This window comes from Stegodyphus dumicola, chromosome 3 (assembly GCF_044657685.1).
Source record: "Stegodyphus dumicola isolate Sdum_Otavi_A_Nest chromosome 3, ASM4465768v1".
Lineage (NCBI taxonomy): Eukaryota > Metazoa > Arthropoda > Arachnida > Araneae > Eresidae > Stegodyphus > Stegodyphus dumicola.
The window spans coordinates 104157004-104229092 of NC_140770.1; the positions used below are offsets into that span (position 1 = coordinate 104157004).

The window sequence follows — 72089 nt, forward strand, 5'->3', positions numbered from 1 at the left end:
TAATTAAAATACATAATTTAAAACCGCCGATTAAAATTACAGTTTGAACATTGGCAGACATCTCCCCATATAGTTCAAAAATGCCCTGAAAAAGTGCAGAAACGTCGCAAAATTTCAGCTTACTCTCTTAGTGCTTTTAAAACGTTTCTTTGTACTTCCCCTGTTCTTCATCTAAACACAGAAGCGTTGTCACCCAGTAAAAATTTATTAGAATATTTCTCGCTGAAACCAGAAGTTTGAAGGTAATGAATACGTTAGGTATGCACTCCAGTCATAAATTCACAGTTCTATTGTTTTGAAATATGATAAAAAGTTATATGTTTTGGCTATAACTGTAGGTATGCCGCATTTCTACTTGAAGTTTATACCTGTACAAAATTTCGTTGAGCCTTTAGTTTGTGTATCAGTCTTGTAACTTCATATATATGGCGAAATATATTGGAGAAAATTCAGAAAAGTTAAGTGACCGATGTTATTCTCACCTATTTTGAGATATACGAACAAGAAGACATTTACTTACGCATTATTGTTGAACACTGGAAGCGACTTGGCAAAGAATGAATAGTACGGGTCACGATGATTTACAGGTGACGATGATGGACACCATTTCATTAAAATCACAGCAAATTGAAAGCTTACACTTCCTACAGTTATGTCGCTGCCCTAATGCTTATCATAGCCAAACATTTTATCTGCTGTTAGTCATATTACTACTGCTCCGCGTGTTTAGTTCCAGCTGACTTTTGTTTGGTTGATAAATTTTAAAGAGTCTTTGTTTGTTATTCGTGGAAAATAAGCTCTTGTGACATCGATCTGAGTCCTAAAATGAAGGAATTTATTGAAAGTATTCGTTTCAGAATTTAGGTCTTTTGTGTCAAATCCTTTCTCTATTTTAAATAAGAATTGAAAGGGCGCTGTCAATCTCAATGAAAGATTTTCACTTTACTGGGAAGAATATATCCAGCTAAGGATATGATAACGATAATGAACGACGCCAGCTTTGCTTTAGTGTAACTGCTGTGTTGTGACTTATCTTACTTGCCTGCATCAGAACAAGCCCACGAAATTCAAGGAGAGCAAGATTGCGCCTGCTGGCAAGAGCCTTGAGCACCATACAAATGATAGTACGTCTTCACTCAGTTCCACTCCCGATTTTGATGGGGAGAGCACTCCGGGGATCTCCCTCACGTTTTGCTTGAAATTTGAGAAAACTTTTATTTAATTTTCATATTTAAATTAATTTATTTCTAAATTACTTTAATTTAGCGAACATGACTAACTATTAATTTAATGCCGTGGGTTCGATTCTGCTTCATTTAATAATGACTGATGGGAGTTTTGTTTCTTCTTCGTGAGTAACCCAAAAGTGAGATAGATCTTTTCGTAAAGAAAATCTACACGGAAGAACCTTCTACAAATGCCTATCCTAGTTGGCTCTATTGGAAGTAAATATTCGAATTCACTTATTTCGTTTTACATATCCATGTAAATATCTTAGTTAGATGGAAAATCTTTGTATAAAATATCGCACAGGTAATTTAATATGTTTATAATATCATCAGAGTATTAAATTTTGGTTCCCTGTTAGACGCTAACGAAAGCTATTTGAAACCCTCTTAGAAACAAAAATAAAATAACACGCTGCAGAGACCTTTTTTAATAAGCCATACAGTTTTACCTCAAACAGCAGTTATGATTGGTGGTTGGATTGGCTGTTATGAACATATTTCCATGCCTAATTTAAAAAAAATTTTAGAAATTTAACGCTTCTCACATACATAGTCCTAAAACATTTCCCATAATCAAATACCGATTCTAACCCAGTGCAAATTCACGGCTAACCACATTCAATACCGCAGTATTTTATATAGCAGTATAAAAATATTTTTTACTAGAGATTAATAGACAGAAAACGTATGAATATAGGTACTGCTGCGTGCGGACGGGTTGGTAATGGATTGACGGCAAACAGAACATATAATAACATGATAAAATTTAATTTATCAAAAGAAGCACTTTACAGTTCTGGAACATTCCACAAAAATATTTGTACACTTTGTTCTCAATATCACCCAAGAAACTCTCAAGGAAATCTCTCAATACTCCGAACTTAACGATGGTTTGAAGAACTGAGAGCTGATGCTCTCTCCGGGATTACATAGATTTCCCACGGCCACTGAAAAATCTCTAGTACCTTCCATTTCTCGAAATTTCTGGAAGGCATATACGATTAAAGTTACATATAATAGTCCGATACAGTTACAGTAACATACAGCCAACAATTCAATCACAGTTATACAGGGAGCGGACTCAAATGGTAGCTAAATTTGTCGGCAATAATTAGTCACCAAAATTATTCCCAACTTGGCGATATCTCGCCAATTTAGAGAGATAGCCATTTACTTCAATGTTATTGGACTTCCTCTGTAATCGTAGTTTTCCGGCAAAGCTACATCTCTTCAGACTTTTCATGATATAAACAAAAGGTACTACAATTTCACCAAAATTATTTACATACATGCAAAATTCGTAACAGTATTATGTACCGGCTTCGAAACGTTAAGTGGTGATTAAGAGCTTACCTCCATGTCGCAACAAATTGAATTTTCATTTAAAAGGCTTGGTGAGAGCCAAAAGGTAGGGGAAGAACTGCCCTTCCTTAAAAATATGCATACATCACAGGAAAGCAAATTAACAGCTGTAGATATCCTTCAGCATTTTATTGAATTATTTATTACTGAATGGCTGTCAGAACAATCACAAGGCCTCATACAAACAAACAGTGGGAAGAACCCTTATTACGAATAGTTTGTGATACTTATCCTTTCCCTACATTTTATAGATACGAGTGTGTGCATTTGAACCGTTATAAAATTAAAGAGGAATGGCTTTGCCATCCATGACGATACACCTTCATTCATCAGTGACAGTGAAATTCAACAGCACCGTTAGCCTCTCTTCAATCATCCTGTTCATCTTGACTTGCGGGGATCAATGACCCAGTGTTAGTTTTCAATGTCTATGATCTTAGCACATGTATATGAATATAGGAAAGCCAATGAATGAAATACAGGGTTTGTCCGGAAAGTAACGATTGTAACGGTTTTTCCGGAAAGTAACGATTGTAACGGTTTGTCACAAAGCATCCGATGGTTCAGTTTTTCTAATGCTATTTATTATTCGTTATATTTACATATTTACAAATGTCCTATTGTTAGGCGGACAACCTTCACAGAAATCATGTTGCCTAATCAAACGATATTTCGTTTGTACTTACATGCATTGCACTACTGCCAAGCAGCGCCCTCTACTTCTTTCTTTACAACACTCCTCACCCGTGAACTCAAACCTCAAGGTTCCTGTCACCTCAATTTCACACAAACCGAATACAAAATAAACCAGTATTTCTAAATCAAACACAACATTTGAATACTCTATAAACTACATCAAATTACAAATAACAATTAAGTAATGTTTAAACACGTTAAATCAACTTATAAAGTAATTACTAAATAAGAAACATTATGCTAAATCAAAATTCGCAAGAATTATATAAACTAAACTACATTTAGCAACAATCAATAAAGATATTCAGAAGATGACATATGTGCAAACAACAAATTAGATTATTACACTAAGTCTTTACTACTAATTATACACTTCAAGGTTGTACAGCAGTTGCACTGGTCTCTTTAGATTACCTGTTTGAGTTTTAATGAGACAAGAACGAACCTGACCATCTCTGCCAGGATAAGTTTCTATTATCTTACCTAGTGTCCACAAATTCCTAGGTAAACGGTCGTCATGTACAAGAACTACGTCATTAACATTAAACTTACCAGACACTTTAGTAGGTGGACATAAATTCACAGATCTTAAAGAAAGCAAGTAATCCTTCCTCCACCTATTCCAAAAGTGGTTTAACAAGGTTTGTTGATGTTTATACATTTTGATCAAGGAATGTCTAGACCCAATGAAGTCTTCTCTGCACACTCTTGTAACTGGATGAGAAAGTAAACGTTTACCAATTAAAAAATGAGCAGGAGTTAGCGGTGAGGGTTCTGAAGGGTCATTGTAGACATACGTTATGGGACTTGAATTAATTATGGCTTCGATTTCTACGAAGGCTGTTTCTAGCTCATTCAAAGAGAGACTAGAACGTCCAACTATTTTCCTTAAACAAGTTTTGATGGTTCTAAAATGCCTTTCCCAGAACCCTCCCCACCATGCTCCCTTTTCCACAATAAACTTCCATGTTATATCGTGGGAAGAAAACAAATTTTGTACAGATGGATGTTGAATACACTTCCAAATTTTTCGCAACTCGAGATCAGCACATTTGAATGTCTTGGCATTGTCTGAATATAACGTTGAGCATAATCCACGACGAGAAATAAACCTGCGAAACGCAAGCATGAAATTCTCCACGCTCATAGAAGGGACAAGTTCTAGATGTAAAGCTCGAGTTGTAGCACATGTAAACAGAAGCAGATAATGTTTATTCTTGCTGTCCTTTGTAAAGAAGGGACCAGCATAATCCAGCCCTGTTACAGAAAATGGAGATGATTGAAGAACACGATCAGGTGGTAAAGGAGCGGTTTTCTGTGTACCGGCACGCACCTTGTATCGTTTACACAAAAAGCACTTACTTAACGTGGACTTGACGAATTGGCGTCCTTTTATGATCCAAAACTTTTCTCTAATATCGGCTAAGGTAGCTTCGACTCCAGCTTGAAACAATTTGTTATGAGACTCAAAAATTACTAGTTCACTGTATCTATCTTTATAAGGTAACAGCCATGGGTGTTTTTCTTCGAAAGCAAAGTCTGAGAATTGAAGTCTGCCCTTTAAACGTAAAAGACCATGGGTATCCAATTCTGGGTTAAGTGAATAAATCGACGATGTCTTTTCTAAGCATTTTCCACTTGATAGATCTAGAATCTCTTTCGCAAAGTATTTTCGCTGTGTAACGTTTACCCAATAGAATTCAGCTCTCGAAATCTCAACAGAGCTTAATGGACCTTTGACTTTCACTGAATTTCGTTTTATATTGTTCGTAAACCGCATAACATAAGCCGCAATTCGATACACCTTCAGCAGCCTGCTGCATCGCGTTAACTCTAGTAATGCCGAAAATTCTACGTCTTGAACAGAAACATGAAGAGATGTTTGCATCCTTGCTTCATCCTTGCTTCGTCCTCGTCGATGTCGGTCTGTTGATTTACTGGCCAAACACTTTCAGGTTGAGAAAGCCAGCTAGGTCCCTGTAACCAAAGGGAACTTCTCACAAGATTACAGGCATTTTCTCCTCGAGATAAAAGGTCAGCAGGGTTTTCACTCCCACTGCAGTGAAACCAGCATTCAGGATCCGTGAGTGACTGAATATCAGAAACTCTGTTTGATACAAAGGGTTTCCAGTTTCATGCACATCCCTTTATCCAGTAGATAGTTATTTGGCTATCACTCCAAAGAAACATTTGATGACACAGTTCAGGAAACAGCTTTGTCAAATGCATAGACAATTTGGCGGCTACTAAAGCAGCCATCAACTCCAAACGAGGTAGAGTCATAGTCTTATGTGGAGCTACGCGACTCTTCGCGGTAATGAAACTGATGCAAATAATATTTTTTGAATCAAGGTATCTAAAGTATGCTACTGCGCCGTACGCTTTGGGGCTAGCGTCAGCAAAAACATGAAGGCTAACATGAGATTTTTCACTACTACCAAAATATTTTCTGGGAAGAGAAAAATCCTCCAACATCTTTAATTCAGCTTGCCAGCGACTTCAGTCCTTAATTATTTCTAATGGAAGGGTATCATACCAGTCCACACCTAATGTCCAAATTTTTTGTAACAGAATTTTCATTTTCATCACAAAGGGTTGAAACACATCAATTGGATCGTAAACTTTGGCCACCCTTTGGAGAATAGTCCTTTTTGTGGCCTCAGCACTGTCATGGGATAAATTTCCTAAAAATTCGCAATTCAACTTGATCTTATCTGCTTCAGAGTTCCAGATCGTGCCCAAAAATTTTGACTCTTTAGCTAGTTCTATGTTATAACTTTTTCCAATCCACCAGGAATTAAGTTCCTCGGAATTTGACCTTAATATTCTGAAATTCATCTCGGCGTCTTTAAAAATCTTAACCGCGTCTGAGGATAATCGACATGCATCTTCAACAGTGTCTACACCGTAGTATAAATCATCTACATATAACGAGGAATCTAACATTTCATAACTTTCTGGATTTGTGCTTTTATATTTTTTAATGTGGAATTTTATTGTCATCGCTAAAATTGCTGGACTACAGCAAAGTCCGAATCGAAGACGTTTAAACCTTAAAACTTTATATTTTTCTCACTACTCTCGAACCAAAGAAATTTTAAATATTCCCTATCCTTTTCTAAGATTCCTATCATTAAATAGGCCTTAGCTAAATCTCCTCTGAAAGCAATTTCATATTTCCGAAATTTTAAAATTATGTCCAAAACCACGGGGATCAAACTAGGTCCAATGTCTAAAAAATCATTTAAAGACTTTACACCTTTAGCTCTAGAAGAGCTCGCGACGTAAACAATCCTACAACTTGTGGTTTCCTTAGGTTTTATTATTTCCCTGTGCGGCATGAAATACGATGCCTCCGTTATTTCCTGTGAACACTTCTCAACTATACCCTCCTTCATTTGCTCTTCAATTACGGATTTATACTGCTGATAAATCTCAGGATTTCTAATAAGTCTATTTTTAAGACTTTCAAATCGTCTTAATGCTACTCCGAAATTATTTTATAATTGCCCTGCTTCCGATTTCCATAATAAACTGACATAGTATCTATTACCTTCTACCCGTATTTCCTTTTCAAAGCTCCGAATCATTTCTCTCGCCTCGTTAGAAATCGCTGAGTCATCGGTAAGGCCCATCAAATCTAAAGTCCATAACGATCGTAATGAATCAGTTACGCAAGAAGAAATGTTTACTATTGCCGTGTTTTGAGATACTATTTCGCTCTCTTTATCTTGAAGGCCAACTGGGACCCATCCAAACATAGTAGAAATCGCATAAATTTCCTTCCTAATTTAATCTTTTCCTCCCTTACCATCTTCCAGTAATAATCCACACCTATTCCAACGCTTCTTTTACATAAACAAGCGATTCGCAATCCGCACTCATTCTTCATTTTTAGTGTTTGTTTTGACGGCGTGGTCATATGCGCAGCCGTTATGGCGTCAGTGACGAGACAGCTGATTTTTATTTTGTTCTTTTGCTTCGCATCCGAAACACAGAATTCGACAACCTTATATATTTTAGGTACTGCGTATTTCATTCCACAATCGAAAATTAAATTAGTTAACTCTGACTTTCCGTCACAATGAACTAACACTGAACAGGTTTGCAATAAAGCATTTTTATTCAATGATTTATCACAAGGAACAACAGAAAGCGTGTGTTCTTTTGGGGATTTTTGTGTTTCATCTACTGAATTGTCTCGCGAGCTTTCGCACAATTCTTTTATGCCATTCGCGCTTTGTTACGATTTGAACTACTCGTACAAAGTGACTCATGATGCGACTTAAACCCGCATTTTAAGCAATTAGTTTTATTTCTGCACGATTTCCAAATGTGATATTTTCGAAAACAAATAAAGCATCTATTTTCAGTACGTAACTTACACAATTTTTCTTTAATGCTTTTATCACAAGAAAATGAATTATGGGACTTTTCGCAGAAGATGCATGCACGATTATCAACAGCATTGAAACTGGCAGCCGTAGGTACATTTCTGTGTATTTTTTTATAATCAGACTTAGCATATTCGAAACGTGGAGGCAAGGTATTTCTTTTATCTCGCGTCAATAAACTCGACGTTTCACGACATTCAGTTTCCCGCTTTATGAAGTCCAACAAGCCAGATACATTAATTTCTTCATTTGGGTTTGTTTTTCCGTCGATTAAATTCCAGAACGAATTCTTCTGGAATAGCTTTTAACAACACAGGTATTAATAACTGACCAAATGAACCTTTCGTAACTCCTTGCGCTTCTAAATTCCGAACTGCAATTTCGATTTCATCATATAACCTACGTAAAGCTTTAATATTATTTGAATTCCTTACTGGTTCTAAATTTAGCAGTTTGTTCATGAATTGACTAATTATTTCTTTTTTCCCGAATCTATCCTTCAAAGTTTTTATACTCGCATCGTAATTTTTTGCATTTAATTCTAATGAAGATACTACATTACTCGCGGCACCTGTAAGTAATGTTTTCAAGTATGCGAATTTTTCTATCTTACTAAGACTTTCGTTTTTGTCTATAGTGCTTTCGTAACTGTTCCAAAACTCCGTAAATTTTTCAGGATCACCTGAATATGTTTCTAAAACTAGTTTTGGAAGTTTTACCGTACTTTGTACATTTTGCAGTCTAACCAAGTTTTGTTCAGGATCTTTAATACTTATTTTATCCTCTTCCAACATTCGATTAATTCGTTTAATAGCTCGAGAATATTTTTCCTGATATTCCTCAGAACTAACTACATCCGCTTCTAGAGAATCTATCTCAATTACGGAATGAATTGCCTCGTCTAATTCTTTCAAATTACGTTTCTTTTCTATTAATAATTCATGCACTTCGCATAATTCATCTGTATCTTTCTTTGCTATGCTATCCTAGACTTTCTTTAGTAGTTTAGATACTACCGTTCTCAATGCGGTTCTCCTTCGTTTTAATCTATCTAGTTCTGCCATTATTTCGCGTTAATACACAAATGCACTTAAGACTGCAAATTATCAAAATTCAAATCAAACACGTTCAAAGTTTAATAATAATCATGCTCTTACTTAAAGCATGGTCTGGACACATACTTCCTCGTGAAGTTCACTTTAACAAATCCAAACATTTCCGTAAGATGCACCATTGTGACGAACGTACATTTATCCATGGCGGCCCGAAGAACCTTCGCAAAGCATCCGATGGTTCAGTTTTTCTAATGCTATTTATTATTAGTTATATTTACAACTGTCCTATTGTTAGGCGGACAACCTTCACAGAAATCATGTTGCCTAATCAAACGATATTTCGTTTGTACTTACATGCATTGCGCTACTGCCAAGCAGCGCCCTCTACTTCTTTCTTTACAATAAATGAGCCAACGAATATGGTTAATGGTAGAAAACACGAAAATAACTCATTGGAGTTCAAAAAAATCTATGAGTTCAGGAAAAAACATGAAAAAGGTTAAAATTATAGCTTCCGGCAAATGAGCTTTCACAGTTCTTTTCGTCATTAATAACTTTGTGTCTGCGTTAACTTGGTGACAAATAGTTTTAAAATGGCTTAGGAAAAAAGATCAAATCCAATTTTTTTTAAATCTTCAAGTATTTTGTTTTCCTTTTCACACTTCGTTTGTGTCTAGTATTTTCCATGTAGATCTTCAGCGAGCGTTTCTCAGCCTGCTGTAATGATACTAACTAGAGATGAAAGATAAAAATGTTAAGTCTTTATAAAGAAATATTTGTTGGGCTTTGTGAATTATAGATAAATTAAATAATTTTATTTTCATTAATTATATCACTGAAGTTATACAAATATTACTATAAACTGTTATTGATATTCAAACAATATATGAGACAGCATATACTGCTTTTATGACGTGAGGGGTAGCTTCATGGAACCAACTATTCAAATGTATCATATTCGACTTGGCTGAAGTCCATACTTAGTTTCGAGGATTCATCATTTCCGGGATTTCCTCGTCTGCATAGAACATACAGTAAGGAAAATAATTCTTTCTTTTCAACTGGTAGAGACGTTAGGTTTTTTTCGAGCAGCAATCATGAAAAAAAAAAACCTGTTGACCGGTTTGTCTCGCATGCTCTGTGAGTTTATCAAGTGCCATCAAGAAACCATCGAAACTTGCCAGACATTTGCTATTTAAATATTAGCTTTAACTAATAAGCCAGTCAAGTATCTTCAAAGATTGCGTGATAATTTACAAAACGAAATAAATTCGTCAATAAAACTGACATTTCTGATAAAATTCTGACAACTCTGCTAAAGTGGTAAGTCAGCAAAGCCTCTTTTGAATGGCATTTCTAAAAGCGAACCAAAAAAAGCCTTATAAAGTTAAAGAGAAACTAATTTCTTACTTATTAGAAGTTTAAGAGCAGGTTATAGGAAATCAAGCCGCCCAAAACATGAGAGTAGAACTAAGTAATTGGCTAAAGATGTTGAAGTGATTGTGATGGTCAAAAGTGCAATGCTCTTATACAATTCAGCTGCTGTTGTTGCTTATGCTCACTTGTCTGACGTAGTCAGACCAAGCCCACGAAAGTGGCAAGAAGCGCTAGAATACGCCTGCCGTTGGCAACAGCCTTAATCACGATTTAGATCAGTTCCGCCCTCCCCAATTTTGATGGAGAGCATCCCGTGGGGACAGGTCCGAGGGTCTCCCATCGCTCTTCCCCTACTCCCAACATCTCGAGAGTACTTTCGGCTCGTCACATATTTAGAGTGCCGCCATGCTGCATCGTCGCTGTACATTTACAAACATCCATGCAATCTCCGCGATTCGAAGCCGCGTCCTTCGGCACGGCAATCAGCGATGCTAACCACTATAGCGGTTGTGCGCACAATTTAGTTTGATGAATCAGCCGAAATATCAAATCGAAATATCAAACATTGATTTGTAAGATTTAATTTCTAAATATGTCTAAGAAAAGAATATGGTAGTTCCTTTCAGTAGGTAGAATGCCTAAATCTAAAAGTTCCAATTTATTGCATGATTATTTTCTGAAATATGGAATTGAATGATAGGTGTGTAGAAATATATACAGACGATTCTCGAACTATGATTGAGCATCGACTGTAGTTGGTGATAAAATAAAAGATTTTGAACTAGATATAATTTTAACTCATGGTATCTTACACCATGAACAACTTGCCGAGAGAAGATTATCTCCAACGTTACATAAATTGCTGTCTGATATAATTAAAATTATAAATGAAAGTTTTTCACAGAACTCTCAACTCTCGATTATTTCAATCACTGTGATTCATTGGACTCACAAAAAAAACTTCTTTGTGATGATGGGCGTTGAGTTGCCTGTCCAGTGTTAAAGTTTTAACATAATTTTTTAACATGAGACAAGAAGTAAAATTATTCTTTCAACAGATCTACAAGACCAAAATGTCTTCTCTGATCATGACTGGGTATCAAAGCTTGCTTTTTGCAGACATTTCTTCTTTGTGAAATAAACTGAACCCATCTATTCAAGGACAACTTTCAGATGTTTTTATTTTGTGAAGTAAAATGGGTGTGTTTCAGAAGGAAATATTACCTAGAAAACGCTACTAATCTACGAAGATATGCAAGTATTCCGAAAGCTGTAAGAATACCTGAAAGAAAAGGTGTTAACCAAACAGATAACAGATCTTCTTCAAGAGCACCTGCAATCACGTAAAGAACCATTTGAATATTATTATGCAAAAACGGGGTTCCCAGAAATGAATTATGTGCATAGTAAATCCATGTTTTTTAAATATTGAGGAAAGCAATTTAAATGGGAAATAAAAAGAAAGTTTAATCAAACTATCGTCGGATGATAGTCGCAAACTTCAATAGAACTAATCTTCAAGAAATAATTTTTAGGCTTTTGGTAAAAAGCGAATGTCAAATATTGACTTGAAAAAAAGCCTTAATTTTTTTACTATAATTATATATAATGACCCACTTACGTGAAAACAACATTCTCAAATTTAACAGCTATTAAAAACAACTCTCAGCATCACACAGAAACCCTTTTACGTGTTGCGATGATATCATTGGAGCCATAAACAATAAAATACTTTTAAACCAATTGCAGATAGTATGGCTCTAATCTTTAATTCATATTACTATTATTTATTACATTTTTTGTTTTACCGTCAAATAAATTTAAACTATTAATGTATAAATGAATATAAACATATTATACTCAATGTTTGTAAATAATCCGCAGCTTTTAAAAATTATATTAGTGGCCCCCGGAATTTTTATTTGCGCATGCAGTGGGCACTAATGTCCGAAAGACTGTTCAGCATTATATCAGATCATACTTCCTACAAAGACCCGTATAAAGGATATATCTGATATACTCCTTTCTAGTTCTCAATTTTTCCTCTTTCAGTAATCGAAATGTGCAACAACACTACTAGCGTCTTTTGCTAGACAAAAAACCACTATCATAATATCAGCTAATGAACACAGGCTGAAGTTTCTAATGTCATAAGTATTACCCAAATAAAACAAAATTTTCCACATATTGAAAAATAGTAATAACCTCGGATATTACTTGATAATTGGTGGTGTATTTAATTATGGCAAAGCACACTAGGGCTATCTGCCTAAGGGGGGAATGCCTTCGTGGAGGACTTTCTAAGGGAAACTGACTCGTATACACGTTACACATGGGGAAACCACAAAAACGCCCATGCAGCCAGCCCGCTCGAGGGATTCGGTCCTCGGACTGAACTACCAGTGTTCAGCGACTTTACCGCTCGGCCGCTGGTGGGCCTATTGCTTGATAATACCGGAATCGGAATCTTCTCTTTCAAACATCACTTCGAAAAAATGTGCAACAACACTACTAGAGTCTTTTGCTAGACAAAAACCCACCATCATAATATCAGCTAATGAACACAGACTGAAGTTTCTAATGATATAAGTATTACCCAAAGAAAAAAATTTTCACATAGTAAACAATAATAATGACCTCGACGTTTACTTAATACCAGAATCGGATATTACGAGTCAATAACGAGTAAGACAATAAGTCAATATCAAAGGCAGTAATTTATTGCTTTAAAAGCATCTTTTATTAAATGCAGTATATTTTGCATACACTCAGTATTGTTCATAGACATAACGTGAAACAAGTTACATTACAGAACAGAAGTAACATGGAACAGTGTTTAATCTCCCGTTCGACTAGAGCGATTGACGAAATTTAACTCGTTTTTCAGGCCTCGAAAGCGCGACTTAGGACATATACTAAATTCACATATAGCATTATTCAAATATCGGTCTTGACATAAAATGGGATTTTATTTCCCCATCGGAACATACCATTTTTTTTTCTAATTTCGATTTCTCGATTGGAAGCAGCTATGTATTAATAATCCCAGTATTAAAATCTGTGATTACGACTAACAATTTGGAAAATATTTATGTAAATAGGTAATAAATAATAGTAATATGAAGTATGGATCATGTAAATATGCAACTCTAATAATTTGAGATGTGCTTATTTATGTATTTATTTTCATTCCTCTTATCTGCTACTCTTCGAATTTTCTGTCTGCATTCTCACTTTTATGTATGTTATAAGTATATGTATATAATTATTCCAGGTTCATGTCTTATTATTTGAAATTCTGTATTTGATCATTCTTAATGGATTCAATTTGCCCATGTTTGCACTACCTCGTTATTGTCACAGTCACCAGTTCGTTGACTTTTCTGCTCGCACTAATTTAGACAGGAATTCCATTGTTATTAATGCGCTAATGAGTATTCCCATCTGAACTTTACAAAATTATTTATATATATTTATATATAAACTATTCGATTTATTTTTTGGTTATTGTATATGTAATTTGGTTCTCAACATGTAGAGCCTTGGCTCAGGCACCTTGGTGTCTCAAACACCGTTCTACAGTAGAGAGAAGGAGTTCGAAATTACGACATGGGTCGTGAAGCAGGAACCGTGCGTCATGCATCTTCCATGCAATATTCTATTCGTGATTCAAATCTTCCCTGCGCCAGACAAGTGAGGTCTGCAACACGGTCCGAGGTCATAATTTCGAACTCCTTCTTTAATCACAATCGTTGCTTGTTCTTATTTGCAGATTTCTGCTGTACTAAACATAATAAAACAAGTTTTTCTGACTGTGTTCTTCTCTTTTTGCGTTTTGTGTCGTCACTTCCGCGCCAGGAAAACGTTTGCGACCATGAATTGCTATGTAATTTTCATTCGTCTAGGCGTACTCTACCACTCCTGAACGTTTGTCACCGCTGTACTGATACACCCGGTATAGGACGAAAATCTGGTGTGCATATGATAGAATTTTGCATGTAGTACACTGAACTGAGCACCTTTAATTTAGTTTGCAAAGGAACTTTATAATTATTCATGTAAAATAAATAATACTTGTCATAAAAGTAATATTCACAAATTTAACCACACATTTTTTGTATAATATTTTTCATAATATATGCATTTGAGACTGGGTGATTCTTTTCGAAACATCATATATATTAAATAGCTAAACTGAGATGTTAAATGCATGCGGAGGAAATTTGAAAGATGTAATCCACCAAATAGGATAAATCAAGTTGTAATCGAGAAAAACTCCGGATTACGAACTAACGCCATGATAATACTGCTATTCATTTTCAGCAAACTAAAAGGAGATGCTTAAATAATAGAAAATATTGAAATTATAAGATTAAAAAAATGACAATCTTATCTTGGTATAGAAACTTCAATTTTATACATGAATTTATTTTATGAAATTTTATGAATTGGCTCAAGAGTTTAAGATTAAATTCTGGAGAATTTAAAGAGGGCATGAAACTATATTTTAAAATGATCTGCACAAAACTGAAAACTCAAGTTTTAGTAAGTATATTTGGTATATTATTTCAAACTGAATTATAGCCACATAGAGAATTATTTTGCTTGTTGAAAGTAGACGCTTATTCTAGAACACAAGAGCATAATTTTTACAGGATCTTTTATTCCGGAACTATCAATAAATATTTCTTGCAGGTGGCAGAAGACATTATTTTGCCAAGACCCGAAATATGCGAAAGTAGCTTTGAAAATGTATAGATATTGTTTTCAAAGACGGATCATGTAATACATTTGTATATCGATTTCTTATGTATGTCTAAAACTGATAACTGGAAAAACAAAAACAGTTTTCTCACCAGTCTGTAAACACGAAATAGGTCATAAAACATAAGAGTTTAAAATTACGAGAACTATTATTATCTGTATTGTTTTCAAAGTAATATTTGGAAAGTACAAGTGAAATGACGGGAACTAGTTATTTTTAGGTTTTCATAACTACTAAGGCCAGAAATGGTGGTCATGTTGTTATGAAGGCATCTAATATGTGGCCACCATTACCTCCTATGAGGGGACAGACAAATTACATCCATGCCTGCTCTGGGATTCGAACCCAGGCCCTTCGGTATCGCAGTCGGCTTCCCGAACGACTATACTGTCCGGGAGGAGAGAAACAAAATTAAAGTAAGCTATAAGAAAAATACACAGAGGTATTTGGAGAGGAAATGGACACATCTTCAGAAATGTTAATTTGCAAGAAATTTCAGGTTTAATACTCTACAAAATAGCTTTATGTAGAGAAGGGATTAACTAGTAATTTAATATCATGCATTTCATGCTTTTAATCATCACAGAATAATATTAAGCAAATAAATTTGTCTTTTAAAAAACCGATGTAAAATTCTATATTAAAAACAGTTTCTACAGGTTTAAGCTCAGCAATGTAGAGTAGATACAGTGACTGCATCAGAGGAGATCTATGGCGTATTGAAATGGATACAGAAAAAAAGGCTTTGATTGTTTCGGAATGTAACGTTCCTCAGATGTATTCGACATAAAATTCAATGACATTATTTCCAGTTGCTTGAATGCAAAGCTATATGCCACTTATTATCAACGATCTCCGTGTAGCTCCTCAGACTTAATAAACTTCCGATTTCAGTTAAGCGAACAAGTGAAATGAAGTGTATGCATGGAGGCCTTGTTTACCAAGTGGTAGTATTATGCTTATTCACTTAGTCTCAGACAGCATTCGGACTATAATAGGCATCTTTAAGTGTGACTGATATGAAATAACCCACGGTGCTACAGGAAATAGTGACTTTGTTCACGTGACTTCAGTGGTTGGCCGTTTGAGTTCTTACTGTGCGATACACCACGAGAGATGCATTACTGCAATTACGGCCATAGTTTACGGTATTCCTTTATTCGGTCTCGAGAAACAAGAATTCTCATATCGTTCCATATTTCGAAATCCGTGAAATGACATTTTCTTTCTTTAACCTTTTAAATATGTTAATATTGTCGCACTTTTCATGAGCATGCTTCAGTGTAGACTATCAATAGGATAGTTTTGAAATAACCGTTGCAATTTTGCATTCTTTCACAGAACAATGAGCCCATTTTAAGCATTTTACCATAATTACGAAACTTAGCATTAGCATGTAATTATCCAGAAAAAAATAATCTTTCTTGCAAGAATAGGAATAAGATTTTGTGTACTTAAATTTAACTCACGTTGTTTTCTGCCCAATTTCGTAAAATGCTTGAAATCAGACACGTGGCATGCACCCCTTTTCTATTGCTCTTTTATCCTGAGGCGTACAAATGGCTGAGTGGATAAAATTGTAAAACAATTTTTAAGATTCTTTCGAAGGAAAACCTATTTATACTAAAGTTGAATGGTAAAATTCCCGAAAACTTCATACATTCAGCTCACTCTTCGCGATTTGGACACACTTTAAGTTATCACTATTGTATGATCTCAACCACTGGTGGCACACATTAGCCAGACTTCTTTTTTCATCGCTACTGAAAATTCTCAATCGGATGGGCTTCAAAAAACTTAGATTAAGGTCTGCGACAAAACACCCCAGGTGGGCTAATTCCGATCCCAGAGTTTTAAATTGCATTTAGATTGCAATGAACGGAAATACGAGAAATTTTAGTTTTATTGAATATTCGGATGTTATGCGATTCGTAATAAATGTATAATGAATCGACGGTATCAGTGCTCTTACTGATTTTATTTTGTTATGATTGGTTTGGTTTATTTGATCTTGACAAAGTAATCGAGATCTGTCTCCCTAAAAGAAGGGATGACTTCGTGAAGAACTTAACCAAGGGAAACTGGATCGTATACACGTTACACATTAAAAATCCGCGAAACGGCTCATACAGTCAGCGCGTTCGCTGGGATTTGAATCCTGAACTCAGTGTTCAGAGTTTAACCGATCGGTCGCTGGTGAGACTTTTGTTTCTTTATGAACATTACACTTTAATGTGCATAGCATTTGATATGAATATAATCAGAAATTTAGTGCTTAAATATATAGGCTAGTAGCGTAATGTATTAATTGAAATTTCATTGAATTAGCTGTAAGAAAGAATGCCTCCGTGGACTAACTTCGAACAGCAGATAATCCGCAATTACACTCAGCACAGTTGAAAGCAGGAAACCCGTTGGAATGACAAGGAATGAAAAATACAAGACAAACTGCCCTCTATCCCGCTACATTTATAGCAATTATAGTATCGCCATCAAGTTATATATAAAATCTGAATCTAATTTTTCAAAATGCGAAACCATTTTATTCCTGTTCTTTCCTAGAAGAGATTTGTGTAGTGATAAGAATAGCATTGCTTAAAGAAGATTTTTCTAGTTTTATATAGTAATTTTTGAAAAGTAAAAACATACGTAGATGTCGTTATTAAAGGCATGAACGAAATGTAATGCCAAGAAGAGTTTTACAATAACTAAAAGCCTATTCGGAAAAGTGCATACAAGAGTTCATATTTATTGCAATTTTGCGGAACAGGTTAATTTGAATTCCATATCAAATTCACTGATTACTTCTTTAAAAACTTAGTTACAGTATTCATTAGCTAAAATCAAAATTTGCCAGAAATTAGAAATTTTTCAAAATTCATTTTCATTAAAAATTTTTCAAAATGCCAAAATGTAGTGTATGTTGCATCTTACATATTTAGGTCAGTATTATTGTAATTTTAAAATCGTGGCTTTGCAATAAAATCATGCAAAATATAGTTCTCGTCCCAACTATTTACTTGCAGAGATGAGCATTAATAGATGTTCATGAAATCATTAAAGCACGCGCTCTCAGCTAAATGGAAATGCATTTGTGTCCTAACCTCGAGCGGCTCGAAATTTGGGAACATATCTTTAAGCGAATATGTTCATTAAACACGATTGGACTAGCATGAAAATGTAATGAATAATGTTTAAAATATTATTATAAGAAATTTGGTGTTTAAATTGAGAACTCTAACAAGTCTATAAAGTGTTATTTTTTTATAAAGATAGAACAACATTCAAATAAATAAAAATTCTTTAGTATTTGAAAATAAATACAGTCATATAGCAACAAAGCTTCAATGAATAAAAATATTAAATTTCTACATAAACCCAATAAGAAACGAGGTATACTATATAATGAAATCAAACCGTTCGGTATAATTTTAAAGGCATTTAAAAACTGTTCACTGGAAAATGTGATTTACATTTCTCTAATAGTGTATAGAAAGCTTTCAAGTTAAAGCGTAGGTTTTGACAATTATGAATATTTACTCCAGCTGAAATTTGTTCCAGTTTCTACTAGTTTTCTAGATACTAGTAAATGATGAAATATAACCTGCTTCATTTGCTGTAAGAAAATTACTCAAGTTTGTAGGTGAAGGTATTTTGCTAGGTTACCAGTTTTGTTTTACATGGCTGAAGTTCTTCGAAAGATTTTTCACAACTGAATCAAATTACTGTAAATATCATTAACAGTAATTTCATCATAATTGTGCATGATTAGGTTTACATTCTAATTTCCATGTCATCTTCTGAAATCAATATATATTTGGATATTTATATGGCATTAATATTTTTGCTAACATCTTAATATATGAGCTTATAAATTTTAGTTGATGATCGTTTCAAATTCTAGATATTTAGCTTTAGTATAGATATATTGTTAAGTTGCAATTGGCCATTAAACTAGTTGCACATATCAATAAGTTCTAAATAATTGAAAAATATATATGAAGGTTTTTAAAATTTTCATTATTTCCATTATTAATTCATCATCATTGCTTTCATTATTCGTTCAATTTAAGTTTTGAAAAGATCTATATTCAATTTGAGGTGGCTTAATTATTTTGAAATTAAAAGTATCTTAAGAATCTAGTTTATTTTACATACAATTTAATATCGGGAAACATTTTTTCCTGCATAGAAATATTTCAAAATTACTGTTATGGGCTAAATTTTCTAACAGATATATTATTCTTTATTTTCCTTGTACAGGTAGCATTGTTTCAGGATAATAAACAATGTTTAACCGAAAGGTTTCATTGATTTAGTTTTCTCTTTTGTTGTATATTTTGCGAACTGTTGCTACTATCTTACTTATTCGTATACCAAGTATTCAAATGCTTTTAGAAATAACACTCTTCCAGCTCATTTCATTTATGTATTCAGATAATTAAAAAAGACTAGATGAAAGATTTTGACCACGCTTCTCTGTAATACCAAAAAATATTATTTAAGGAAATGTCTAGAAAATTTCTGATATTAAAACTACCTGAATTATTATTCGAGGAATAATTTGAAGTGTTATATTATTCCGGAAGATAATAATCATTCATTATCTTTATCTGTCTGCTACTTTTCATTCGCATCCTCATCATTACCTGTCTCAGGAAACTCAGGTTCGGGCTGATCTGCTTGTAACCCACTTTAAGGATAATCTTCTTTCAAGGAACGTGGTGTTCCTGCTATATGCAAAATACCAGATTTTATGCTATCTGGCGATAACGAAACAGACGTCTCATTGGCGGAAGAACTGCTAGGGGTTGCTTCAAGTTCTTTAGAGTCACTAGCATTTATATTATCTTTCGTTTCTGCATTTTCTCTCAATTCAGGCATTTTTTTATATAATTGTTTTTGAAACCTATGGTCCTTTTTTACTTTAGTAGGGTCCACATTCTGATTTATATAATGTTCCTTTGCTGCAGCTTTGCAGGATTCTTCTTTGGAAATAGGAGCACTGTTGAAGTCCGACGATAAAGGCTCGAGAGAAGAGTGTGAATCTCTCACTTCGCCAGTATTTCTTGCACATTCATGTATTTTAGGCTGTAAAATACCTCGATGTTCAAAGTCTGGATTAGAATTTTCATTTAATCCAGAACCCTTCGGTAAATGAGGTTTTTCGCATTTAGAGTTACTAACATTTATATCATTATCTTTCTTTCCTGCATTTTCTCTCAATTCACGCATTTTTCTATAGAATTTTTTTTGAAACCTATGGTCCTTTTTTACTTTAGTAGGGTCCACATTCTGATTTATATACTGTTCCTTTGTTGCAGTTTTGCAGGATTCTTCTTTGGAAATAGGAGCACTGTTGAAGTCCGACGATGAAGGCTCGAGAGAAGAGTGTGAATCTTTCACTTCGCCAGGATTTCTTGCAGATTTATAAATATTAGGCTCTAAAACACATCGACGTTCAAAGTGTGATTTAGAATCTTCATTATCTTCATTTCCAGAACCCTTCGGTAAATGAGGGTTTTCGCCTAATATCTCAGATACCGTTTCATTAAAGTAAGGTCTTGCGACTTGCATGATGCATGTTAACACTGGTACGATCTCGGAAAGAATCCGGGTAAAGATCACATTTGGATTATCATTTGAATCATTAGCATCTCCTACTATTGTTGTTATTTTATATCGAGTATGGAAAATATTGTATATGATAGTGTTAAATTCATTCGCGTCGTAGTTGGCATTCATTCTTGAAAACGCAAAAGACAACATGCTTACACATTTTGCAATTAGTTTAAGATTTTTTATTATTAGTATTTCGGTTTGGTTTACTTCCTTGAGATGAGGTCGAAATTCTTCTAGTCTGGCAATTATTATATTTAGTACATTGTGCTCATCATTTGTACTGAGTTTAAGAAGATATAAGGCATGCTTTCTAATTTCTGAAATGAGTTTTTCAATAACACGATTGTCAAATTTTTTTTTAACCCTACGTGGAAGGAACATTTTTGTGTTAGATGAGGGGCCTAAGGGTATTTGTTTTAATGATTTTCTGGTTAATCTTCTTGTCGCGTTTCGATATAAGTTGATATCTGGTAATTTAAATATTGTTTCTTTACTTGCATCTGGAGTTAATTCTTCCTCAGTTTTCCTTTTCAGATTTTTTTTAAAGAAGTCCGTTAGATCTGGTAATTGAAGACACTCATTACCTTTTGACTTTGAAAGTGGTTTATAGTCTTTATTAGTTTCTGTGAAGTTCTGAAAGAATTTTTGTACTGATGAGGATATTTTTTCTTGGTAAGACGTAACTCGTCTTGCATCAGCTGCTGAAGCCTCCGCATTCGGTTCTGTAATGATTTTATCAGCGCTAACCTCGTCTCTATCTATCATTTTATCTACTTCAAGTGATCTTTGACTCGCGTTGAACTGAGATCCTAGTGATGGTTGGATTTCTTGTTCCTCATCTGAAGAATCTCCATGACATGTTTCGGGAGAATTATGTTGCATTTCAAAGTAATATACTGCGTATATACGGAATGGTTTAAATAAATGCCTCTTCAAAATGAAATGCTTGTAAGATAAAACATCTTTTTTCCAATTTATAGAAACACCTATACAATTAATTGAACCTTCGGCCTGCTTCAGCTTCGACAGAATGTACTTTACATTGCCTTTGAAACATTTTATAATACATTTCATACCATATAATAATAATAATTTCAACTGAAAGCATATTTCCGAAACTTTCTTGTCGATACATTGTAAATCGATCGTATTAGTATAAAAAAGAATCAATTCTATGCATTCATAAAGCTTTGCCCAGAGGTAGAAGCTCCGTAATATATCGAAAACCCACTTTATTTTCTGCATATATTCCATCAAAAATCACTTTTGTCTGTCAAATTAAAAATCTGGAAACAGAAAATATTGATCAATACTTGTATATAGATTCCATCGTAAAACATCATTGCACGTAAAAAATATACCATAATCGCTAAAGAAAATAAAAATATAACAATGCACAGTAAAATGTTTTACGTAACTGTTGCATATCACTGCACATTTGAGATTTATATATATAGATGGTATAGATATATAGATAGATACAGATTCAGAAAATCTGTTAGAAACTTCCAGGACAAATAGAGCTCACCTAGATGATGAATTTTGATTTATCGTAATTTCTGGCCCAAAACCTTGTGGATGCTTGCGCCAAACAAAGGGAAAAATTAGTTTAGTACGTTAAAAGAAATTGCCTAGATGATGGAAAATCAAATAACAATGCATAGTCTGAAGCGCTTTCTTTGCGCTGTAGTGACGACACAAAATACAAAAAAGAAAGGACATGAACAGTGTGACAAAATATATTTCATTTAGTGGAAGAGAAACAAACAAATATAAACCAACAAATGAGAAACCAAAAAATAAGAACAAAAACAGATAACGATCTTCATTAAAGAAGGATTTCGAAATTAAGAGCCAAAACTGTGATGTTATGTCTCACAAGATCTACATTCGCATGGAAGATGCATAATGAACTGTTCCCGCATCGCGCTCCCGAATCGTTATTTAGAACGCGTTCTTTGAAGAAGATAGTTAGGTTTTGTTTTTATTTCTTGGTTTCCGTTGCACTTAACATAATAAGCATTATTCGCACCCTGTTCGTGTTCTTACATTCTTGTGTTTTGTGTCGCCACTACCGTGTCAGGAAAGCGTTTCCGAGCACGCATTGCTATGTGCTTTTCCATAGCGTAGGTGTACTCTATCCTAAAAGTTTGTAACCAGTTTCCTGAAACACCTTATATTATATATATATATATATAGATATATAGTGGGCGAGATCCTTAGTTCGATAGTAGAAACTAATTTCTGGATTATCAAAAAAATGCTTTCCATACTTTGAGGAAGATTATAATATCAGCTGTAGAATTGTCGATTTTTATTGCTTTAGTTTTTTTGTCTGTCAATCGTGAGTACAATGAGCTTACTCAGTATGCCAGCATTATGATTTGTCATAAATAAGCGCTCAGAAAATATAACGCATGTCAATCCTGTCTGCAATAAAATATACAAGTCATCCTGATGTGCAAATTACTTACTTTTGCAAAAAATGGACCAAAGCTTTAAAGTAATCTGAGGGAATAACGTTGCTGAGCTTTTATGGTAATCAATTATTTCTAATTACAATAACACTGCGAAATCCTGAAATAATTTATAAAGCTATGAGGTTGAGAATATATTATGGTTAATGGACTCATTTTTAAAGGACGGAGGCCTTCTGAGGTTTCGTTTACTACTATAAAATGAATCGGTTGAGGTTTTTTCATAATCCCTCAATCGTAGTCTTCATAAAAATAAATCTTACACTTATCAAATCGAATTATGTTTGCTTAGAAAACATGCTATAACATTAATAAAATCCAATATCACTCAGTATTATCAAGACTTCCATCTAGAACAGCTAAAACATGAAAACAAGCTTTGAGATTGAGAAGGTTTGGTTTTAGTTTATTAGATCCTGGTAAAGAACTCGAGGATCTGTCATAAGGAGAAGAATGCCTTTATGGAGAATATTCTGAGGAAAACTGGCTCGTATACACGTTTACTCATGTGGAATATCCCGAAAACGCCCATGCATCCAGCCCGTTAGCGGGATTCAAACCTCGGACAGTGTTTAGCGACTCTTTCGCTCGGCTGCTAGTGGGTCGGAGACTGAATATGAATACAGGAGCTCGGAAAACAAAATCATTTTTATCGACTAAATTATAAAGTTTTCAATTTTCATCAAAAGGTTACAATTTCTATGATCTAAATGAGACCATGTTGACCAAAACATTACATGGAGTAGGTAAATATGGATAAGGAGGAAAAATGTATCGGTATGGGGCAATTTTATAGATGTAAGCTATTAAAAGATTATTGAAGGCAAAATTGATCACATATATACATCTGAGGACAAACGTGCATGGAATAAGAAGTTTAAATGTGGAGTATCACTAGTCTTTGGTAAAAGAATGAAATTAAAATCATAACGTTTATTAAACGCATATTGAACAAAACATTACATGTTCAAAACATTACATGTTATGCATCAAAAAGCATATTTGTATTCTCCAAATATATATTTTGCATAACATCGAACGAATATATCATGAATTAAAAATTCACAAGTGAGATGGAAAAGCCTGGTTTAGTTTATTTGACTATAGTAAAGCACTCACTGGCTCCATGCTAAGTGGAATCATGCCTTCTTGGAGGTCTTTCTAAGGGAAACTGGCTCGGACAAACGTTACACATGGAAAAAATCACTAGATAAGAAAGGACAGTCTGAAATTATGAAATGGAAATTTTAAATAAATTTTACCAGGAAAACAAAGCACAGGCTAATGAAAGGAAACGTCGGCAAAAAAGTATATTTGCCAGCAGTGGGGATATGTTGACCGTTTTATGGTACATTGTCATTGCTTTAGCGATTGTACGAAGCTAATAATTTACATAATTCAGATTAAAGACTGCGCACGTAGTATAAATGAGAGATTTGTGTCCTGGATTTGCAAAATTAATGTAGATATAAAGAAGCTATGTTACGTTTAGCTCATTTTTTGATGAATACTTAATAAACTTCGCAAAAAAACACCGAGGAAAAAATACAGAAAATAAAAATTGCTTTCAGTGACTCAAATTACTGTCCTGAAAAGTACATTCTTGATCATTAAATTTAAGGCAGAGATCTTATCTTCGGTTGTACAATTATAATCAATAATAATGATCATAATATATAGGAAACACGAGCTGCAGGATTATTTGAATCCTTGAGATCTTGAGAGCAAAGCACTTGAGATCTGTTAGTCCAAGCCAGGGATGGGCAACGTTTTTCGGTCGCGGACCCAAAAATCGAAAAAATGTTTGGCGGGCCAATATGTTTTTTTGTAAAATTTTAAAAATATACAAGTATTACTGTTTAAATATGTTAGCGAGATGAATGAAATTGCGATTTCATTTTCATAAGTTCCTTATATTGAGGTTCGAAGCGAAATATACAGATCTAAGGAACAAGGCTAAATGTTCATCTGTCAGTCTACTTCTGAAATAATTCTTTCTAAGGTTCATAGTTGGAAACACTTTACATACATAAGATGAAGTAAGCCTAGCACTGCTTTTCTGGGCGTGAGATATTAAATTTTTGAAATTTATCTCGATAACGATTTGTAAAATAACTGTCACGTTTAGAAGCAACTGCTTGAGATATTGTTAGATTGCAATTCAATTAATTCAAGTTGCAAATCTGACCTTCATGCTTCACAATTTTACGTTGAAAGGCATGGTAATAATATCAAATTCTGTTTGAATGGCACTTAAATCTTGAAATCTTCGTTCGAACTCAAAATGCAGGTTTTTCAAGCCATCTTCATAATTCTGAAGCTTCTCTTCATTTACCGAGAGTATTGAATTTAACCTCAGGTCGTTCTTAGCTAGCTGTCCAGCAAACAGATTAAGTTTTAAGTTAAGATAATTAAGTTAAAGTTACGTTTTTTGTATATTCGATTCCCATATGTTTGCTCCCCGAGAAAGACATAACGCTTGATGCCACATATCTACAGCTATAACTAACAAAGAACTTCCGCTTTTAACACTTTACCGATTGAAAGCTGTCTGTGCTTGCTATTTCCGCCAGTTCATGTTTTGTAGAACAAAAATAGAGAAAGTAAAAAGACCATCAGTTCTTTGGGAAAAAGGGAGAAAAAAATAATATTTATACAGAGTAGAAAAGGAGACGGATATATATTATATTTCTTTTAATTTGCCTCCGATCGTCAATTTAAAACTTAATACCGCGGCTCGGATAGAACCTTCGGCGGGCCGGAGTTTGCCTATTCCTGGTTTAACCACCCCGGAGGTTGACGCAGAGCGCTCTGTGCAATACTGACTAGGATCTGTACCTCGGCAGTATCGGCCACTAGGGTATAAAATTTTTAAACTTGGCGGTTCCCGATGGTCCATGGTCCTAACTGTTCATAGGCCGGGAGGTGTCAGTCTCCTCCACCAGGGTATTGGTAGCCAAATAGCACCTGGGCCATTGAGCGTCCGATCATTGCTGTCCTTGGTAATCCATGTAAAGCCTAACGCGAAGGGCATCCCGCGTATTCCTTGCAGGTAGCCATTTTGAACAGCCAGTCATCGTGCCAAGTTCTCAAAGCCCACCCCACAGTGGTCTCGGTCCGGCCGGGAAGGTGGTTCTGACTGGCCCATGGTTAGTGGTGGGAAAGTAGGAGCCTAGAAAACTGTTAGTGTCTCAGTACCCTGGGCTCAGCAAGAGTGTTGATGACTATCCATAGGGTGACTTTTGACTGATATTTCAGTCCTTGTAGTGCTAATATGTTAGCGAGGCAGGTACAGATATGTTAGTTAGTATCCCTGGTCTAAGGTAAATAATATCTTCGTGAAAGACAGTTTAAGAGAATTTGCTCGCATTTTATGTAACAAATGTAGAAAACCGCGAAAATCCCCGTCAGCCAGTCCGTTTGTTGGGGTTGGAACCAGAGTTGAAGTGGCAGCATTCAGGAAATTTTCTTCTAAACCGTTTATTCATCCAGAAAAGCACGATTAGTTGAAAAATGAGAGTGAAAGAAGAACAGATGGAAAAAAAAAAACTGGATTTTTCTAATTTTAAGAAAATTTTAGTGTATAATCATTAATTCATTTTTTCCCTTTGATCAAAAATTTAGAATTTCGAAAATCTAGAGTGAGTAGTGTTAACCAAATTGCTATATGGAATCAGTTAAGAATGATTAGGAAAGGGTTAATCAATGAAAGTATAAGCTTAGGTATGCCCTGAAGAAATAGTAGATCTTAAGCTTACGAAAGGAAAAACTGACCTCAGTGTGCATTGAAAATCTAAGGAATTTAATGTTGTAGAATGATTAGTCTAAGGAAAAGCTAGGAATTCAAAAGTTAAAACAACGTTTAAGAAATTATAACAGAAAATTGACTAACATGAAATTAATGACTTCCATTTGTATATCCCGTTTAAGATCTGTAAAAAATATCGCTAAACTGAAGTCGTACGATAGAAAGGAAAACGTCAACACTGTAATTGTGGAACTTTCTTAAATTTTGCATGGGAAGAAAACATTGGTAGGAATCAAATCAGAAGCTTAGAGGAAAGTAATCTTTTTAAAAGGAAGGGATGCCTTCGTGGTAGATTTTCTAAGGAAAGTGCCTCCTTATACAGATTACACTTTGTGAAAACACGAAAACGCCAATGCAGCCAGCCCGTTCGTCGGGATTCGAACCCCGAGTTTATTCCGAATAGCGAAGTGTTTCCGATATATTGCTAGAACTGCATTTGGATTTCCGGTTATATTTTAAAACAAATTTACGTTTTACAAGAGTTTTACATATTTAATGAAAACGTTTACTAGTGGTACACTTTAGTTGAAGTTCGGATCAGAATTTTTAGTTAAATTTTGAATACGAACTTTCAATATTTCTTTTCATATATTAAAAATACTGAAGATATACGTCACATTTGATATAAAATTTAATGCGCATATTTGTTCATGTTAATCGTACACTCAGACCGAAACATTATGAAGCTCTAGGGCACTTGCAGATCAACACAGGCACTTGCGGAAATTTTCAACTCAGTTGATTTAAAGCGCAGAAGACTAGTTTCAATCCTATATGAAAACTCGAAAAGTACGGAATATTTCTGGCAAAAATTAATTTTCAAGGAAGTGGTGTCTCATTTTTATTTTATGCCGATTCTCAACATATTGAATTTAAATTTTAAAACATAGCATGATTACGGCAGAAAATTATTATATTCTTTTAGATTCTTCCTTGCCTGTATAAAATTAGGATAATAATAGAGCACTTAAAGAAAGCCGATTAGCAAAGCACTCCAGGTATTTTTCACATATGTGGCCTGCCTTTAGCCGAATGAGAACTAAAAAAACGTATTTCGGTTAATAGAAATGTAAAAGCAAATTTCATTCAATTCGTTTTTCATTTCGGCAAGAATGAAAATACATTTTTTCGTCGCGCAATCAAAAAAGACTTTTTTGTTAGTATTAACCTTTTTAAATATATTCAACAATTCCATTCATATATACATTTTTTTATGAAAGGTTTAGTTTTGAACTAATATACAGATTTCTTTGAGATTCATTCCAAATCCTAAATCTGTATAAAATTAGAATATTTATTTTCAGATTTGTGGAGTTCAGATTTAAGAATATCGATTATAATATGCATGAATCTAACCTTTCAAATTGAAAACCATTATTTTATATTTTAATTGATCAGAAGGAAACATACTCGGATTTATTTTTAAGGTAAGGAATGCCTACGCTAAAATTAGAAATTGCTAAATTAGAAATTGCTAAAATCTCATAACAGCCAGAACGCTCGTTCACAGGGATTTTAAATGATATTGAATAAATTCTGTTCAACAGCTTTTTACTCAGTCATAAATACGCTCTTAATTACTTAAAATCCTCCACGCTATAAACCGAATTGGTATTCATGCATTTGTAGAAAATTTGTCTTGTTGCACTTAGAAATTGAGAAACGTCATGGAGATGCTAAAGACGTTTCCAAGTTTTGCTAAGAGCCCTGTAGTTATTTTTGTCTCGAAATTTAGTTTATGTGATCACGGCAAAGCCTTGAGAGCTACCAGCCTAAGGGGAAGGATGAATTTGTGGAGGAATTTCTAAGGGAAACTGGCTCGTATACACGTTACACATGGGGAAAATCCCGAAAACGCCCTTGCATCCAGCCTCTTCGCGGGATTTAAATTACGGATAGAACAACCAGTCTGCAGCAACTTCACCACTGGTGGGTCGTTTGAAAGTAAACGCCTCACATGGAAACAGAATTTAGAATTTATTTTGGATTCAGTGCAAAATTTTGCTTTTACGCAACGTATCATAATGAGTTTTAAACTAAGTCATGCATACCATTACTTCAGTTCGATTTGCATAATAATAAATGTCACCCAAGGCACTGATTGCAACTTCATTGCGTGGAGCTAAGCAGAGGAGGCAGAGTGATAAATTTGCTGAACACCGAGGGTTCGACTTCATTTCTTGGGAAGGACTAGCTGCATGGGCGTTTTCGTGGTATTCCCATGTGCAACCAGCCACTTTCGCTTAGAGCACCTTCACCAAAGTATCCCTCCCTTTAGATAAATAGCCCTAGGGTGCTTTGCTATGATCAAATAAACCAAACCAGTCATTGCATAGACATTGTATACTGCAATGTTACTGACGTTAATGTTGCTACTTTATAAACAGTTATTACTGGAATTCATTTCTAGTTGATATTATGAATATTCAGTATCTCTCATTTATAACTTTTCAGTTCTGCTAGAGTGTATATTACATAACATAATATAAGCAGTATAACAGTAATTTTTTTTTTTTGCATGAAAAATATCGAATAAAAAACCTTGAAGACGTATACTAATAGTGTCCGAGAACGAAGTATTTACATTAAAAGCAATAACTTGAACTGCTAAAATGCTCCAACTATGATTTTAAAAATCGAGTAACGGCTAATATAAATTTTTCATTTTCGGAATTTAATTGAATGTTCTATAAACTATTCTTTTAAATATTTTGCACTTTTTATTATTATTACGTAAAATCGTAGTTTTATCTGTTACACTTTAAAACCTGCATGACTCTAATGCATTTGGAAAATGTATATGCAATATTTTGTTAAAAATTGAGAGACAGAACATAAAATTGTACAATGACGGCAGTAAGACTGTTTATGTGAAGGATGGCTATCAGGGCTTTTCTAAAGTAATTATTTTCGCTTAGGATAATAGGATGTTCACGGGAACTCTCACTCGGATCTAGCAACTAATGTTTCGCCACGAGCGGCTGAAGAAAGAAAAGAATTTCAGTATGCTTTTGCTAACAGAGAGCAATGGTAAATGGCAAACCGAAATCCAAGTATCTTGTAAAAACAAAAAAGCCAAATGTTACGAAAACTTATGTTTAATGAAAATAATAATTATGACTTCGAAATAATACCCAAATTGTAAATGAAAATGTATAAAACAGTAACTCAAGATGGCAAAGTTGGATTGAGCAAATGATTTCACATTCAACGTTTCCGCAAGCGTTTGAGTTTTCCCATTTAATTGACGCCAATTGAGGGCAAAACCAGATAAGAGTGAGCAGCGGTAAACTAACATTAACTTCGCCTTTCTGCATTACAGAATTGCGTAATCTGTATTGAAACTTTCCTCAAATTAAATGATAAACATAAAACAAAGTAAATTAGCCGTTAACAAAATGCAATTGAAAATGTCAAGGGGAAAATTACAATGTTACCTTTCCCGTTTTTTCATAATGACCGAATAACAAAGATAATCGTATTATGGAATAAACAGGTTACCACTTATGATGTTTTGTCATAAGGTCACTGAACACTGGTAGTTCGGTCCTAGGTCTGATTCCCGCTAACGGGTTGAATACATGGACGTTTTCGTGGTTTCCCCATGCATAACGAGCCAGTTCCTTTTAGAACGTCCTCAACGATGGCATTCCTCCCCTTAGGAACACAGCTCACGAGACTTTCACATAAAACAAACCATAGTTATGATTAGCACCCGTTAACTGAAATTACTAAAATTTCTGTTAACTACAAATAAAATTATGCACAAATCTGAAGAACGTTCTTACATATTGAACCGTAACATGTTCTTAATAACACAGAATAATGCCGAATAATGCTATAACACTGTAGCTGTACACAAAAATAATCATTTTGGCTCCAAAATTATGAATAGATTTTTCAGTTTATTGATTCATGTATAGTTAATATTTAGGATTTTTTCGTATTCTCAACTGATTTAAATGAATTAGTTTTCTTTTATTTAGAGTTATTTCTAATTTTAGTTTTATGCTCAAAATTTGCAAGATAAGTCCTTCAAGTAATAAAAATCTGTTGTTTTTAACTCTTTGTAAAGAAATCCTTTTATTTGTTTGCTAAAAGAATTTTATTATGCAAGTACTAATAATAAAACTCCATTGGTTACCATTAAATTGCAGACTAAAATAGTTACATAAATGTACTTAAAACATAGAAAACATGTCTTACTTAGAAACACGTTACTGTATAGAAGTTTTATGAATAATGTTAACGTTTAATATATTAAAAAATTTAATTATAAAAAGACATTAGTTTTGATTTTATACTGGTTCAGATTAATTTATTCAAACCTAAATAATTTGTACACATAAAAGCAGTTTCAGACCGAAGTCCATTAAAATGCAAAGAGAAGTATTGAATATCACATCAAACAAAGAACAAACGATAAAAGTATATGTATATTATATACACACAATACACAATGAAGTTACATATGTCTTTTAAGAAAATGTTCAAGGATTAAGTGACTTTAAGGTACAGATGCATAAAAAGCGTTACCTTTACGCTTCTCAAAAATCAAGTAATATGTCCTTTAAAGATTTAAAACTGCGTTATTAAAATTCTTTTAACACCTCCAAAGAGTATAATTAAAATACACAATTTAAAACAGTTAAAATTAAAATTGGAATTTTATTGTTAATATGTTTCCGAGGGCAGCTAAAATGACTTAAAAACGCATGGGAACATCACACAATTTCAGCTTAGTAAAACTTTCTTGCACGGAAAGCGTTTCTTTATATTTCGCCGCTTCACTTCTGAAAGAGGAAGTGTTGCCATGCATTAAAAATTCTTGAGAGTTTCTAACTGAACTGCTAAAGTGGGGAATATTTACACATATTCATATTTTATGTTTATGAAATAAAAAGAAAGGAAATTATATCTTCCTTTAAAAATATATGTGTAATGAGTATTATTATTTTTAGTTTATTCTTCTACAAAATCTTTCTGATCCTTTACTCTAAGAATTAATTTTATAATTCTAATATAATAATATGACGGAATTTATTCGACAGAAATGCAGACATGGCAATGGCAAGACGTTTCCCGTTTCCATTTGCCAGAAATATATACCAGAAAGAGAAATAATTATTTTCATTATATTGGGTAATTGTCGAGACATATAGTTTAAGTAAAATATGAAAGGCAAAAGGAAAGAGTTTTCTAATTAGGGGGTACATTGAGAACACAAATTTATTCAAAATCAGAACAAGCTGAAAGTTAATGGAGATATGCATATTACGCTATGATCAGTGCTTCATTAAGGCGAATCCTAGGTGCAGATTAGAACTGTAGTTGGCAGGAGATCTACAACCTTATTATTAAACATGTTGCTGTTACTTAGCTACCTTGTCTGAGAGAAAGACCAGAACAAGGCCACGAAATCCATTGTTGCAAGGAGTGCAAGATTACCCCTGTCATTGGCAAGAGCTTTGAACACCATACAGGTGACAAGACTTTGCTCATTTCCTCCCCCAATTAAAGCGGTGGGGACGGGACTGGGGCTCTGCCCACCCCTCGTCCCCTGCAATCAACCTCGAGAGAACTTTCCGCTCGCCACATATTTCGAGTGTCCCCCATGCGTCACAGGCACCGCACATTTGCAAACATCCATGTCTCTTCCGGGATTCGAACCCAAGTCGTTCAGTACGCCAGTCAGGGTGGCTAACCACTATCTCGGCAGCACCCATTATATACGGGGTAGAAATGAATTACGCGTAATGCAAACTGATTTTTATTTCTCTGATACGTTTGCGTAAGTCTACAATCCATCACACTCCTTAACCCATTAACCGCCAAAACTACAAGGAATGTTTCTTTTCTCATGAAAATAATAACAAATATTAAATTAAGCATTTATAACATAAATTTACATTGAAAATAAAAAAAAAATGCTTTTACTTGTGGAAAAAGCGAGTGTTGCGTTTGCGCAACGTCAGCGGAATAAGACTATAGATGTTTAGCGAGTAGGATTGTACTCGTGTGATGTTTCTTTTGAGTGGAGCGCAGGATTACGTTTTAGCTGTGTAACGTTTTATAAATCTACAAATCACTTTACTTGTAATTAATTTAATATTAAAATATACATTGTATTTCTTTTGCAAATACAGATTATTTCATTTGAAAGATTCAAGCATAAAAAGCTTGATTACGATCATGATGTAAAGCTACATTACATACTTTGTAACTATAAACAGTCTGGCTATGGTACTCTTTACAACAAAGTCTTTTGTTATCAACGGACTTTTACGATAAAATGTCTACCATCTCCATGAAATGGTTTTTGAATGCTCAGTTTACTAGGTCTTCCTGTTGCTGATCTATTTCTGGCTAATTCTACACTCTCAATAGGAGTTTGCAAAAGTAATAATGCATTCTCGCGTCTGAAATCTAAAGGAGACTTTATATTTCCAGTAGTAAAAAGTGGTGATACTTAGTAAGTTTAGATACGGCCTCATCTCATATAATTTATCAGTATTGTGAATATGACTATTGTCAAATGCAAATTCTACTTCATATTCCTGTACTGCAAACGTGATATCAATTCTCGTACAACAGGAACAGAAGTGTCCCTATCAAAAGACCAATACATTTTTTAGGTAAAGAATGATATCCTGTAAGCAATAATATTCCAATAAATCTTCTCATATAGGCTTCAGGTGCACTAAATTCTGGACTTTTTTTTTTTTTTTTTTTTTTTTGAGCATATATATTTGTCAGTTTAACGAGAAAAGAGTAAATGTCTAAACCAAAAAGAAAATAGAAAATCTGTGCACCAGTTCTACCTTGTTTTTGTATTTTTTTAATTCTTCTATCTCTTACTTCATGTTTTTCCTGAGACATAACTAAGAGTTCCTTTTTTATCCACTTCAAGATTTCAGTCTTCTGCTTTGTAAACTTTTTAGTATAACTATAACTGCTTTTAGAAGGCTGAAACTTACTTCTTACGTGAATTTCAACTTTCCCAGCAGTATCATTTGGTAAAATATCATTATCCTTATTTAAAACATTACCACTCCTTTCTTCTTCGTCACTAGCCTCTGCCATTTCTGGGGGAACAACAACAATATCAGTTTCATTCTAGTAATTATTAACATTATCATCATCTGTTTCTTTATCAAAAAATCTTTGAAGGTCTTCTTCTAATGTAAGATACCTCGTTCTAGGCATTTTTAAACAACCAGAACATGAACCAGAACATCGAAAGGAATGAGTGAAAAAGGAGATTGACTACCTGTTTCCTGCTGACGTTGCGTCAACGCAACACCTGTTTTCCCTCCCTCCCCAACACAAATATAAACATCTGACTGATGTAATGTTCTGATAAACGGTGACCTTGACTAAATTAGATCACTCATAAAGACGGTGATTCTTTCGTTAAATATTTTCAGCAAAAATACCGGTCGAAAATTTGCTTAAATTTTGGTAAAAGTATAAGATTAATTATTATAAACAAAATGATTGTTGAAGGCAAATATTTTTTTACAAAAATAATCTTCATAATATTCCCTACACAAAATCATCTGCTGGTATAAAATATCTTAGGTAGTTATACTTATATACGCATTTATTTTGACCGTTGCGTCAAAGCAACACCAGCGGCTAATGGGTTAAGCCCATTTGCGGCTCATTTTTTTCCTAAGATGAAACAACTTTATTTATGGTATGGTCTTCAGAATTCTCTCGTAGAACCTTTTAGCAATAAACTTCTCAAATCAAATTAAGAACCAAATAGGCGCTGCCAACGGCAAGGCTGAATTTTCACTTTGCTAAAACGAATGTAGTTCAGTGCAGTGGTTTCTAACAAAAATGAATGACTCCGACTTAGCTTCAGTACTTTTCAGTACTATTCCGACATAATATCAGTACTTACTCTTCCGAATTAGGTTAAGCTGTTCATCATAAAAGTCCACCAGAATTTTTGTGGCTACGCTAAATATGAATTTTTGTTGAATAACTTACACTACTAATTAAAATACAATTAATGTACGCATCCGAACAGTTATATTAATCTCACTTCCATTTATTATAAATATGATTTTTCATTTATTTGTAATATGTGAATTAATTTTTGTGCGAGCAATTTTATTTTACTAAAAATCATTATCTTGCAAACTGATAACCATTTTTCATAATTTTCGAAGATATTTACTAATAATAAACTTGTAAACATTAAAGAGTGATTAGTTTTGCGTGTTCAGTTGTGTTTGAGGATAGCTGTTGAAAGCATCTGGATCCCATTTTTTCCACAATTTGCTTGCGAGAAGTAGCACAAGGTGAAAGCGGGATTTGTGTTGTTGACAAAGGAAGAGGATATTAGTGTTGATTCTGATAACTTTTCAAATAGTCGTTTCACCAGTTTCATGTGTAAATCAGTAAATACTTAAAATTACTTTTAAATTAGAAATTTTCTGATTCCCACCCTTACATTAAAATTTTGCAGATTCATTTTGGAAAAGAATTTAAAACAAATGGATTTGGTAATGTGCTAATAAAATTTCTATATTGAACTTTAAATAAATTTCGACAGTAGTACCATTTCGACAGTAGTAGTAGTATATATGCAGTTTTGCTTCTTTTCCACAAATAACATAAATATTTAGTATCAATTCCAATAAGAAAAATACTACCCGAAAACTCCATTTTACACTTCATAATTTTCATTTTCTATATCCCGATTAGTAAATCTGAAAATTAACGTTCCGTTTTGAATATACATGTCGATTTGTTAGCTAGACTGAAATAATTTCTATCCTGTACTGCATATATTTGCAATTTAGAGCAGTATTTATTTAATTTAACCTAAAACGAAAAAAATGATATATATATTTCCAGTTTTTTTCTTGAAATTTCATTATTAAATTCATTTTTGTTATTCAAAAGAATTTTTCCAGGTATTAGATTCTACTTAGTAGATACATTTTTAAAAGCGGCTAGAATATCAGCTACGAAAATATCTATGAATGATATTTTGTAAATTTGCATTTCTTTTATGCGATGAGCAATTTTAAAGCATTTTTCCGATGCATAATTTGAAATGATAATTAAATATGCAAAATCACAGATTTTTATATTTTACGTAGAATCCATGCATAGAATCCATGCAAGTCGTCATTTCACGGGATTGGAACCCGGGATGTACTAAAAGTTGTGCGAATGTGGCAAAAACAGGAGGGCTCTCTTGTTGCAGAAGGAAATTCCTTTGAGCGTTACCTTCTAACGAAAAATATTCTTCAATAAAATTCCGTATGAAGCAAATCACCACAAACATATACTATATATATATGCAGTCGCCCGTTCTACAGCTGGCCGCAAAACACAGGTTCGACTGCAATTGTTTTTATTGATTAAATTAACTCAGAAATTCCCATCGGACAACGCACAAAATCTGCATCTGTAAACTTACAGAAAGCATAAATATTCTAAACATGTCAATCTATGATATCTTTAGAATACTTACGCAGTAGCTTTTCAGTGATAAGAACATGTCTGCTTGTGCCAAATTCCCTTATTTAATTATTTTCTAGAAAAGACTGAGGACTTTTTGTTGACTAGATTTGAATCATTTTTTAGCATCATAAAGTATCAAAAGTCTGCAATCGTACTTTTTGTCCGTATCATTTTTGAGTCCGAATCACTTTCCAAACTGTTGCCGCTAAATTTAATCTCAATGTATTATTCAAAAAATAAGTAGCGAAGAATCAACATTAGCATATCCTCTGATGTGACTAAAATATGAATTTCCTGAAATTTTCGTCTTTTTCATTGGCAATGAAACAATACTTATGTAGTAATCAGTTTAAAACACTTGAAACTTACAATTAAAAAAAAAAAACTTATATGTACGAAACATCGTGAAGAGTGTTTTATCGCACGTTTTTGCAATTTCTATTTATCGCATGTTTCTGGAACATTAGTGACATGAATTAAATGCAGTATCCAAAGACTTCTTTACAAGCTTGAGATTAAGTAATCCGATTATGCAAAATCATAATTTACCAGTATAAGTGACACTCCACGTTCATTAAGAAATAGTAGCTTTCCTATTAAAATAAATTGCGATAAATGTGACACATACTCGCAGCAAATTCTGTAGGCGAAATTTATATCAGGAATTTTACAATAATTCGAAATCTGCTTCTGTTTAATATGGACTTCTTTCTAATGGGTAATCTGAAACCTTCATGCAACAGAAAGTAATTTTTATCTAGAAACAACCAATGGACCAAAATATAGTTTTTGGCGTTTTCATACATTTACAGCACTATTATCTTAATTACGCTAATAATTATAGCAGTGCGGGAGCTACATTTTTACCTAAATTTTATAATGTTATTGTAATTACTTTGAAATTTATTCACCGAAATAAATTTATGTGAAATTTACACTTCCCTTCAAATAATTTGAGGAAGCTATCAAATTTTGAATAAATACACATTCAAAGAACGCGTAGGATATCAACTTTAAATGGAGGGACACTGGTGTTTAACTTTGAGTGCCTGGAAGTTTAAGACTAGTCTTAATCCAGAATGCAGAATGTCCATCAACTGACGTCCGATTAGATTAGTAACTAAATGAATAACAGTTGAAATTCGAAAGCATTAAAACATCTATTTTATTAAATTTCTAATTAAATAGGCATTTAAGAGAGTTTTTTTTTCTGTAAATATTGTTACGAATTTGCTATTTAAAAAGCTAATGTTAGTTCAATTATAAATTAAATGGTTTTATTTCTCGCGCAGTGCAGCGCGTGACGAATATTAAAAGAAAGCTAAGCCGGAAAAATTAAAAATACAAGAGCGCGTGCATTAAATAAATAAATATCTTTTTTTATTTCGAGAAAGTACTGGAAAATTCTAGCGCGTGATTTTAAAATCTTATAAAAGGAGGAAAACATCTCAGTTTGTAGTTAGTAGTTGCTTAGTTTGTTGTTGTTTAGAAAACTACTGTTGTTGATTGTAGCGAATTCGCGGATTAGCGTTCTTTAGCTGTTTTGAATTACGTTCTATTGACATTTGAGTAGTTAAAAGAAAACTACTGTGAGATATTGTAATACTGCATGATAATTTGAGAAAATTTAAGCATTTTTGTTGTGATAATAATAAATTTTTGTTCATTTTTCATCGGACTTGTGCATTCATTTCATAACGAACCCGTACGCACGCAACAATTTTTGGTGTCAGAAGTGGGATTTGAATGCCAATAACAAGAGCGATGGAAGAACAATTGAGACAGCTCATTAGTGCTTTTGCTGCATTCCAAGAAAAAATGGAAGCTGGCCAAGCATCATTTAAGGAAGAAATGAAATTGGGCCAGGAATCCGTTAAGGAAGAAATGAAATTGGGCCAGGAATCCGTTAAGGACGAAATGAAAGCCGTTCAAGCTGGTCAAGAAGGAATGAAAAGAGAAATTACTTGCATAATAGAAAATAAATTTGAAGCTATGGAAGGCAGAATTGACGCAGTTGAAAATAAAGTTGGACATATTGAAGAAAGAGTTTCTTCGGTGAAAGAAGAAATAGAAGAAAGAGTTTCTTCTGTAAAAGAACAAATTGATGAGAGAGTTTCTGCAGTTGCCAAAGAAATGGATACTTTAAAGAAATTCGTAGCGTCGGCAGGGAGCAGGAGTGATGATTTTAAATTCTTACCAATGCCTGCTCGTCCACCTCTGAAGCTATCCACATATGATGGGAAGACCTCCTGGCAGGTGTATAAGACACAATTTTCTATCGTGGCGGATGCGAATGGATGGGATTCCCAAGCTAAGACCTGTCATCTCGCCGCTTCTCTAAGAGCCGACGCAGCGGATATCCTTCAGACTCTTCCCGAAAACAAAAGGTTAGATTTCGAAGCTCTGTCCGGCGCCTTGGAGTTGCGCTTTGGGGAGAAGTGTTTAAAAGACTACAGCAGGCTCCAATTAAAATCTCGTCAACAGAAGCCTACCGAAACACTTCAGGAGCTCGCCGCGGATGTTGAAAGGCTGTCCCATCTCGCCTTTTCGGAATGCCCGACAGAAACAAGGAAAATCCTGTCCTTGCAATACTTTATCGACGGCATCCGAGATACTGAAATACAGAAAGCTCTTCGAATGGCAGATGTAAAGGACATAAAAAGCGCTCTGTTGTACGCCATGAAGTTCGAGGCAGCCCAGCAAGCAACTAGTAGAGATCGCTACCCAGTTAGAGCTGTGCGAGTCCATGAGCCAGTGGATCAACTGATGGCTCGTTTAGATGATTTAGCCAGACAAGTCGAAGATTTGATACGGAGTAGGAGCGAGAAGAAAGTGGCTCTAAGGTGTTGGAGATGTGGTAGTGAAGGTCACCTAAGGCGGAATTGCAGAACACCCCAGGGTACGGAATATAAAGCAGATGATTTTACCAGACAAGTCAGTGGCTTGAGACGGAACAGAAGTGAAAAGAAACTAATTCTAAAGTGCTGGAACTGCGGAGTTGAAGGCCACATACGCAGAAACTGCAGAACACCCCGAGGTACGGAAAATAAGACCATTTCCCAGCAACAACGCAGCAAACAAATTAGTGACCATATCGAGGAACGGAGGTTGCCAGATAGTGAAAAACCTTGTTTTAAAGCTCTTAAAATTTATACAGTGAGTGGCAACAATAACGGACTGTCCATCAATGGGAATATCGATGGAGTTCCTTGCAGTATGATCATTGACACAGGAGCTAATGTTACCATCATTAGGAAAGATTTAGCTGAACAGTTTAAAGATAAACTTATTTGGACGCCATCCTGTGTTACCCTTCAGACTGCGTCTGGTGACAAGATCGACATAACTGGGAAGTTAAACGTAAACATCACGTTTGGAAGTGCCGCCTACCATCACACGGCATATGTGGCGGATATTACAGATCCATGCATACTCGGATTGGACTTTTTAAGGAAATACAATTTTTCCTTAGACTTGAAAAACAACAAATTGCTTTCAGGATCTAAAGACATGACTATCCATCCTAAGAAGGGATCCTCACCTGGAAATGCCGACGCTTTGTCCGAAAGAACCAGCTCAAGAAACAGCCGAAATCATGCTAGGGTCGAAAAGAAACACCAGACTACCAGCTATTCGCCATCTCAGATGCTCTTCGGTCGAGACCTTCGTCTGCCTTGTGACCGCCTGTTTCATCGCCGTACGGATGCGCCTTCATCGCCTGAGGAACACATCCAAGATGTCAAGGCCCGTTTTGAAGTGATGCACCGTTCCGCACGAAAGCGAGTGAACTTGGCGACGGAGAAAGTGGAGACGAGATACAACACGAGAGCTGCTGGACATAGATCCAACGAAGGAGACAAGGTGTGGTTGTGGAACCCGATTCGACGAAAAGGAGTCAGGCCTGATTTACAGTCACCTTGGGATGGTTCGCACACAATCCTAAACAGGCTAAATGACGTCATGGTTCGGATCCGTGAGTCTTCGAACTCTTACGACAGGTTAGCTCATTACTATGGCCATAGTACGTAATGTGAATAATTGTAAATAGTATCAGACCATGGTCCTTTTTGTTTTTAAATGTGTATTTGATTTGATTTGTATTTAGTATTTGATTTGCATTTAGTATTTTATTTGTATTTAGTATTTGTTTTGTATTTAGTATTTGATAGCATTTGATTTGTTTAAGTTAGTTATTGCATTTATTGTTTATGTTGTTTGATATTGTAATGTAATGTTTATGCCTCAGTTGCAATTATGCCACAGTTGTAAGTTTAGCTTCCTGTCCAGGGATTGTACTGCCCGGGACGTGCAGTCCTTGGGAAGGGGGCAGTGTTACGAATTTGCTATTTAAAAAGCTAATGTTAGTTCAATTATAAATTAAATGGTTTTATTTCTCGCGCAGTGCAGCGCGTGACGAATATTAAAAGAAAGCTAAGCCGGAAAAATTAAAAATACAAGAGCGCGTGCATTAAATAAATAAATATCTTTTTTTTATTTCGAGAAAGTACTGGAAAATTCTAGCGCGTGATTTTAAAATCTTATAAAAGGAGGAAAACATCTCAGTTTGTAGTTAGTAGTTGCTTAGTTTGTTGTTGTTTAGAAAACTACTGTTGTTGATTGTAGCGAATTCGCGGATTAGCGTTCTTTAGCTGTTTTGAATTACGTTCTATTGACATTTGAGTAGTTAAAAGAAAACTACTGTGAGATATTGTAATACTGCATGATAATTTGAGAAAATTTAAGCATTTTTGTTGTGATAATAATAAATTTTTGTTCATTTTTCATCGGACTTGTGCATTCATTTCATAACGAACCCGTACGCACGCAACAATATCAAAAATAAACAAAGTAAATTAATATCATTTATTATTTGAAAGATAAATGCAAGCAACGTTTCATCTATAATTTTGCATTGCATAAAACAGTAAACCTTGCACGTAGTCCAATATATAGGGATGCATCATCTTCTAAAATAAAAGCATAGCATTGGGTAAAATTTTACACAACAAAATACAGACCAACGTATACTATAAAAACTTTAACATCAATTCAATCATAATTATATAAACTCGGTTTAAATTATAATTTTATAAGCTAATTTAGGATAGCAAAATACTGAAAATTTACTCGACATTATTTTAATTGCTTATATAACATTTAGAATTTTAAATGAGGTACACAATTATTACAAACAATCTAATTCAAATCTATTATACTGACCGTTGATTAATACCAAAGTAAAAGTCTGTATAACTGTCTTAAAACTTTTCTTGAAAACATCACTCTTTCTTACACATTTCATTCATTTATATGATCTCATCTAGTTGAGTTATTAATTATCATTTAGGATGAGATTTTGTGGAAAATCTTGAAACCAGTATTTTTTTTTTTAATTTACAGAAAATGTTATCGTTAAAACTTCTTGAATGAGTCTCTGAAGAATACTCCTAAAATGTCATGGAGTCTTGGTATTTTAACAGTTTCTGAAAATGGGATCATCACAAAATGGTAACCGATTTTGAAGATATTATCAACTCAGTCGCTATCTTTAACGTCTGTTTTTTCCATTTCAGCTTCGTCCATGTGTAAGTCTTCCTCAACATTAGCGTCCTGAGCAGAACCAAGACCTACTTGATATAATTGTTTACCAGATTTCTGATCACTTTCTTTTAATGAGGATAATATTTCTGATGCGTTTGTGACATCAGATTTTAAGGTAACTGGCAATGAAGGAAAAGCTGAAGTATAACTGGATGAAGAACTTCCCAACGCTGTTTGAATGTTACTGGAGGGAAAACAGCTAGACATTATTTGAAGCACATTACAGTCAGAAGCATTTAGATTTTCTTTTCTAGTTTCTATCCATTTTTCCAATTCATAATTTTTTTATATAACATTTTTTGGAATCTATGGTCCTTCTTTGCTTTAGAAGGATCTAATTTCTGATTTGGATCCGGTTTGTTTCCTGTACTTTTGCAAAATTCTTGCTTGGAAGTAGAAGCTATGTGCAAATCAGAAGATGCTATCATAGCAGATGTGTTTGAATTTTCAGCTTTGGCAGGATTTCTAGTACCTTTGAAATTTTCAGGAAGGTAAGAACATCGCGGTACTATTACTGGTTTGGAATAGTCTTCAGTTTCATCATGTATAAAAGAATACTCAAGAAAGCAAGTATCGTCGCTCAAAACGTTGAGCTGATACTTCGCTAAAAGATTTACTTGCGGCCTCTATAATGCAATGTAACTTCTCTGTTGCATCTTTAAGAACTTGCGTAAAGCTCAAATTTATTTCATTGATTGTGTAATTACAATTCTGTTGCGGGGTTGACATTATTGGAACTGGAGGTTTTGAATAACCGGTTCTGATAGTCTTTAATTGGTCCGCATCATAGTAGTGACTTAATTTCGAAAATAGAATGAGGAAAAGCTGTAGATAATTTACAGCCGTGTTAATGTGTAGGAATATAGACTTCGTAGGTTTTATCTCCTTAAGACATGGTTCAAAGTCCACGAGTCTTAGAAGTATTGCGTTTAGTGTATTAAACTCATCGGCTGTGCAAAATTGTAGAAGATGTAGAATTCGATCTATGATTTCTGAAACACTTTTTTACACAAAATTAACCCCTGCAGCAGCAATCGTTTCTAAGGCGTAGTTGTTATTATTAGGAGAGGATTCCAAGTATTCTTCATAGTTTACCATGTTTTTTCATAAATTGGAACTTTGATATCTGCTAACGAATACGCCTGTTGCTTTTTTACATCTGGAATTAACTTGTTCTCGATTTTATTTTTTAAACTTTTCTCAAATAAAGTCTTTAAATCTGGAAACTTCAGGTGATCGTTTACATCTGGATGTAAGACATAGTCCTCATTTGTTTTGATAGAGTTTTGAAAGAATTTTTTACTTGTGAAGATATTTCATTTTCCTCGTATGATGAAATTTTTTTTTTTATCTGCAGATGCTGGAAGCTCGGAATCGATATCTTTAATACATTTATCAAATTTATCTTCATCTGTATCGGTGACTTCAACTGTTTCCACTGATCTTTCACTTAGGTGAACTGTAATTGCGAAGGATTATTTTTCTTTTCCTCGTTAGAAGACCCCGCACGTCCTGTTTCTAAAAGGCCATTTAGTTGCAGTTCACAAGTAGATTTCTTGTCGACCACCTGATGATCGTTCATATCAGTATGAAAATAAGGAATTTCAATGTATTCACAAATACTTGCCCAGAAATGGAAGCTCTGAAATATGTAGAAAAACATCATCATTTACAAAATAATGCTGTTGGAAGACCACAGACAATGCAATAAATCTGAAAACGGACGACTATTAATAATATTTATATATTAAATCCGTTAAAAAATACTATCTCACTCTGAGATATTTATATGTTTTAATAATAATCCAGTTACACTAAGAACGTTACTATATATATATATATATATATATATATATATATACAATCATATAAATATCTACTTATTGTACCGTAGGATAATATAGATTGGAGGAAAGACTCAGAGTAGTAGCAGAAATCAGTTTGTGTATTACAGTTTGGTTTACTTAATTACGGCAAAGCACTCGAGGGTTATCCCCCCTCCGATTGAAGGTACGCCTTCGTGGAAATCTTTCCAAGGAAAACTGGCTCGAATACACGATACCCTAGAAAAAAACCACTCTGCAGATAACACGTTCGCTGGGATTCAAAAGAAGAAACAATTTTTTGAATCTCACACCCTTTTTTAAATACTTCATTTTTGAGGCAAGATTTTAAACTGAATGCATGTTCCAGAATGTTTTGTTCTAATCTTTTAACAAACGGTAACAACTGATGCACGATTTATTAATATAGCTAGAGCTGGCAGGTTCATAGACGCACAGTCGATAACAAAAACTTGCAGATGTGCCTGAATACAACAAGATGTAACTTATTTCTCGACACATAATTCTTACGATACACATTATTCACATATCATCATTATGAATACCATATACACCCACCAATATTATATAGCTTTAATTTTCAGACATTGGACAAAGCAGAGCTGCAAAACGATGCGTGTTAGCAGCAACAAGATAAAGTAGAAAAGGAGCAAGTAAGTGCGCATCCAGAAAAGGCGTCTGAGAATCATAAGTAACTTTAATTTGATTGGATAAGACCTGTTGCATAGCATTATTACATAAGCAAGCATAAAACATAGTCATTTTGAAAAGACGCAATCCAATAAAGTTATATAAACAATTCCTAACTTTGAAATAAAAGGGGGAGATACACAAATTAAAATGTAAAATTACGAGGCTATTGTTAATTTTAATTATAATTTTTATTGACATATTTTTATCTTACATAAACTTATATAGGTACATAGCAAGATAGTTAGATGGACAGCTAGATAAAATTTAAATAAAATATTGTGCTAACGTACTAATGTACACTTCTGTCTTCTTTACTTCTTCTTTGTATGAATTTTTCCCTTTTCTAAAAGTAGTAGCTGTTTAAAATAAATCTCTCTAAACCTTATCGTTCTTCTCACATAATTCTTTAATAACGATAATGATGCTAGAGCTTTAATCAATAATAAATTTCAGATTTCTAAATTAAAACTCAAACCAAGTAATACAAAGGTTTAGTTTCGTTTATTTGATTATGGCAATACACGCGAGGACTATCCACCTAAGGCGAGGTATGCATTCCTGGAAGACATTCTAAGGGAAATTGGCTGGTATACACGTAATACGTCAAGAGACCCACGCAACCAGTCCTTTCGGGAGATTCGACCCTCGGACTGAGCTGCCAGGGTTCAGCGACTTTACCGCTCAGAAGCTCGTGGCCTACCAATCCAAAGGAGGTAAAACCGAAGCTTCGTTTGGAAAGGATGCATTCGTTCACGGCGTCTCTCTCTTGTAAGTCTGCGGCGCCTTTTTTCTTTAAATATCTTTAATTAAGTTAAAAATATTAGTGCAACTATTCACATAAAAACACGTTTTTTTTTTTTTTTTTTTTCCCCAACATTTCAGTTACTCTTCTATCAAAGATATTTTTCAAGAATAAAATTTTGTTTTCAGATATTACATCAATTAATTTTTTCATGAATTGGGTGTAATTGTTAACATCTATGACATTTTTAAATATAATTACGTACGAATAACGTGATAAAGGTAAATTTTGAAATCACACCACCAGGATTTGGCAATTGTGTCTTCTAAACCTCAGTAGCTCCTTAAAAGGGGGAGTATATAATGTATTTTCTCCCTCCTTTTACGCATACTTTCGTGGTATAACTGGAAGCCCGCTCAACGTATATTCGGGAGGTCCAGAGCTCAAATGTCGGCGAGGGCATGGCATGTTTTCACGTTCCTGCATGAACATAATCTAAAGACCTTAAAACTATTTTGTTCAAAACTTCTCGGCAAGTAAAACGATCCTGTATCCCCTAGTTACCCAGAACAATGTTTTATCAATTGACAGCAAATTACTTATATGCAAATTTCTTTTGCGTCCCATGCTTTGTTACGCCTGCCCAGTTTGGGAATATAGTTGACACACGAAACGCAAACAGTTACAAACTGCTCAAAACTGCATCTTGAGACAAATATCTGGATGCTCATGGTACGTCAGAAATAATAAAATTTACGAGGAATTGGGAATTACTCAGCTTTAAGTTTACTGTCATTTTATGCCATACAACTATAACTACTGCTCTTCAGAAATGTCAAGAGAGCAACGGCTATCGTTTATAACCTAATGTAGATGCAATGTCATCTATGTAACTATTCGACGTTTTTCTTTCTACTAGTCTGCCTAGTCTGATCCAATTTACCTTATGTGCACATTATTTCTGTGTCATGTTATTCACTGTTAAAGTGTTCGAATATTTGACCTCTTAAACATGCTAATGAACGATCATAATAAGGAACTAATCTTGGAATTTTGTATTTTATACCTAAACTAGGATATCTGAATAAATATAAATTTTACAATCGTTTTCGATAGAAATTGGGTCGTAAACCCAAATACGCTGATGAATTCAACCCTTAGAAATCGCAATCCTTCGCTAATCTCTATGCTTAAAATACCGACATGCTCGTCCTCGTCCAGTACCCGTCCCGTCCGTTTCTCACCTCCCTATCAACGCACAAAGCGGTTTAAATATTTCAAATGAATGTTTTCTACTTCTTAACAAAGAAGCTTTCATTGGGCTTTTAGGACAAGCTGCCAGCAATAAACAGACTCAATGCATTTGGTGAAACTGCATCTGCTACTGCCATACCTTAGGAAGAAAACAACATCGTAATCTCGGCCGTTTCAAGCGGTTGTTGTTGATTCAATAAAAGGCCATCTCAGAATCATCCCTGCAAATAATTAATATCATTTTCTAAAGCTAAAGTCATGACGTTCGGAAGTCTTTCCTTTCACAATTTTCTTTTGTCTTACTGTCTTAAATTGACTATTTAGGACACTTTCCAGCATATTTCTTTGATTGATTTGTTTTTTAAATATTTTAATTTTAAAAATAACCTTCAAAGTAAAATGACTTAAAATATTTTAAATGTCATTTGAAAAAAAGCAATTTTCGTTTGCCCGTTAAATGTAAGACTTATCTTTTGGCTTATTATTATTATTATTTCGATCTTAGATAAACCATTTAAGGCAATTGCCTTAACTAAAGTTGTTTTAACTAATATTTTGTAAAATAACATTAACCATTTAAAAACAATATTTTCACTTCGGTTCAATTACTACATGTTAAGGTTTCATCAATTTCTGTTGTAAATAAAAGCTGTATAGTTATAAATAGTTATAGTTATAGCAGTATACATAGCCAAATACAGTATAGCTGGCGCATTGAGCAATTAACCGAGAAAACTTTATTATACATCCAATCATCGTCAAAAGTATTCATACACTAGTAAAAAATGTCAAAAACCTTTCTAATTTGCAAGGAAAATTATTTAATGGGTATTTAATATAAATTTCAGTTACAGCAATTATTACATTATGAAGGAAAATATAAAAATCTTCAATTCGTTTTATTTCCACGTGAAAACAAATACATATTTCGATTCTAATTGAACGTATTTAAAATATTAATACCTTAGTTTCAAAAAAATTAAATATTCATAATTTATCTTGACTTATAATTTAATTCATATTTGGTCGTACAACTTTTAGTTTTCCTGAATATTCTGCGTTCTACTCTAATTTTGTGTTATTCTTCTTGTAAAGCATTTTTCAAAAGCACTGTTTTAGAATTTCGTTAATTTTTTTTTTTAATTTTTTTCTTACAAATATGCTTGTACGGGCTCTATAAGATTTATAACTGTTGACTGAGCATATGTACTTAATTGTCTGCACGCATTATATAAAAGTGACAACCTGGTATTCACAGTAGTATACTTTGGATCATTATCCTGCCGAAATGCAAAATCATACCCGAATCTCATTTCCTGCGCAGTCTGCTTAAGATTCCTTTTAAGTAAGCCTATGTATTGAAATCTACCCGTTTTTCTTCGATAAGTGTTGATTTTCTACTCCATAAACAGACATATACCTCCAAACAAGCATACCTCCACCTCAACCGGCAAAATCGCTGAACACTGGTAGTTCCTACCTGGTTTCGATTCCTGGCAAACGAGCTGACTGCAAAGGCGGTTTCGTCGTTTTCCCTCATGCGTAAAATGTATACGAGCCAATTTTTCCTACAAAGTTCATGAAGACATGCCTCTCCTTAGGCAGATAGCCTTAGTGTGCTTTGCCATAATCAACTAAACCAAACCTTAACAGCTATACTGCCACCACCATATTTCACAGCGGTTCGTGTGTTTTTAAACGCTGTTAAATCCTTAATTTTTTTTTTAAATTGCAATAGTAGAGTGAAATCAAATATCGCTTCAAGTTGTTTTTATATGACAAAAGAGGCCGTATGACTACGTTGAACAAGTTAACATAATTTTGCATATTTTACGCAAAATATAAATTCTGAGGATCTTCAGTTTAGTTAAATTATATTCCATAATAAATGAAAATAATAATTAAAAGTATTTTAAATGCATTTTTTGAAAAACAGAAACTATTTTTTGACATTTTTATTCTATGTGAATGCTTTTGACGTTGACTGTATATATCTAGGTGAAAGAAAATGTTATGAATTTAAATGTCAGTAGGACAGATTTCCATGTTCTTTGTGGCATATTACCTTTCTAGCATATTATAATTAAAAATTTTTGACTGGAAATGTGTCACTTTGTATGTTTAAATTGCAGTAAACTAAGCTCACGTTTAGAAACATATTATTTTTAATTTTCATTTTTGCACTTTAGGTTGTTTACCCATTAACAGCAATTTCGAACAGAGTATTAAATTATCTGCTCATTTATGTTGTCAAGGTACTTCGCTGAAATTCCCGTTTAATTTAGAAACGAAATATTTATAAATGATTTTCTACTAACGAGCAAATGCTTTAAGCATGTCAAGTTGCATTTTTTTCGCAACACTCATCGTAGTCGATTTGCATCATTATCTAAATTTTTAGTAACTTTGAGTTTCATTGATTGGTGGCGTGTTTTCCTTTTAAGGAACAGGTGTAGCGGTTATATCAGAGTTGCGGTTATGAAAATGTACGTTTAAAATGCAGTAAGCATTAAGAGAAACAAACACTGAAAATGTATCAAGCATTTTAAAGGCAGTCAAAAAAAAAGGTCCCGCATACTGAAAATACTTATCGAAAGATTTTTTGTTATTTAACCTTATTTCAAATAACAGCACTTTATTTTTATGAAAATTGGAATTATAATGTAAAGATTGTTGTAAATTTATATATACATAAGTGTCCAAAAATACCTGAAATGGTCTATTATTTTCACAACCTTGGCCTTTGGCATATTGCAGATAACTGATTCATTTTACTCTCCAAATTTTAATCAGTTCAGTACTGGCATCTTCAGGGTAAAGATGTCAAACAGGGTTTTCAAGTGTCAGTAACATAAGTTCTTCTATTGGATTATATCTATTATAGATTATTTCCAGAAAGGTTGTGTGTAAGTATTTATTTATTTACTTATTTATTTTAACTGTTGAGCGGCTTCCGACTTAAGGTAGTGACTAAATGGAATAACGCCCGATCAGCGGATGGAAAATCTATATTGTTCCCTAGCAGAAAGAAATAGCAATAGCAAGATTTCTTACACTGATATCTTTGCACGCAGTGCTACAAATAACTCATATAATACGATAAGCTAGTAAGAATGATACAGTAGCAAGGTTTGTTACATTGGCATTTCTTTGATATAGTGCTACAAATAATTCATATATGCATAATATTATAATCTAATAAGGAGGTTCTTATTCCTACTATCGAATCAACGCACATTATTCATATGATCTTGGAGGTTCGAATCCCGCGAACGGGCTGGCTGCATGGGTGGTTTCGCGGTTTTCCCTATGTGTAACGTGTATACGAGCCAGTTTCCCTTAAAACTTCCTCCACGAAGGCATTCCACCCTTAAGGCAGATAGCCTTCGAATGCTTTGCCGTAATCTAGTAAACCAAACCATATGATCTTAATAGTATTAGTGTTTTAAAAATCATCGTTGGGCCGACACAAGCCATCTCTTAGTATTATTTGCATTAATGAAAAATATTTATAATTTAGTGAATTTATTATGATTACCAGATTATGATTCTAAAGCAGCAAAATTTCATGAGACTATTAATAACATATTTTGAGACTTTAAAAATTTATATAACACTTGCGTGAAAACTCTTTTGGTATGGAATATGTAATAAAAATATAGAATAAAGATACTAATAAATCCCAAATAAATATGATTGAATGGTATTTAACGGGGAAACTTGCACGTTGAATTATTATAATTTGTTTATTAACCGACTTTTCAACGCAAAATGGCGTACGATGTCGCACATTTTGGAATTAAATTGCTCAGCCACATTTTATAGTACGGGACAGAAACTTTTGTGTTTTATTTTTATTTATTTATTCATTTATAGTCTTAATGTGCTTTATATTATTAAGAATACCTATCCTATTGCGATAGGTGTGAAAGAAATTTCTGTTAAATCAAAACAATAAAGTGGACATCATATGACTTCGTTGTACAGCCTATTAAATTATACACATTTTTTGTTGCACTTCATTTAAACACGTTTCTTCGAATTTATTTAGACATATATATTTCTCACTCAATCAGTTCAATTCTCACTTCGCGGCACAGCAAAAATACATAAAAGCTCAAAGCATTTCATAAAAAATTGCAAAATTCAGACAACCTAAAACACCAAATACAGTTAAAAAACTTTGTTGCAATTAAAATAAGAGTTTCTACGCCAAAACAAACAATTTGGCCAGCGAGAGGAACAAAAAACGTTCGGTGCCCAAATTTGAAAGTTAATTTTTGGTGCCAGTGTGCAAAAAGGCCCTGAAGTTGATACACAAATTGACTTAATTCACTGTTCTATTAATAATTTCACATATAAATAAATGACGGCTTCGTAAGGCCTAGAGCCACTTTTTCATTTTTGATAATTAGACAATTATTGCATGCAGATTAACTAGAGGCCCTATATCCTTAACCCAAGAAAAAACAACAAAATTCAGTCACTTTGAAAGCAAAAAATATGCAATTTATCAACATATAAGAATAAAAGACTGAGCTCACCGAGCTGGTAAGAATTTACACAGTGGGAATATATATATATTGAAATAGAAATTGAAAAGCTAACAAGTAATGTGACGTAAGACCTATTTGGTCTTAAAAATGTTTTTGCGCAAAGTGCTGCAAAAATATGAAATAATAGGAAGAAATATTATAGTGAGCTTGCTAAAAAGTTACCAGGAGCTGTGGCTCCATGAAATAGTTCAACGCGGTATTTTTAATATATATATATATTATAATTTTTCAGCAGCTTAATGCGCAAAAATGCTATGCATGATTATATCACGTTTGAAAAAATTGTATTGTTTTTATATACAGGTGATTTATATGCAGGGACAATTCTATAACTGAAATAATAATCTTCCTAAAAGTATGGAAAACATTTCTTTGATAATACAGAAATTAGTTTCTACTACTGAACTAAGGATCTCACCCACTATACACACACACAAACACATATATATATACAGGGAGACTCTAAATTGCTTTTACAAATTAAGAAGCTTGATGGTAAGTACTCATTCAGATGAGCAAAAATTACCATAGAACATAGGGTCGCATTCCACTCTGAGAGACAGAAAAGAGAAATATTAGAATTCCAACCTGAAAATACAACAGTGTTGCGAGAGCGAATGAACGAGACCAAAAGTCGCACAATCAGTTTAGTGAAAAACTCACAGAGAGTGCACAAAACGGATAAAAATGAAAGCTTGGCGTTTGAGTGTTAAAATTCGAGCTCAGACTTTGATGGCAAACACTCAGATACACATCATTGGTTGGCAAGGTCTCAAACTCGCAAACGATTGCAACAAGTTAATTATCTAATCTAAGGCTGATTATTATCAATTACCTTCAACTTCTGCTGTATGACGAGATTAGCATGACAATTTCATGCTGTGTTCCGGCTGTCAGAACTTCGTGTCAAATCAAAGGGCGCTTCAAGTAGAATGTGTACAGTACAGTAAGTCTAGGAGGACAGGATAGAAGATGGCGAATTGAAAAAAAAAAAAAAAACTGCTATCTTGATACTTGATATCAAGGTAGCAGTTGTTTCCCGTACCAATTTAGGCAATTAACTTGTTGCAATCGTTTGCGAGGTTTAGACCTTGCCAACCAAAGATGTGCATTTGAGCGTTTGTCATCAAATTCTGAGCTGAAATTAACACTCGAACGCCAAGTTTTTGGTTTAATACGTTTTGTGCACTCTTTATCAGTTTTTCACTAAAATGATTGTGCAACTTTTAGTCTCGTTCATTTGCTCTCCCAACACTATTGTAAGTTCAGGTTGGAATGCTAATATTCTTCTTTTCTGCCTCTCAGAGTGGAATGCGACCCTGTGTTCAATGGTAATTATTGCTCATCTGGTAAGTACTATAACTCCTCTTATTTTGTAAAAACAATCTAGAATCACCCCGTACATACGAACATATACGTCTGCTGCGGCGAAGTGCAACGGGAAAGGCAGTGCACAACTAGATACTATAAAAGTCCCATATACAAAATTGCAAATGTTCTACGGCTACTTGTTTATGACTTGCGAAGATAATATTTCCTATGTGTGTTCCGTATGTGAGCGCGTATGTGTATACAGCAAATTTATTTTTTCCTGAAAGCAAGAAAAAGGAGGCTATATATTAAAATCAATGAAATAAATATTTGTATTAATATCCTTATTGGTTAATCTTCGGATTATGGTAACTTGGCGGTTTTTTGGCGAACATTTGGTGACTAACCCTGCTACAGCAACCTGCTAGTTTTTTTTTTTTTTTTTTTTTTTGATGCCATTTGTTTTCACGATGTAAAGGCATTTTTTTTTTTTTTTTTTTTTTTACTCAAAATTTTTTCTAACAATCTTCTAACCGAATTACGCTTATGCTAGAACTTTTATGGAACAAAAGTGCTTAATCATGACAAAGATTGAGTGCGAAATTGGACGAAAATGCAGAATCGCCCATTGCTTGCCGCGTTTTTAAGAATTGCACATATACGGTATCATCCATGTACACGTCGACGTATTTTTACTTAAAAAAACATCCCAGAATTGCACAAAAATGGCATTGCGCACACTCTCGACTTTATCCATGTACGCTGCTAAAGTCCTAGCTAGTAACATTTATCGCCTTACCAAAATGTCGCCAAACTACCTGTTACCATATTCCAAAGATTAGCCTCATTGTTAATTGTATGCTATTTAGATAATTTATTTCAAGCGCAGAAGAGAAATTTTAATGCATTTATTTCTAAACCAGTAATCTTCATGGATATAAACATTTGCGTTCCAAAATTTCTACAACAGTTATGCATTATGAGTTAAAACGGGTACACTTGATGAATGCATAAGTACACAAATGTACTTAATATACATTGCACATGGCGGCAGACTTACATTTTTCTAGAGGAACAAATATCTAGACACGGATCTTTCCAATAAAGCAAAATAAAAACGAAAAAATAAGTTTTCTTATATGAAGAACTGCGGATAAGCACTAAGAAGAATACCACCATACAATGTTTTGAGGAGAAACAGGAGAGGAGGCAATTACGTTTGAGCTTTTTAAATTCTATTGTTCTTGGTATTTTATGGTGAAAGGTTCTGATATCCAAACTAAAAAAATGACATATTTATCTAGTCTGTCAACTCATTCACCTGAACACCTACATATCTAAGAATAGGGAAATAATGGATTTTGCAATTCACGAGTTCTTAGTATTGTGTTTAGTCAACAGGAATATGATTTTAACTCATTAAAGGGCATTGGTTACTACAGTAACTTTTCTATTGCACGTCTTACTCACTCTTGTGAGTAGGTTTTAAGACTGACCGTTTCTGAAGTTCATTTGTAGCTCATTAGTGATCACTATCCCCTTGCAGCACATTCCAATCAAGAAACATAATCCAGTAGTTGATGCAGCAATTCGTCTTCAAGAAAATAAGCATCAGCCATCGAAGACAACATCACGACTATGTGCACTTTGCAGCACTAAAAAAAAAAAAAAAACCTGTAAGAACAGTGTGGCAATGCAGCTAATGCAAAGTTGCACTCTGATTGAAAAGGAAAAACGCTTTTCATTAGTACCATAGAGACTGATTTGTAAGGATGTGTTCTGTGGGCAGTGGTCACTGACACTAACCACCAGAAGTGGTCATTTTTTCTCACGCGTCTTAAACAAAATATGCTTAATTGTGGCAAATAATTTCATTGTAACACCTGATAAATAAAACGAGAGTTTTGCTGAAAAGTTACTTGCCTTTTCCTGCCCCTCAAAGAGTTTAAAAATTTAATGTATATGTCAATGTGCGCAATGTAAACAATGTAAAACGCCATTACTTCCATGCGCTGTTTGGCATTTTGTAACCTTTGTAAAGGGATATATCCCCTTGTTGTCAGTTTTCTTCCATCCGTCATGATTTAATACTTACCCAGTGGAAAATGAAACAAAATGAAACGAAATACCCTGAAAGCTACCTGAAATATCCCTCTTACTTTTATCGGATTTCATATGTTCCTGGGCTTCAAACACAGTATTAATACCCTACAACAACATTCGAAATTGAACGATTTCATGGTAAATCCAATGGAGGCTCCGAATTTTATCTAAGAGACTTCATACTTAAGCCTAGGCAAGAAAATAGTTTAGAGTTAGTGAATGACAACTAATTGTAGTAAAAGAGTTTTCATCAGATTCTTTAAAACCATAATTAAATATTTCCGCGAACACGACTTCAAGAAAACTTGTGTAGATTCCATGTAGTTCATAAGAAATTTGGAGACTTCAGTGCATATAATGAGTGGTACACCGCGGAAAAAAAATCTGAAAGGTTTCAGAATTTATAATAAATGGTACACCGCGGAAAAAAAATCTGAAAGGTTTCAAATTTTAAATTACGTTCAAAGGAGCGTTTTTTGACATTTTGTGTGTTACATTTATTTATTAAATATCACGTTCTTCACCCTTAAACCATAAAATTCACTTCAATAGCAATATCGCAAAATATTTTTAAAATGAGCCTATGTTTAGAGTTTCCAATACAGAGACTCACACGCTGGAGATAAAAATGTTTCTTCTGTACAATGTCTCCATGGCTCGCTTTGAAATCCTTGAGTTTTTTAATCAAAAATTCGTTAAAGTTTTACAAAATATGAACTCGATAATAAAAAACGAATTCCAGATTTCAAAGTTGGTCTTCCACATGCCCATATTCTTAGGAGGTTTACGTCATTCAAAATTCGATGGTTATATGTACCGTTGTTTTACAACAATGCTAGAAATATATATACATTTTATTCAGATTTTTCATCATTTAATTTCTTCAAATATAATGCAGGACTTTAACATTTGGTGGCAACAGTATGAAAAGTGACACGGACATTTATATTGATTCAACGTAAAATCGCAAAACGGAAACAATAGTCCTCCAGGGAGAAAGCCCCTTTGGACTAAAAAAAGGAGAGTTATGTATCTCCCGTTCTACTTAGCCCATTGACGAAATTCAAACCGCGTTTTTCATGTCTCGAAAGCCCGATTTAGGATATCTATTAGATTTACAGATAGCGCTTATCTAATATAGGTATTTTGACACGGACCTTTTAAAATCGGACTTTTTCTGAAAAGACATGCCAATTGTTTTACATATTTCGATTCTACGACTCACAGCATTATGATTAAATATTAAATTTCGTAAAATTTGGTGCGCACTTTACGAAGAAATTCAAAAATTTATCTTGGCCCTTTTTTGTTTTTAGTTTGCTCCAAGAATAATTCACTTGGCGAACTTTTTAATTTAAAGCAACCTATTTTTCAATTTTTTTATTGTGCACGAGCGGGAAGAAAGTAATCGTTCATTCTTTCAAATAATTTTAACAGAGTGCGCAAACCGCATTTGCCAATATTGTCGCTTATAAAAAATATGCCAAATTTCGAAATGCGCCAATATATAAATTCACACATATCGTATTAAATTTTGAATAAAAAACTCTAATGTTTTGCAGATATGCCTAGAAATGCATCTACTTTAAGATGATGTTAAAAATTTTATAGATTATAATTCAATTTTTTTCTTAAAATCTATAAAAATTATTTAAAAATATAAATTTAAAACGTAAATCATGAGCGAATTTTATTTGGAATGAACCTAAATTTCAAAATGTGAAAGAAGGAATCAAGTAAGTTTAATAAAAAAAGAGATATTAATAAATGTATATTAAATTCAATTAATACTGAAGTGCTAAAATTTTCAGAGCTAATTTTTCTAAAATCTACTCGTGCGATTTTTGCAAAGCTTCGCAGTTTGGCATAATTTGAGTCGTAGAATCCAAATATGGAAAAAAAATGGCATGTTATTTCATAGAAAGTCCCATTATATCTCAAACTACCTCTATTAGAACAATTCTATATGTAAACCTAATACATATCCTAAGTCGAGCTTTCGAGACAGGAAAAACCCAAGTTGAATTTCGTTAATCGGCTCAGTAGAACGGGAATATAGAACTGTCCCATTTTTTTCCCGCAGTGTACATCAAATTATTCTTTAAATTATAATATTAAAACAAAATTAACAGTGCAACCATTGCTACATGGGTAATGCTATGGTTTATTTATAAATAACTTTTGTGTGTTTAATCACATCATTCTAAGAAAGAATCCTAAAGATTATATCTGTGGTTCTTCTAATTTAACTTTAGTGATACTGCTATCAATAACCACCCACAGATGAGAATATCTTCAATATGATAAAGACGCATAATTTCATAATTTTATTGCAGTAATCTGATATTTCTAGCCAGGGATTTTCTCTAGATCTAGACATTTCAAGCCAAGGATCTTCTCTAGATCTAAACATTTCAAGCCAAGGAAATTGCTCTTATAATAATGATTTGATTTATTTTGTATTTCTCTTCATTTTATATTTATACTGTTTTATTGTTTACCCATGTAGGAATAATTTTTTACTGATTCAATGTAAAATATGTATAAATTGTTCATTGAATTACAAAACCTGCCTATATTTACATGCCAATATGACCAAACTCTTTTGGCTAAAGGAGAATATGTCAATAATGCTGCATCTGAAACTATAGTCTGTTATGCGATATACGCATGGAGATTTATTTAATAAATTAATCAACATTTTCAACACAGATTATTATTATCTATGTTCAATAGCTACAACAAAGTCTGAGGTGTAGAGAGAATCAATATTAAGCAATAATCGTTTTAAATTAAACTACCAAATGTCAACAGGACAGAAAATTAATTACCGCCTCCATGAATGTAAAATCCAGAACATTTCCTGAAGGATTTTACTGCGCTTTAGCATATAATTCCTCAGTAAGAAACTGAACATATTCTAGATTAATGGACAGCCAGTTTACAACAATTTAAATTGATATATTTGGGAAAAATCATAAATCCAATTTAATCACAAATGACATTTTTATCAACAATCTGCCGGATACAATCATCATGCACAAATTATCAAAATATAATTCCCAGCTTCAGCAGTGCCCAGCAGCGACAGTGCGGTCAAATCGCTGAAGACTGATAGTTCCGAGATAGGTTTGATTCCAGACAAACGGTTTGGCTGCATGGACGTTTCCGTGTTTTTCTTCCATGTGTAACGTGCATACGAGCCAGTTTTTCTTTGATTGCCCTCCACGAAGGCATCCGTTTCCTTTGGCATATAGCTCTAGTGTGCTTTTCCATAGTCTACCGAACCAAACCCAGCTTCATCAGCGCAGTGGTATTGTAACCACAATCTCTGGGGTGAGTCATGATGGAAGCTCAGGTCTTTATTCTTTCAAGAATATGAGATGTTGAAATTCCAAATATCGAAAGTTGACTTATTTAAATAATTAATTTCTTAATGCAGTATTTATGAAAAATGAAGTTTTCAGCTTTAAGATACAAAACTTTCTATGAAGAGTTTTGATCCTGGAAAGCAAAGCAAATTTTACATAGCGTTTTAAAATCATGTATTTTGTTGACCTCCGTAAGCCTGGTGCGATATAGTAAAACATAAATATCATAATAGGATTGAGCAATGTAAACATCAATAAGAAACACCCAACGCAAATAAAATAGGAGAAAGATTTAAATTCAGAACAATGCAATCTGTCGAACAGCGCGATTAATATATAAGAACCAAACAATATAAAGATTTTTCCTTATTTAAATCTAGTATATTCTTCCAAATTAGCTAAAGAAAAAAAGGTCATAAAATATTTGGAAAGATGGGAAAATTGAAGTGATATATTAAATAATAGAAAATTATCCAAAAATGAAATGATGCATCAATTTAAATATTCAGAAAATCAGCGACTGAGAATAGTATGTTTCTTCTTGTTTTTCATATTACGGAATAATAGATGGATAAGTATGAAAATAAAGGAAAATACAAATAATAACTATCACAAAGTAATAATAAGTGTTTAATCACAAAAAGATATTTTTTTGATTTACATGTCAGAAAGTAATGACTTAAAACAAAATTTTAGAGTGAATTTTGATATTCATAAAAGTCGGGGATTAATACAACTATTTCACAAAAATTACCTCTTCAGAGTCATTGATAAAATTAATTTTATAATAATGCTTCTAAAGCAAACTATGATTTGAAATTCGTCCTAGATCATTTTTTACTGTGCTTTGTTTTTCCATTCTCATAAAAAGAAATTTTGGATTTGCGTAAAATGCAACGAGGAAACGCCTTTGTTCATATGCCCTTTAGAGTGAACATGACTTAGTTCTGTCAGGTAGCATCAATTACATGGTCGGTCTATAGTCAAAGCCCTAAAGTAGCAGTATTCTTGAGCAACGCTAAGTGAACCTCAAAATTACCTGCAGGTAGAACCCAATTGGCAAAAGAGATCACACTGAAAAAAGAAAATTGTCTTTTTATCAAAAAAAAAAAAAAGTGAAAAGAAAGGTCTTCAAAAGAAATATCCTATTGTGTCATTTGATTCCAAGTTCCCCACGCTCGAATAAGTTTTGAACTTGTGCTGCTTCAGTTGGTTTGGAATCCGAGGAATCATCTGAAGAGATAGAGAACCCTATAAACTGGAAACGTGTTACAGCAGTTCGAGAGACAGATAAAATGGATTGGGCATTTTATCATTTAGTAGAAATCAATATCCAGGAATACATGTGTCCGGGATAGTTAGCACTCAAAATTAAATTTTTTGCTTAGAAAATCAGAAAAACTTAATGACCATACTTGACCCGAATAATAGAGAGAATTTAAGCCAGTAATTTATAGAAAAGGAAATATTTTTACGTTTGTTTGTTTAAAAAAGTACATTAAATGTAACATAACAGCAAATAACTTTAGCTCGATCAATCGCTGTAATCGGAATTGGGAAAAGTGAGATAAATTACCAGATTTAAATGGACATATTAACACCTGGTCCGTGATAAGCCTAATGCTTTTCAGCGTTGTAAATATGTAAGGTGGGGAATATTGATAAATAATTTATATAAACTCTGTAAGTATATCTTGAACTATTGTGTAGGTGTGAGCTCTAAGGTATAAAAATGAAGGAGGAAGTATAAAAATTTGAAACGAGAGAGAAAGGAATACCAGTTTTCAATGATCATCCCTTTGATATTGCCAACAATATACGTTAAGAATCACATAGTTTACGCTTGAGTTAACATAATGATTGCTGGCATTACAAATATTACACAAGACTGATGGTTAATATTTCTTCGTGTGCGTCTCTTCCTGTGGGAAGAGTTATGTGCATTTAGAGTTTCCTAACAACTTGAAGAAGGAACGCGATATTTTAATCATATTGTTGCGAAATGCCCAGCTGCGGTAAGATAGTTTCCGCGAAGCAGGCTTAGAGTTGATAAAGAGTGGCAAAAAAGGTAGGATTGCTAGAATTGGCGCGAAATCTCCCATTTGGCGGCACAATTGGCGATATGTCATAGATGGAGCGAAAACTTCTACAACAAATTCTTAGTGGGTTTCATCGGGAATGTTCTCGAAGATAGATTAAAGCTGTATATACTCTGCTTGTACGCGCAGATAACAGTATGTTTAGCTGAGTAGTGTTTGAAGTTCAGAGATTAGCTTGTGTTGGGAGCTGTCATTTAGTGCTTTGCTGTGAACCGGTCTTAATCTGTATAGCTTAAAGGTCTTTATCGGTATAGCTGATTGATTTAGCTTATTTATCATAGTTTGCGACGACTGTAAACGTGTCTTTGGAACTGTCCTATGTAATACTGGTAAGTTAATTGTGTTTTAAGTTTTCACCAAGCGTTATCGTTACTCCACAAACCGCAGAATGTAACAATATCTTTAGGATGTGTCATTGTGTGTGCAACAATAATAATTTTTTGGAACGTTTCTAGTATGCATTTTAAAAGTATATGCTATTCATGTTGCATATAAAACGATTATCTACCTATCTCATATTATTCATTTTTGTCGTTAAATATTTTAATTTGAAATTTTTAAATGCTTTAATTTATAAATATCTCATTCGGATTTTTTTTATCGGTAATGCTATATTGATTATAAAAACATACACACAGAAATGCCAAAAGTGCTGGTATACATAGCCCAATAATCGAAATATGTTTAATAAGAATAGAGGTGATTTGATGATTTTTATTTGGATATACAATAAACCCAAACATGTAGACAAATCATTCCATATACATAAACGTTACATATAGATGAAAGATGCATGAAAGGCTTCAAATGAATTCTTGATTAAATGCATAAAATAGAGAAAATGATGTAGTAATTTACCTGTAATATAGGTGCTATGTTGATAGCATATAAATGTAATATAATATGTAATCATAATGTTAGCATTATATATGAACTATATTATTTTTTCTGGTTTATGCATTTTTTCAGGAATTTATATGTGCCTTTTCATGTAGCCCTGCGTTTTACATTCTGTATGTAGATGTGAATTCTATGTTTCTGTATATTACCCAAAATTACCAAGTATTGCATGCAATTCTGTATTTGCGTGCTCTGAAGTTTCTTTATCGATAATCAGTCTCATTATTGAATTTATAAGGATTTTAAAAGCATCTATATAATTTACACCGAAGCTCAATATTTATGTAAAAAATAACTATTTTGCATCCAAACGTTTAGAATATTCATAAGATTATATCTTGCAGCTGGTTGTTTTTATTATATTTATATCTATATTTTATATATCTAATGAGATTTGGAGATATTTAGAATAAAACGCATAATGGTGCATGAAATATAATTGAATAATTTACACCAGACACAAGAATAGCACTAAAAGTACAGACACACGTGTAAAAGTTCTGAAAAATATATTGAATTCTCACATGCGTAATCACAATTACATATTGGTAATAAGAAAACACTTTAACGGGTTTTGTCAGTGATATTCCTACATTCACACATCAGTAAGTCTATTTGCAGAAAACTTGCAATTTGCTTTCAAAAGAGATGTATATACAACAGTAGATGAAAAAACACTACTGTTAAACTTGTTAGAATAACACGGAAGCTACACAAAGATTATATTAAAGAACTGTGCTCAGAAAGCTTAGGTCGTCGAGTGGACAAATAAAACCAAAAAAAAAAAAAAAAAACTTCTACAATTTAAACAATTTTTATAATTATGAATTACTCTTTCTTCCAAACATCCCTGACGTCTGCATTTCGTTTTCCATGGTAATCATAAATTCAAAATAAGTTCTATGCGAATAATGAAAATCAGTAATCTTGTGTAACTAATACAAATCCTGTTTAAAAGATGTTTTAAAAAAATCATTATTCGTTAATATAGGTTTCATTTTGTAACCAGAACGGACCAAATAAAGCTGAAAAAAATTAAAAAATGTTAAAGCGATCTCTTAACAGATCTCAGTTAAAGGGGAAAATTAGAGCTACTGTCACATTTTATCAATTAATATTAGGGGTTCCTCCAACCTTTTATCTAACAGCTAAGTGCGTAGGAGCCTTGGGATTTAAGCGAATAATCGTTGTATGTCAGAAACAGATACGTAAAACTCAAGAAGGATTAATTACCCTTTATTTGCCAAAAGAATAATATAACACATGGTCCCTTTCTCAGGACGTTCAGCAAAGACTCTACTTGGAACTGAACTCAAAGTAATAAGAAATGAATCTCAACTAAAGCTTAACTAAAAGATATAGACGAAGCTATCAAGATTTCTAAGTAGTTAGCTCCTAAATTTCAACAAATTATTATTATTATTATTATTATTATTATTATTATTATTATTATTACTATTATTATTACTGGCGAAGCTATCAAAGGCCTGAGATACAGTCGAGGGTAGTAATACCTTAGAAAGAGTGTAGCCAAAAGGCGAACGCGTGCTAGTCAGAATCTATGGCTCTCTAACGGTAACAAATGTGTAAGAGCGGTATTTAAGTCAGTGGAACTTCGATTTAAATACAGCTCTTACACATTTGTATTAACCGCGATTCTTAAAACACATTCTGGTAAGAAATTGTAAGCTGAAATTAGGAGGGACAGGAATGTAGCTTTAACTAAAGATAACTGTTAAAACTTAGGCTAAATTTTGCAAATAATATGCGCTATATAATATTTCCAATCGTCTTTAAAATGAGTACATGAGATTGAAGAATATAAACGCAATCTCTTAACAGATCTCATATAAAGGAGAAAATTAGATCTATCGTCACATTTTTTCAGTTATTAATATGCCCTAGAAAATATTTTGAATCGTCTTTAAAATGAGTGTATGAGATTAAAATGTTTACACTTATTTAGGGAAGGTCTTTAATCTTTGTTGTACCGCTACTTAACAAATCATAAATTTTGTAATGAAAATTGGAAAATATTTTTTTTTAAAAATTCAGCATATCATATATGCAATAACAAATATATGATACAATTAAGAATGCATATTTACATTATAAAGTCATACATAAGCTTAAACTTGCTGTAGTCAATTCAAGAAAAGAAATCCAAACAGCAATAAATTACCTTTTTTCTGCTTTAAAATTTTAATTTATGACTGCTAATACTATATACTTTCATAGCATTGTACATATTACAAATCTAAATTCCATCTACTTATAGCACAAAAAATGCGGATGTATATTACAAATTTGCTACTCAATCCTTTCCTGAAACGGAAAAATAAACAATAAATGTAAAATCGTATTTCTGATACTAAAGAGCGCCAAATCATAGAAATTCTGAAACTGCCAAACAACAGTTCACAATACACTAATTTCATTCTGCATAGGATGAACAAAATCAAAATCCCTTTCATTATTATTATTATTATTATTATTATTATTATTATTACTATTATTTACGTGTTCCACTACAAGGATGGAGGGATGTCTTCGTGGAGGATTTTCTAAAATAAACTAGCTCTCGGACTAAACTACCAATGTTCAGAGACTTTACCGCTGGTGGGCAACAAAACTATTTTAACTCGTTTAAATATGTTACTTCACGCAAGATCGAGTGGCACATTTCATTATTCAGATGGACGAATGAAAATAATTGACCCCTTTTTCCAATGCCGAAAAAGTGAAATTTTAAGAAGTGATTCACTCGTGATTCTATTTTGATCCAAAGCAGCTATTAAATGCCAGTCGTTACGTATTAACTAACGAACCTTTTGAGCTTACAGTGTACACCGAAATTCTAACATAGTACTTACTTACCGAAATTTATGACCATGATATCAGTTCCAAATAGTAAATTGCACTAAAATTCGTTTTAATCCAAAGAATCTGGTATTCTCAGGGCGAAAACAATTGTCAATTTTCTGTAGATGCCTCTCACCTTACGTCACTATTGAATGCACTAGTGATTGTACTACTGAATGCAATTACTCCAGCCACTTTGGTAATAAATGCGACAATAGATTTGCAAAATTAGAGATATTATATATACTGGCGGGATAAAAATAGATTGAATGTCCTCAGTTCCGATGATAGGTTAATCAAATTTAGTTTATCAAAATAAACACTTCAGAATCATGGAATTTTCCGCAGAAATACTCTTACAAATGTCCACAGTATCACAGAGTAGAATTAGCAGTTACGCTTCAAACTATTAAGACCGTTAAACACAACGTAATGCAAATCACATCTAAAGAGAAAGCTAACCCGGAAATATCTCCGATCTTAAACTGAACTTATAAGGATCTTAAGTTTTACTCACGTTTAATTAATTTTAAAACTTTACTGTCTTCTCTTATTTTCCACTTCCGGCCATAATAAACGCGTTAATCTGTTTATGCAAATTGTGCTTGCTAACGCTTAAGTATTTAAGTTGTGACTTTTCGCCAAGAACAGTTAGTAGTGGAGAGAGTGAACCTTCTTGCCACTTTATTTCACGCGTGCTTTCACTCAGTTGCTGTCCGCCCTTAAGAGGTTTAGTCCTCTTGATAATTTAAGACGTATTGCAGTTTTCCGCAGTTTGCGTTCTGTATTCGTAATAATCTGAAAGTCAAACCCTTGGTGTTATTCATCTGTGTAAAGTATTCGAAGTTAGCTCTTATTTAAATTTAGTTAGCTAGTAGTTCTTATTTTCTTACGTTCATACCACAGGTGGTTGGTCTTTGTATCCTGAAGTGTACGATCGTGGAAAATAAATGGTAATTAAACCCTTCTCATCTTGTTATCTCTTATCCAGTCCATAGGACATAGTTCTTAGTAAAACTCACTGTCTACTCAGGACACGTCATGTTCGCAAGACAGATAAGGAGGAACACTAGTCCTGATAAACTAACTATTCGCAACAACAATATCTACTAACTGAGAGCAGATGCTGTCTCCGGCTTTTTATAGTTTTCAACCCGCAGCCGAGTTATTTCCAGTACTTTCTGCTTCTCGAAATTATTGTACAGCAATACGAGTGTTGAATTACGGTTAGAGCTAATATAGTGATCAATTATTCAGGCGATGTAGAGCATGGAGGTAGGAAAGGGAGGAGGGATCATTCCGTGCTAGAAGTGAACTGCTTTGAAGCTTGGGTCACCAGACGGGGTGTTCTTTGTTTACATTCAGAAGCTCGCTTGACAAGATTCTAATAGTATTTCGACACACGACAATTCCATAGAAATCGAAAAAGGGACACTCTCGCATGAAAGAAACATTCATAGTGTGATGGATAATAGCAATTTGTATAGTTTACTGACATTTACGCAAAAATCACATCTTGGTTATTTTTCGATAACTAACAACAGCGATTTTGATTATGAATTTGTTTTATAAAATTCTAAGCTGTTGCACTACAAAAATATAGATTTTAAGAAAATTGTTAAAAGAGATCTGCCAAATTTATTTTCTAGAAATTTGAAAAGTTTGAAACTTGATGGCTAAATGTAAATATAAAATTATATATGTTAAAATATTTGTAATTAGGCACACATTTCAGATTAAATTTTTATTAAATAGAGTAACGCATGCAAGGGCTATCTGCCTAAAGAGAGAGATGCCATCGTGGAGGAATTTTGAAGAAAAACTGACCTTTGAGTGGGTATTAAAAATAATACTTATAATTTTCATTCAAATTATATTCATATATATTTTTTATGTAAAACTTTCGGGTGTATGCTAAATTAGTGTAAATTACTTTACACGAAAAATGTAGTGAATGCACAGGTATTAAAGATTTGCACATGCCAGAAATGATAAAAAGGAAATATGTATGGGTATTTATGCATGTGCTTGCAAAAAGCATGTATCTGCCTTTGACAAAATACTTAAATATTCATTAAATTTTTTATAAATGTATTTGAAATGAAGAATTTATTCGCTTATAAACAACTGTGAAAGTACTGTGAAGAAATCTAATGATTAAATGTATCTAATTTATAATGATTATAAATGTTATCTAAATATATAATAACCTTAATATTGAATTGTAAACATACGAGTAAATTGAAATCCTGTTGACAAATACGTTATAAAACTATTTAAGCAAGAATTGTTCATATTGGAAAGCAATCTGTTAAAAGGTATTGTAAAGCAAATGCTATGAGATGCGCACTTAAGAACGTAATAAAGAGTTTTGGAATATGTATTGTTGAAATGAAGAATAAAAAAAAATCTGATAAGTATAATTAAAAGAATTATCCCCTTTACATTTTATAATAACTCAGTTACAAGTTTTAAAAATTACTTTAAAAAAAAACTTATTTTATTCCCTTTCAGAAATGTTCAGAGAAAGTCAAATACTATTTAATACCTATTTAATTATTAGGAATTAGCGAAATACTTATTTAAAGTATTTCGCTAATTCCTAATAATTCTCTAATTTAAAATGAACCGAATAGAGCATTAATTATAAATTGACTTACATTTTTCGATTTAAAAGAAGCCAAGAAAATCATGTAATATTTAAGAAAGTATTTTAGGAAGAAGCTCTATAAATAGAAAAGAAATAATGCATAATTTTAAGATTAATAATACAACAAACTTTGATCTTAATTTTTGTACCTTAACCGAATAAAATCGAATTACCTTATTTTTTTTCTAATGTAATTAACGAAAACTTGTGAAAATATTTCATTCAAATTAAACCATTCTGAGAAAACTGTCCTGTGAAAAGTATAGCATTTAATTCCGTTCAGAATGAAATGTTGTTTAAAAATATGTTGTTTTCACATACTTAGGACTCTGAAGTGTTGTAGAAAAAGAAAATATATACATTTATATGTATATTTGCGACGTAATTACAAAATATTTACACCCGAACGCGTCAAATCCCATAGAACTCAATGGTAAATGACCTAATGTTTTGGTCACCACGTAGGGATCGCCGGTGCTTCAGAGCAGGGTACGGAGAAACTTGTTTAGGGCGACTCCATCTTACTTCCTACCTCCATGATGTAGAGAGAGGACTAAAATGTCATCAAATGGTCTGCAGGGTTTGCGTTATTTGGCGATTTATCGATAAATTTGGCGACAAAAGTTGCGAAAACAGTTTTCAGCTTGGCGAAATCTCACCAAATTACCGAGATATCCATTTAATCAATGTTAAATTTGACTTGGCCCTGTATTACTACTTTTCTGACTCAGCTTATCTGTTTTAAACTTTTCTTATGTCACATTTCACAGAAAAATAAAATAATTTCACATAAAACTGCTCTAAGATCATCGATGTATGTACGAAATTTGGAACAATATTATACCTGAAATATGTTACCCATAATCTACATTGTTAGAAAATTCTATACAGCAGGATTGTATTAAACATTAATAAAAACGGGATAAATTGCTTTAGAAATAGTTGTATAGGATAATTTTTTTTCTTTACTCTTTGGATGTCTTATTAATTTTTAATAGAGTTATTCAACTTTTTTATTATTTATTTATATATTTCTTTATTACATTACACAGAGAGAAACATTCTTTTTGAAAAAAAAAATATTAGTGCATTGCCACTATGTTGAAAATATTCTCGAACAGAATATTTAAATACTGGACAATTACAGTTATTTGTGAAATATTATGATATTTTTGTATAATGTTTGTTTGTAAGTTGCATTTTAAGAGCGCTTGTGCGGTTAATTAATATATACTATGATTGATGTGTGTTATTCATTTTTCGTAATATAAATAAAAATTTTACAGCAAACGTTTGAACTTTTCACACGGCAAAATATATCCTAGGTAATATTTTATAGATAACAATGTGTCAAAAGTCTGACATTTTCTACCTTTAAGAAAAGATATTGCCTGTAGATACCCAAAAATAGTTATTCCCGAAATAACTCTACTTTTATTAGCTCGAATAAATGAGCAATTTTAAAATACATTCGTAAATGATAGGCACGCATTAAAAATCACCTAACAATTCGCAAAACTGTGCATTTTAAAATATCAAGCAATGTATATACTTTTAAAAACTATGCATATTACATGAAGGGAGATACATAATTATCTTGTTTTGTTCACGATATAAAATAACAAACAGTGTTATCAATTTTATATTAAAAAGGATATATTTTATTGCCGACCTACAGAAGGAAAAAATATATATAAACGAAGAGTTAATTTGAATGACAAACTGCAGGAAAGATAGATATATTACATTTATATCTTTCTTAAATCATCTTTTATACTTCACATCACTGTTAAAGTTACGAAAGAGAAATTGTGTTGGTTCTGTTTTCTTAAACGGAAGAGTTAGAAGTTTTTTTCGTGGATATAAGATGCAATCTTATATCCACGAAATATATTATATAGATTATATATATAAATATATATATATTATATAGATTATATATAAATATATTATATAGATTATATATAAGATGCAATCTTTGAATAAATTACTTAGGACACTTTTCTTTTATAGTATTTACTTCGTAGGTTTTATTTTAAACCATTATAATTTTTCTTCCTGAGAATAATTTCCTAACTGAAGACTTTAGAAACCATGGTCATTTTCTGCATATTGTCACGAAATTAACGCTTTCTTAATATTAAAAAAACATGACTTTAAGCAAATCACATATTAAGATTAAACACTCTTTCTTTTACATAATTTTAATGTTTCTTTATAGCTCGAAGAATTTTTTCAAAAGTGCTTAATATCTTCATTCACGTTTTTTACAAATAAAAAGGTGAATTAAAGCAAGAGAAAAGTAAATTTTGTTTAAAAACAAATGTCAGTAATAGCTGGAGAAAAATAATTGCTACTTATAATTAAATCTTAATTCTAATTTTAAATGAATGTTAATTTAATATGAACAGAAGATAAAAAATATTTACTTTTTAATATTTCTAACAAAAATTTCGAAGCTGCTCTTCGCACGGCCATTATTGTTATATTTTAACAATATAAACGTTTTTAATTTAGGCATTCCCTTTTTCTCGTCACATTAAATTGCGAACTAACACTTGTTAATACACATCCCACTTAAATCTTCAATTTTCAGAGGCGTTGCCATTGCAAGTAGTGTAAGGCTTTTCATTTATCTGTAAAATTGTGTGTGTAAATGCATTGTTTTATAGCGTACATAAAAGATTTAAATCCAAAATATAAATTGTAGTACGGGAAAAAATTAAATTATTGCAAACTGTAAATAAAATTTACGCTAGTCTGAGGATGGAGCTTAAACTACATATTACGATAAATTTAGTTTTTTCAACTAATTTTAAATATTATAATAACACGTTTCTTTTCCACTTAGAAAACTGATATGATGAAATGAATAATTACACAAAAATATAAATATATATAGCAAGATTTAACACTGCATAGAAAATTCTAAACATAGGCTGTTTTTAAAAATTTTGCGAATATATTATTGAATTTATAGCACTGAAACATTTGAAATGTTGAGTCTTATTCCGTTATATTTATTTAAAATTTTTGAACTGATAATATAGGTGCATTGAGAATTCGGCACCGTATTCCGAAAGATTAAACTAGTATTTAGCTTACATCAAACTGAGTTTCACCTTATAAAATAAAATAGCTTCAAAGACATCCACACAAAGTGATCCACACATCCTTTTTTTTAAACTTTATTAATAAACATAGTTTTCTGAACACAAACGCCACATAAAATTCAATAGCATAATGTAAGTGTAGAATTCCTTATATTGTTAAGTGTTGGCATATATTTTTCTATTTTTAGTTCAAGGGGCTCTGTCCCCGAAGGGCTATCGTTTTCGTTTTGCGATTTTGCGTCGAATTACTATAAACGGCGTATCACTTTTCAAATTGTTGCCACCAAATGTTAGTCCTTTATTATATTTGAAGAAATTAAATAATGAAAAAAATTAAATAATAAATGTATGTATATTTCTCGCACTGTGATAAAACAATGGCACCTAGAGTCAGGTGTGAGGCAGGTGAGGCCCTTGCCTCAGGTGAACAAAAAAAGGGGGGGTGCCAAATTAGCTGTTCAATCAAAAATTGAGAAATTTATTTTTAAAACTTATGATTTTTAATTTTAATTTTCGGAATACAACAGTGAATATTAAAAGAATTTTGTGTTATAAACAATTCAGCTAAACAAGAAAAAGAAAAACTAATAGCATTAATTTATTCTCAAAAGACATGAGCTTTCACAGTAGTGTATATAACATTTACTAACATAAAATTTGTTATTGAAAGTACACTCATGTCCATAAATTAAGGATAATTCGAAGTCACGCGGAAATCGATCTCTAAAATAAATATATCACCTGTAAAATCACTACACACATCTTCAAGAATCATATGCAAATTTCAGTAAGTAACCAGATGACACCGATGGTACGTGACAATGACGACAGTGTAAGAGAGTGATATATAAGGAATACAGGCAAAGAAGTAAAATTATTCGCAGGCGCTTTATAAGCATTTCAGCGCAATAACGAAATAGTTATGACACAAAGGACGCATTTGGATGATTTTTTACGTGGTAGAATTATCGGCCATCTGAAATGTGAACGTACCCAACTGGAAGTATCAGACGAACTTGGAATTGCCCAGAGTGTCATCTCCAGGCTTTGAAAACGATTCCAAGATGATGGTAATGTGAGTAGACGTTACAGCACAGGTCGCCCCAGAGTTACAACGTCGAATGAGGACCAGTATTTGGCAGTTACTCCCAAAAGAAACAGGCGGAGCACAGCCTCAGACCTGCCTCGTCAGCTCTCTTCAGCCACTGGTACGACAATTTCAAGGCAGACCGTGTACAGACGCTTAGGGCAGATTGGTCTATATGCTCGTAGACCTGTCAGACGCGTTCCACTTACTGCAACTCATTGTCGCCTGTGGTTAGCCTGGAGTAGAGAGCATGCATTGTGGATACCGCAACAGTAAACTTGTGTGATGTTTTCCGACGAGTCCAGGTTTAGCTTGCAGTCTGATTCTCGTCGGACTTTCATATGGAGAGTTCCAGGTACCGGTTACCACCAAGAATACATCATTGAACGACACCGTTACGGTGGTGTAGGAGTGCTCGTTTGGGATGGAATTATTCTGGGTTCCAGAAATGACCTGTATTTTCAAATTAGAACCATGACAAGCCAAATCTATAGGGACTTCATTCTGGAACCACATGTACGTTTGTTTCGGGGTGCCATGGGTGCACAATTTGTGTTTATGGATGACAACGCCCGTCCTCCCGTGCAAACATCGTCAGCGAATGCCTTCAATCTATCCCCCGCATGATCTGGCCAGCATTCTCACCGGACTTGAATCCAGTAGAGCACGTGTGAGACATGCTTTGCCGACGAGTTGCAGCCCGCCAACCTCCTTCTGCATGTCTACCGGAACTTCGGAGAGCATTGCTTTTTGAGTGGTGTAATATCCTCCATGATCAGATCGATAATTTGATACTCAGCATGCCTAGGCATTGTACGGACTGTATTGCATCGTCTGGGAGACATACAATGTATTAACAATCATAGCAACCATGCAATATTGGTTTTTTGTAAATAGTTTTTTTTTTTTTTTTTTTTTTTTTTTTTTGTAATTTGCTCCAGGGTGAAAAAAATCGCTATTTTTTTAATAATATCAAACATATAGCATCTTTTTTTGCTCTTTACCTTTTGTTTAATAAATAAGCTTTATAAATAAGTCAAATTTGTTTTGCTTCTAACTCTTCATTTGCCTGATTTTGCATTATCCTTAATTTATGAACATGAGTGTAGTTTTAAGGAACTAATTACAATTTGTGTAATGCATTTTATAGACTAAACGTTCATAGAAAATATTATATTGCCGACATTAGTTGTTCTTAGCTGTATCTCATTAGTTTGACTTAAGCCCTTTACTTTGCCATAGCAAACTTTCCAAAGTCCACTAACTGAACATTGAACGGCGACATAACTGCTAATTTTTGAAATTTCGTAAATTCCTTCTGGAACAGTATCCGAAGAATAAAAAAGTTTTTTTTTTTTAAACATGCATTTTTGAGCAGATGTTTTAGTTTTATTACTTAATATTATTTGTCATTTTCAAAAACCGTATTTTTAATATTTCCCATTTAAAAATTTTAATCATTATATATGTTTCATTTTGTGGAACATACAAAGTTGTAATTAAATGTTATTATAAGAGTTGTATTTTCACTTGAAATAGTTACTTTTAATGAGCATAAAATATATATAAATATAGTTAATTTGGTTTATATGTATGATTATATGCATATATATAAATCCTGCAGATATGGCG

The 72089-nt window shown here is 33.2% G+C and overlaps 1 protein-coding gene across 1 annotated transcript; it reads right to left on the reverse strand.

Annotated features, from left to right (window-relative positions):
- Positions 1-18161: 18161 nt before the first annotated feature.
- LOC146998051 (uncharacterized) lies at positions 18162-31515 on the reverse strand. Its single transcript, XM_085813113.1, has 2 exons — positions 31322-31515; positions 18162-21786 (listed from the first exon to the last, which is right to left on the reverse strand). The coding sequence occupies exon 2, from the start codon at positions 21752-21754 to the stop codon at positions 19574-19576; it is 2181 nt and encodes a 726-aa protein (XP_085669239.1). The 5' UTR covers positions 21755-21786; positions 31322-31515; the 3' UTR covers positions 18162-19573.
- Positions 31516-72089: the final 40574 nt, after the last annotated feature.

Coding starts and splice junctions, on each gene's coding strand:
- LOC146998051 (XM_085813113.1), bottom strand. CDS start 21,754: ATGGAATATATGCAGAAAATAAAGTGGGTTTTCGATATATTACGGAGC.